This window comes from Passer montanus, unplaced genomic scaffold (assembly GCF_014805655.1).
Source record: "Passer montanus isolate IOZ18808 unplaced genomic scaffold, ASM1480565v1 scaffold27, whole genome shotgun sequence".
Classification (NCBI taxonomy): Eukaryota; Metazoa; Chordata; class Aves; order Passeriformes; family Passeridae; genus Passer; species Passer montanus.
Window position 1 is genome coordinate 4,123,926 of NW_024367372.1, and position 70,594 is coordinate 4,194,519.

Sequence of the window (70,594 nt, forward strand, 5' to 3'; positions counted from 1 at the left end):
TCAAAGGCATCCCTGTAGCTGGAGGGGAGATGGGAAGAAGAGAGGTGGGTGAGTGGTTGCCCAGGTGCTGTGCCAGCCCCAGTGCCCACAGCCCCTGCCCACCTCACCTCCTCAGGAAGGCTGGCAGCTCCTTCAGCAGCCGACGGGACAGCTCCTCACCCACAGCCTTGCTGATGTCCTCTGCTCGCTTCTGGCTGCTGTAGATACTCTAACAAACAAGTGAGATCAATTTGAAATGTTGCCTGCTCCAAAAAGACCAGGTTTGCTGGGTAAAAGAAGCTGCAGATCCTTTGCTGAGAAATGCACCCAGCTCTCCTGCATCCCCCCCTGCAACTGATTCAGAGACCACACAGAGCATCTGTACTTAGCTGAGAGGTTCAAAAGGAGCATGAAGAAAATCTAGAAAACAGCTGAGAAAGTAGGCAACTTGACACTTGGTTTTGTTTTTTTCTTTTCTTTTCTTTTTTTTTAAATGTCGTTAAGATTGCATTTACAATTTGACACTTGGTTTTGTTTCTTTTTTTTCTTTTTTTTTCTTTTCTTTTTTTTTTTTTAATGTCGTTAAGATTGCATTTAAATTAACAATTTAATCACAACAACCTCAACACATGATTTATTTATTTTTAAAAGTAAGCTCAACTAATCCTCTACAGCCAGAGGATGGAAAGGGGCAGCTTTGCCTGTGGCACTTTCCCTGGGAGGAAGAAAGAGACTCCCCATTTCTCAATCAACTGAGCCTGTCTCCGTTGCTGGGGATGCAGAAGAATTTGCGTAAGAGAATGAATGCAGTTTTTCTTCTTGTTTTGCTTGTAGAGGCATTTGCTTCTGTCCAATGGTACACCACATCCAAGACAGATCACAGTTTTGAGCTTCCCTGTACCACCCACCTCTGCTACCACTCTACACAAGTGACTTGGCCTTTTCCTTTTCTGCATTGACCATAGTTGGTCTCAAATCCTAAGCAGGTAAAGGATGTAATTGTTTATTTTTAATATAGCTGTGTATTACCTGGATAACAAATATTCCTAGCAGTTCACTCTGAAAATGCCCATTTAGCTTCTCTGGTTCCTTGTCTTCTTTCCATCTTTGGATTTCTTTATCTAAACATCTGCTGAGTGAATTTTTGACAGTAACCTTTAGGGAAGGAAGAATAATGGCATTTACTACAACATGGATGCAACATCTCCTGCCTTATGCAGGTTTTACTCCCCCACCCACCTTTTGCCTGGCTCAGCAGACTTTTTCCTCAGCCCTGGCTGGGAAATGAAGGCTCCTCATTAGGAGATGCTTGACCCATGACTTCAGAGCAATAAGGACAACCCCCTCACAATACCCACCTACACAATACTGAGTTGAGCATTTTAGGGTAGGAGTGAAGATCACATCACACCCCCACATCAGGGGGATCAGGAGGGCAGGGAGGGGAGCAGTTGGTAGGAAGGTGGCAGCAGCTACATGTGCCAGAGCCCAAATTCCCCCAGCCACGCACTGCGTGTGTGTCACACTCAGAGCCACCCACTTTTGCAATCCTTTTTCATGAGCTCTTCTGACACCACACAAGCGCTGGAGAGGGAAACAAAGTGCTCTCAGGTTTTCTCTGCTCTGACCCCTCTGTGCTCCAGTGAGGCTTTGGAAATGGTCTGTGCAGTGTCTGACATGTACTGCTGATCCCCCAGTGTCCTGTTCATGCGCTTTGCAGACCTCACACCACCTCTCCCATATGCAAACCATCACGGACTACATCTAACCTTGGAACTCATCTGCTCATTTTCCAGGAATTCCAGCCCGAAATGCCAAAAACACTGAGCTATGGGAGTACTGTAAAAGTGGCTTCTTGTTTCCATTAAGGAAAGGGTGATACAAAAAACAGAACAACTTTTCTTTTCTGCAGATCAGGGGATTGATTCTCCATTAAAGAATGAGATTTGTCAAGACCAGATCTCTAAGCTTTGAGCTCACCTAAGGTCTGGTACTTCTGCAGGGACTAGGGGTAATCCAAGATCCTTCAGAGATTCCTGCAAGAGGGATCATAAATCCCTCTGGAGATTTATCAGACAATTAGAAGTTGCCCATAGATCTGTTGTTGGACTTTCCCCCTGTTGCAACAAGATTTACAAGAACAGAATGGTTCTTTTCTCATGGCTCCCAGGGCTAAGCAGAAGTTTGCTCTGCAAGTCCCATCTAGCAGAAAGGTGACCTGTTTCCCAAAAACAAACAAAAGCTTTTGCTTTTCCCTGGAAGGGTGTGTAGGGTGTATGGTTCACTGGTGAAGAAATGTGTCTGCAGGACAAGTCACAGCTTCTCTGAGGAGTCATATGGGAGCAGTGAAGAGAAGACCAGGAGTGACTGAACCTTTCTTACCTCTTCACTGTCAAGGTATTTATTTTCAAGCTCTTTGCTCAGACTTGAAGGCAAAAGGCTTCCAAGCTTAACTTTATCCAACTCCATGGCTAAAGCATGATCTTTTCTCATGTCTCTGGAATGAAAAAAGCCAAACAATTGTATTTTCCAAGGGCAGCGTAATTCAAGACAGCTGTTGATGCAAATCACTAACACTTTTTGAGGGTATCAGTGAAAAACCACTTTTTGAGGATATCTGAAAAAACAGATGGAAATGTACATTGTCCTCAGTCCAGACAGGACTTGGAGAAGCTGGATGGATATGTGCCAGGGGTGAGACCTGTGAGGGTGGGACCACAAGCAGCCCTGTGAATGGAGTCATGGTCTGTCAAACTCCTGAGTACCAGCCACCGTGCTCTGGTGGGGATGGGGGACCTGAAGTAAGTAGGGGAGTCTAGCCCCTGGACATGATCTCTCTCCATCCATATAGAGGGGAAAACAGATGAAAAGCTGGTGTTTGATGGCTGGGAGGTGGTCCTTTAGCAGACACCTGGACGTGGCCTTTGAGAACACTCCCTAAGTAGTTCCTACCCTGGCCAACACTGTCCCCAGTGCTGGGCTGAGCCCTACCCCTCACAACTGCTCACTTCCAAACACAGGCTGGTTCAGGCCTGAATATCCTGAACTAGAGCATAACACTGGCTGTGGAAAACTTCCGGGATCAACACTGAATCATTACACTCATCAGTGAAACATGAAAAGGAAACAGTGGAGCTGAATGACTTTGGAACAGAAGAAACATTGCTGATGTCTTTACTGGTTTCCACCTGAGAAGTGAAAGCCCTCAATTCTCCACTCAATACTATTAGCCACAACAAGCAATATTTTCAGTTCAATAACATACAGAGTTTATGGGGACCCTTGGATTGTGTCCTCTCATAGAGGCGCACCCCTGGCTCTCCTAAAGGTGAGGAAAACACAGACTGTGGGTAACACCTAAGCAACATCCTCCATGCCCAGGATAATTGCATCTCAGGTTGTCTTATTGTTTGCTCTCTGGTACAAAGGGCTGAAATCCCCAAATTTTCCAAGAGTGAGCTGAGGTCTGCAACTGGAATAGATATCAAGGCAATGAACCTGACCAATTTACCCCACCAGTGAAGTCCTAAATATCTGTGTGTCTGTTGCCCAGAAGCCAGAATGGTGAAACAGCCCTTCATTTACTGACTAGCAGCCTTGAGAGTCCCTTCTGGCTCTTCTGGCCAGACTGTAAATCAGCACATCATCAGTAACACCAGTAACTTAGCCAGGTGCTGGACTGCACCGCAGTAATACTAACTCATAAATCAAGCAAATGCCTGGGTTTGCAGCCAATGAGCCTGTTTTGATTTCCAGGGGTCAACATGTATAAAAGCCCACTTACTTTGGATAAAAGTTGTGCACCCATGAGAGAAGAAGGTAAATATCCTTGTCTTCCAGATGAGACTCAGCATTTTTCTTTGCCTGAGAGGCAAAATAATTATGGTAGAGTTCTGCATATGTGCTGAACACATTAAACTCAGGAGGATAAAGCTTGTTAATATACTTGGCAACCACTGTCAAATCTTCTTTCATTGTCTTTCCCATGTGCAGGAGGTTCTGGCCAACTGCAGAGAGGTTCTCAGTTCTAGGAGTACGGCTTGTGTCTTTCATTCGAGCCTCTACTGACTCCTTTACTGTAGCCATCCAGAGCTCTTTCCATTTTCTAGGTCTAAATTGCATATTTTGGTCAAGTGGATTCTCTGACATGTAGTTCTGATCTTCTTTCTCCTGCTCTTTCAGAGCCTCCACTGCCTGCTGTAGCAGATCTGGGTTTGTTTTTGCAAGCAGCACAGAATCCTTCAAGGTGCTGAAGACTTTGTGCTTCAGAATTTCATAGACAGATTCAATGTCTTTCTGACTGGTGTTCAATCCTTCCTCACTTTTGCTAGACAGGCTCTTCTCCAGGACAAACAGGTGTTGAATGGCATCACAAAGCTTTTGCTCTCCAAGGAGATCCATGACTTGTTTGACTGGTGAAAATAGAACAGCCTTTCTTTAACCAAGAGTGAAGATTTAGACTTCTGTTTTATAAAAAATGATGGCTCTGGAATATTTTTTTTAAATGCTTATACTTCCAAAATTCTAGCTCTTGGGCTCCTACACCTTGTAGAAAGTCTGTTTAATTAAAGATCAGATTATTTCTAGCTTGCCTTTAACTGGAGCAATGGAAACTTGAATACCCATCACCAGTGTGTTGCATATGGACAGCTATTCACAAGCCACCTGTAATTGTTTCCAAAATTTACCCTTGTGGAGTTAGTTAGTTATTGCTCATCCCCCTTCCCATTAATATGACCTCAAGTCAGAAGCATGGCATTAGAAATAATGTAGATGGAAAGATGTAACTAAAGATGTGCTGAAGGAAACACCACATGGGTTCTCCAGAAATAGATTTGGCACTACCTGACCTGTGAAATTGTTTGGGAGGACACATTTAGTAAGCAAGACAAATACAATTGAACTATCTTATCTGAACTACAGCCAGTTACTTGAGACAGGGAAGCCTGGGAAATTATTAGTTAAAATGGCAAAGTTATATCCCAAAATATGATTTGGTAGCTGTGTAATATTTGCATGGAGGACTCTGGGAGAAATCTTACATTATTCATGAAACTCATCTTACTTCATTTATCATTAAAGATTGTGGCACAAAAGCTGGGAGTGCCCTTTTGACATCTGCTGATTGCACAAAGTTCAGAGACATTATTGAAACTGAGGGCTTGGTGTATTTCACAGGAACAATCAGATAACTTGAATAGTAAATGGGCTGAAATTTAATGGCACAAAACACAAGATACAAATGCAATAGAACAAAAGTTACTTAGCAACAAACAGGATTTTCTGCTGCAAGCTGGATGTGAATCAGCTTGAGATGGAGGAGGAAGAGAGACACCTGGAAAATTAGTAAATCCTTACTGGCAGGTGGTAGTGAACATGTCAGTTACAACCCCAGGATATACTCAGTGAGAAATATCCAGCTGAGATGGGAAAATAGGAATATATTGTATCACACATTGGTAGTGTCTCATCTGGAATATTTTCTGCAATTAAGGTCGCTTTAAAAAATCTGGTTGCTTTAAAAAAGAATTTTAAAAAAAGACATTGGGGATGGGGCAATGCAGTGGTAGGTAAGAACACAAAAGGCCTGTTTTCAGCAGCAATTTCAAGACCAAGAAGGAAAACCACCAGATAGGGAAAGCATTTGACACATGGAGAAAGAGATGCCAGTTAGACAGGTAAAGACTTGTCTGGAAATGAAATAATTTGTACTAGAACAAGACTTTTTAGGAGGAGATGGAGGAACTGAGCTGAGAGTTACACCTTGATTTCTCACCCACCCACCCATAGTTCTCTGTGCCCCCATGGGGAGTAGAAATAAGTTTTGTTTTGCACAGAAAACCTGCAAATGGACAGCTCCTCAAGGACTGTGCAGTTGGTACTAAAAGACTAGGACTTGAGGTCATGTCTCACTCAGCCCAATTTTTCCCAGGCTTCTTGGAAAAGTCACTTCAATCTACCAGTACCTTTGTTTCCCTAGGGGACAATACTCTGCCTCACACAGCCCCTCTAGAGGCAACTATGGCCCATGAAATGGTGCAAGGAGGATGGAGGAGCACTTACCACTGGGTGGCTTGGTCTTTTTAACTATTTTAAATGCACTTTTAAGCATTCCCTTTATTCCTTTGTTCCCCTTCTCAGGGCTGTCCCCGGCAGAGATGCAACTCTCATTGCTTGTGATGGAAGAGGCACGTGAAGCTCTGCAGGCTGCCTCTGGCCTCTCTCTCCTCTTCTCCTGGTCCCTGGACCAGATGTCATCTGCAGAAGGTTCAGGACAGGCAGGGACTTGCTCAGCTACTGATGGTGATGTGTTTTCAAACGGCCTGTTTGCATCAATGCAACCCTCCGATCCACTGCGCATTCCAAAAGGACCACTTTGGAAGAAAGGTAACATTTTCATCATTTTCCTTCTAGCCTGTAAATGAAAAAAATTAAAAAAGGAAAAAAAAAAGGTCAGATTATAACAGGAAGAAAAATACCAAGGAGAAAGCATGGCAAGGCGTATGTGTGGGCAACATGGAGAATGTTACACATCTGGTGTGAGCACAGGAGAATTCCTGAGCAACACCATCCCAGCCAATGCAGAGAATGGAAGCAGCTCTCTGGTCTAAATTAGAGAAAAATCAAAGAGCTCTTTTGAGAGTGATTCAGATGTTCCTGATTTCAGACCTTGAGCTTGTCAGGCTCTCCCATAGGTTGCTGTGTGACCATGGACATGAGCATGGATAGACATATGAGTGATGTGGGTGGGATATGTGTCCTGTGCCTTTAAAGCAACCACAAAGCTCTCATACTCTTACATGGCATCAGGATCAATTCCCACCTTATTCAGGACCCTTTTTTCCTGATCTGTGCTCAAGGTAAGTGGGAACAAGGCATGAGGATCAGGGTAATTTAGTCTTCTTTAAACAGACATGATCCTGCCAGAGTCTGCCTTACCACTAACACTCTTACACGACAAATAATGAACAACAGAAATTTGTTATTGTACAACTTCTTCTCAGAATTCATATTTGGAATTATGTTCCTCTATAATTCAATAGATTGCACAATATTTATTTGCATAACTATAACCATTTGTATAATGGTTATAATTATGCAGTTGTTGTAAATAAATAAAGTGACTCATAGTTTCCAGTCCTTACTCTAATAATGCTTTATCTAAAGTGACTTTCTATGAGACTGAAGCACATCTGTATGAAGAACTCTCAGGCAAGTTGTACTGAGGAATGGCAGAAAAATTAGACTTCAAATAAATGAAGAATTTGGCTTCAGTTATACAGCCACAATGTGGTGATCTTCAAACACCTTTGTTAAGTTTATAATGTTCATATGTGTCATGCTGATAAAAAAATTTACACTTATTTCTGGGAAAACTGGTTGGAAGACTGTGGCTTTTCATTCTAATTGTGTTTCCTCCTGCTGGCTCCTGGCAGCTTGGAAAGCTTTGAAGCATTAAGTTAGTGGTAGCAGCTGAGTTATACAGAGAGCAGTGAGAGCCTGGCTTTGCTGAGAGCTTTGCTTCTCCCTGCTTTGGATGCCAGGCCATGTTCAGGATTAGTAATGCTATTACCTTCTAAACACAACAAACATGAAACTCATTAGGGAAGGAGTTCTGCTTGCATGAGCAAGCAAAGGGGGCCTGAGCACCAGAGCTCAGCTGACAGGAGTTACAGAATAGTCTGAGCTGGAAAGGACCACCAATCCCAACTCAATTCCACAAGGATCACCGATTCCAGCTCTGAAGTGAATGGCCCATACAGGGATTGAACCCACAACCGAAGGCATTATTAGCACCATACTCTTAACTAACTGAGCTAATCCCAGGTTAGCCAGCAGATGTGCCATGGCTGAATCTGTGCACATACATCTCCTTAGCACATGTACTGAGGAGGGGAGGGGGGAGCAGCCCATTCCAGCTATGCTAGTCAGGATGCCCCACTAGAATCCTGGAAGCAGTGGAAAAGAGCTCCTTTTGGATACATTTCCACTACAAAAACACTCAGAAAAGCAACCAACCAACCCCAAAAAATCATGGCAACAGGCATGCTCTGTAAGTGATTTGGACTTGCCTAATTTTTGTAGGGCCCTTTTCGTAACCTGCATTTCCCAACACAACACTGTGCTTAGATTAATTCTGCCAAATCCCTTCCTTCCTGTTTGTTCAAGCACAGACTCAGACTCAGCTGAGTCCTTTCTCTCTCTCCTATTATTTTAAACAAAGCATTGTTGTGTTTTTTGTTGGGTTGGTTTTTTTTGTTTTCTAACCACAGAAAGTACCTCTCCCCTTCCAAAAGGCTAAGGTCTTTCATTTTGATGAATGATGATCACAAAGATGGACTTTGAAGTTTTGGTTCTTCTTCAATGCCAAGTTAAATGCAACAGATCTTTGAAAAGCATCGAAGTGACTCTACATGTACAGGAGTTCATAAGGGAATGATTAAGCTGGTTAGAAGCTGAGTTTTTAACATCTGTCAGAACTTTGTCATGGTAGTACTCAAAAAAAGCCAGCCCCAAGCACCTAGGTAAGGCTGTTGATGCAAAAGCTGCTATACTGTCACATTTGGCCAGTTTGAACTCTTGCCCAGTGATTATCATGTGCCACTGCTGGTTGACCTGTGTTTATATCTGCAGCAGGAAAAGCCAGTAAACCTCAGCTCCCACTTCTGCCTTGAAATGCAGCTCAGTCTTAATGTCAAGGGGTACCAAACACTCCCTGTCCATCTCTTCTCATTATTGTTAGATAACCAAGATCTTACTGTAAGAAATGCTTTGAAGGAACTTATAGAAAGAAATGCCAACCCTTTCTACAAGAAATAGTCAGCTAAAATGAGGTGGTCCTGGTTACATCTGGGGCACACAGGCAGGAGATGCTGTGCTAGCACTGCACCTCCTGCCTGTGTCAGCATGTGCTCCTGCCCAGCACAGCAGACAGAACATGCCAGGAGCTTGGCTTTGGCTTGGACAGCTGCAGGCTGCTCCTCTCTGCCTGTGCTCTTCTCACAAATCAAAGCCTGCTAAAACTCCAGCAGGCTTCTAATTTTTTTTAGCAGGAGAAATGCTAAATCATTTCCCAGAAGTGAAATTCAGGTCTTGGGAAATGTACTGATTTGAGGTCAAGAGTTGACATTGTTCCCAATCAGTATTATTACTAATTTACTGTTATCATCATCATCACCCTCATTATTGTTATGTGGCAACATGGTTTGTGCCAGGGGAGCCTTTAGCTCCAGTTATTTCTGACACAGCATATTCAGCTTCTGGTTTCAAACCAGAAGAGCAGCACAGCTCACAGAGCATGCTCTGCCACCCCATCCAGATGCCCTGCAGCACTGGGACTGTGGTGCTGTGACTGCTGGTGTAGCTCTAGGATACAGCGAGCTCTCTGCTGATCACAGCACCTACCTCTGAATTGGAGCTTTTCTGGGATGGGCAGCAAGGGCAAGGGATACACTTTGAGCAGACTCAAGACACAGAAGGACCCAGCCCAGACTCTGGGCACAGTGGCTTCCCATTTCCTCCTCAAAGGAAACAGCTTTCATGCAGAATGATCTCATTGGTCAGGGGCAGCTCATGGTGTGCCAGAGAGCACTCAGGGGAAGAGATTTATTAATTATCCCTGTTCTGAAATTTTTGCTGAACTTTTCCTTGACTTCTTTTTCCTGAGCTGCTGCCAGTATTAACAAGCATTTGTTTGGATTTTTGGTCCTCTCCAGCCTGCTGACATACTAGGTCATGAGGATTTATATCTCATTTTAGTGGATATCTCCCATTCTCACACAGCCTCTCAGAAATCCATAGTTATCTAGCAAAATTATTTATTTGCCCACACAAGAGCATCACACTGGGCCAAGCCATCTTTGAAGCAGTAGAGCAGTGAGGGCAGTTTGAGTTTAGTGTACCTCAGACCATGTGCTGACACCTAAACAAACTGTTAATTCAAGCCATCTTTGAAGCAGTAGAGCAGTGGAGGCAGCTTGAGGCAGGTTTAGTGTACCTCAGACCATGTGCTGACACCTAAACAAACTGTTAATTCATCAAAGCAGAGTCCACAGAGATGCCAGACCAAATTTCTGCAAGTTAGGAGACTTCCTAGGAGCTGAGGGGGTTTTCCTACCATTTTTGTTATCTGGGTTAAGTATGAATGGAGACACCATGAATCTGTGGGCTCCCACTTGGCTCTGCCTGGGAATTCACAGTCCATAGAAGAGCTGGGAGCCAGACCAAATTTCTGCAAGTTAGACTTCCTAGGAGCTGAGGGGGTTTTCCTACCATTTTTGTTATCTGGGTTAAGTATGAATGGAGACACCATGAATCTGTGGGCTCCCACTTGGCTCTGCCTGGGAATTCACAGTCCATAGAAGAGCTGGGCCACCCAGAGCCCCACCTTGACCTTCTACTGTGCTGCTCACATCCATAGTCCTATCTGCAGACCCCTGTGAGACACCTACCACCCGATATGTGCTCCAGCACATCCTGATGGTGGCCAAGTTCTGCTCCCAATGGGAGCTAAAGGAAAACAAAACTTGTCTCCAGTAAAGAAGCCAAGGCAGGAGCAGAACCTCCCCAGAGGACTCAATCCATGCGCCTCAGCATCACCAGGCACCCCTGTAGGGCTGGGGGTAATGGGGAACCCAAGAGATTTAGGGGAATGGCAGTGGCAGAGCAGGCAGAGGACCTCAGGGCATTTCACCTGGCATGAGAGAGATGTTTTAAGCCAGCATAAACCCATGTGTAGATACAGCTGTGCAGTGCAGCAGTCATTTCCAAATAAGAATCTGATTTCCCTAAATTACTGACACACACCTGAAAACCATCCAATGAACCATCATTTCTTGTTGTTAGTGAGAATCTTTCAAACAGAGAGTGAGAAAATTATATATATACACACTGTTATTGGGGAAAACCAGAGAGAATGCACTGTAATAGTCTCATTTTTTTTTCTTGCTTCAAATCTGAGCAGCATAACTTTGAACTGTTGCTGCTGAAAGAGCAACCAGCTGCTGTTGTCTAGAGTTTTGTTTTCATAATACAGTTCCAAAGCCAAATCCTTCTTTAAGGCCTGGCGTTTGCAAAGTTCACTGCTAGAGCTAACAGCGACTGAGAAGATAAACAAATTCCCTGGGAGCTTCTCTCGGCACTTTCAAATTCTTTGGCTTTCCAGGCATCTTTTCATAGAGACGTGAATGAAGCAAACCCAAACCTGAGCTCTCTGCTCCCTTGTGATTTTCTTTATCAGAGCTGAAAAGCCCCCAAGTCCCTTGGTGGGGGCAGGCACCTGACATTTTGGAGAGCGTTTCTTCAGGTTTTCTGTCCTGAACTTGGGTGTCAAAGTGAGGCACCATGGCTTCTAGACCAGCCATATGCTCCAGTCACAGAAAGTTTCTTCCTCACTTTGCAGCAGCCTCAAAAAGAAATTCTACTTTGAACACACCAAAGTTCCTAACCCTGGGGCCGAATTTTTCAATTTGTGCTGAGGAGCTGATGCAATGGATATGGGGCTACTGCACAAAGACAGAAGGGAATTTCTACAAACTTTTCAGTGCTCTGGGAAAAGGCAGGTCCTAAGAGCTGTGGGACATCCCTGACAAAGCAAAAGCAGTCACAAAAGGGCAAGCATGGCAATAGAGAAATGTGCCAGCTTGGCACAGTGACCCTGGCAGGGTGCAAGTCACAGGGGCTGCCCCAGGGCCATCCAGGGTCCAGGCTCTGAAATGGTGTTTTTTCAGCACAGGCAAACTGAATGAATCACAATCCAATTACTTTCCTGTGGTTTTGGGGAAAACCACTTCCTTTAAATAGAGACAAAGAAGAGAGGGCAAAAGTGCCGCACTGGATCTGGAATCCAGTGCCAGATCTGGGTTTAGGACACTTTGGTGCCCAATACCTACATCTGGATTTTGGGAAAGTGTTGGGAGGGCAGAAGGGTAGGAAGGAGGTGAATGGTTTACAGCAGTCACTGCTTGAGCCTGTGCCCTGAAATTGAGGGGAAAAGCAGCACAAATCAGACCCAGCTGTCACAATGGAATTACCAGGCACATATCCTTGCGGTGCCCAGCCCTGGGACATGCCTGAAGCTGCTGTCCTGCCAGCGGTCCGATTTATTCCCCATTCTGATAATTACAAGGTGGGGCAGAAACCCTTCCCGGCAACCCACCCTTGTGGGTGCCCCTCGCTCCCCACTCTCGGACCCAGCAGAGCCCCCGAACTCCCCAGCAATGAGCCTGGAGCGGGGCAGCGGCTCGGGAGAAGCCGGCCCGAGGGGAAGGGGAAAGGGAAAGACCCGAGACTGACGGACTTACTCTGCGGCGGCTCCGGGCGGCGGGGCTGGACGCGGGCCAGCGGCACTGTCACTGTCACCGGCGCTGTCAGAGGGTCTGTGCCCGGGGCGGGGGCAGCCCGGCTATAAGGGGAGGAGGGCGGGGGCGGGACCAGCTGCTGGGAAACTCCAGTTGCACCTCCCCTCGAGAGAAGGGAACCGAGAAATCCCCTCGGCGAGGGAGCGCCGGGTGCCGCGGGTCGGTGCCCGGCGCCCTGTCCCGACCGACGCTGAATGCCGGGCCCTGCGCTCACTGCCCGGGGCTCGGCTCTGTGGAAACGCGCCCTCAGGGATAGAGCAAGTGCCTCCAAAGTGCCATGTTCTGCACCTGGGGTGGTCGTCTCTGGATGTGCAAACAGCCTGGGGGATTAGGAAAGGGACCTGAGACTCTTGGTTGACGGCAAGCTGAACATGAGCCAGCTGTGCCCTGGCAGGCAGGAGGGCCAGCACTGTGCTGGGGGCATCAGGCACAGCATCACCAGCCGGGCAAGGGAGGGGATTGTCCTGCTCTGCTCTGAGCTGGGGCGGCCTCACCTCGACTGCTGGGGACAGTTTTGGGCACCACAAAATAAGGAAGGCATAAGGCTAATAGAGAGTGTCCAAAGGAGGGCAACAAAGATGGTGAAGGGTCTGGAGGGAAAGTCATATATGGAACAATTGAGGTCACTAGACTTGTTCAGCCTGGAGAAGATAAGACTTAGGGAGACCTCATCACAGCCTACAGCCTTCTCACAAGGGAAAAGAGATGAGGCAGGCACTGATCTCTTCCCAATGGCCACCAGTGACAGGACCCAAGGGAATGGCCTGAAGCTGTGTCAGAGGAGGTTTAGGTTGGATATCAGGAACAGGCTCTTCACCCAGAGGGTGGCTGGGCACTGGAACAGGATTCCCAGAGAAATGGTCATGGCATCAAGACTGCCAGAGTTCAAGAAGCATTTGGATAATGCTTTCAGACACATGGTGTGACTTTTGAGGCTGTCTGGTGCATAAATGGATGTTGGACTTCATAATCTCTGTAGGTCCTTTCTAATTCAGGATATTCTATGATTCTTGAAAGCTTTGCTTTCTGAGCAGGGCACTGCCACCAGCAGGCTGTTGGGGATGAGGTGCATGACTGAAAGCACAGCTGCCTGTCTCTGGGCCGTGCCTTCCCCGGAGCAGGGCTCACAGCACTCCCAGGAGACATGGATACCCTCCAGCACCTTCAGAGTGGGGATTTACTCCCTGCCTAGAGACTGAAAAAGACAGGCTTCCTTACCCCAAAGCCTCCAAAAATCTGTGTTCCACTTCTGGGTGGGAGATCTTCTTGAGCCTTTCAGTACTTGAAGGAGGCCTATAAGAAAGATAGGGACAAAGGTTTTAGCAGGGCCTGTTGCGATAGGACAAGGGGTAATGGTTTGGAGCTGAAGAAGGGTCGATTTAGATGATAGAAAAGGAAGACATATTTTATGATGAGGGTGATAAAACACTGGAACATGTTGCCCAGAGAGGTGAGATTTGCTCTCTCCCTGGATACAGTCAAGGTCAAGTTGGACAGAGCTCTGAGCAACCTGATGTACCTGAAGATGTCCCTGCTCATTGCAGGGAGGTTGGACTAGATGACCTTTAAAGGTCTCTCATAACCCAAACTATTCCATGATTCTATGATGTGTTTTACTTATTTCTGTTCCTGATTTCTGGCCACTGGCATCCCTGGCCATGGAGTGTGGTTCCCCTGTTACCTGGGGAAGCACGCTGCCACAGCAGGGGCTGGCTGGAGGGCAGCCTGGGTGACAGCAATGGCTGTGGGGGGACCTTTGCAGAGGGTCTATGAAGGCTGTGAGGGCTGTGCTATCCCTTGCTTGGATAGCTTCAATGGGAAGCATCTTCTGCACACATCTGGATGAGATCTGGGTTGAAGCAGTTGCCCGGCAGGCAGAAAATCAAAATATTGTGGTTCTGCAGAGCCTCTTTTCCCTTTCCTGGGAAGCTGCTGTGGGGCAGGGAGTGGGGCAGATACACAAGTGCCTGGTTACTGTGCTTGGGACATTTTCTGTTTTACATCTGATAGCTTTTTAATGCAAAATGCAAAAAAAATGGTCCAGGGATTTAAAACTGGGTGTGAATGATGAGCTTAACCATTGCTCCTGATGCCCACACTCAGCATCTGTGTGGCTGCAGAGCTTTTGGAGGGGCTATTCAGGTCCTGAGTGGGGACATCCCCAGCAGCAGACATGGTCTGGGACCATGGTTTGTGCTGGAAGGGGGTGCCCAGTTGAGCTGGCACAGTGCTGGAGAGTAGATGCCTCTCCTGGTCTGTGCTTTTTGGCAGGCATCCTATCTGCTGGCACAGCCACTTTCCTCTCTGGCACTCTTTTTCCAAGAAGTCCACGGAAGCAGGGAAAAACCTCACCCTCAGCAATGTCTGCCAAGACAGGAAGCAGAAGCAGAGGGGCCGCCCTGATGGGCAAACCCATGATCTTGAAAACACTGATTCATGTCATGCCAGTGTTTGGCTGTGCTGGGCAGAGGGTTCCCCTCTGGGATTGCCCCAGGGTTGGGTCTCCTTACTCCTTGACAACCAGTAACCAGGAATAGCCATGGTCATGGGATGGAAATGCTGGGTGCCATATGAGCCTGAAAATCATTGGAAACAGTGCAAGATTTGGCCCTGGTGTGCTGAAACTTCCTCTGTATTTCATCATCTCCTCCAATGCCTGTGTGAATGGGAGAGGAGGCAAGGTTTGAAATCTGCAGTTAGAGCTGGTTTGGGGACAGCTGGAGATGAGCTTGATGCTGCATCCAATAACCTTTTCATGCAGGAGGTGAAGGGATATGGGAGGAATTAAGGTGTCTGGTGTGGTCCAAGGGTTACACACACACACACAGCTCTGGGCATGGCTGGGAAGGCAGTGTTTGTGACTGTCTGAAAGCAGAGGATGCTGTTGTGGATACAGGGGGGAACACAGGCTGGTTCCTCACATCCTCAGTTATGTGATCCCTGAGGGATGCAGGGGTGTCTATCACAGATGTGCTGGGAATCTGCATTGGGAAGTGGCTCAGTGACACATCTCAGACCCACTGAAACCTCTCTTTAAATACTCAGAAGGTCTTTGCACTTGGCTCAGACAAATGTCTCATGCCCCAATTATCCACTGGAGACTCTTGCAGTTAGGGATGGGGGAAGTCAAGGAAGTCTGATGCTCAGCTGGTACATCTGCAGCAAACGTAGCTGCAGATTTGTGGGCATCCTGCGTTGTTTTCTTGAATAAATGTTTGTATGGAATGACTTATGTGGGATCCAAATTAGATTAATGTAATGGGATCTGTTGCTGGGCCTCATCTCTATCTGTTTTAAGTTAATTTCAGTGGGGTCAGGGCATTTCTGCCAGCAGAGAGGGGAACAAGAAGCATCTTGTAATTAGGTTTCAAATTAAAAACGTAGAGTTTGGGTATCATCCCTTGGCTGCCCTTTTTTTTTACCCAAACCAAATATATCACAGCACTTTGACCTCCTGCTGTTACAGCAGCATGACTTTGCTTGTCTGTGTAACCTGATTCCTGACACAGCTATCTTGTACCTACTTAAATAATGTTGGGTAGTGGGTAACCATGTTAAACCAGGCTGCACATCTTCCACTGCTGCACAGGAACCTTTCTGTGTTCTGTAACTACTCAGTGTACTGCATAGGGCTACACTGATATCTGTGTTTATAGTTTATGCTATCTTAGACGTTAACTGAAGTCTGGAATCCCTGGAATCCAGGGGTTTGTGCCTCACTTCTCTAATACACAGAATATATTTCTCACCTGAAACTTACACTTAAAAGCAAGACATGCTTCAGAGATTTGTAACTTTATTTTCCAGCTGCTTCCTTAAATTTGAACAGTGACTTGCAGAGGATTGTTTCCCCCTTCTCGGTTGAGCATCAAAGTCAATTTTATTGCAGTCCTAATATCCAAATTTAGCTGAGCAAGAGCCTGCAAATGGAATGTGTCTCTACTAGAAAAAGTTGTGAATTCTTTGCATTCGACAATGAAAGACCTACCTGTAAAAATGAAGATACTATCAACAAGAAGCATTCATAAGGAGATTATCTTTGAAGTGCAGTTTTAATTTTGTCTTTCAGGGCACTGAAAAGCTGTTATCCCCATTGTTAGCTAAAGGTGTGTCAAGAAGCAGATTGTCAGGAGAGTAAAGATGTTCTTCCTGGAGTCCATTAATTCAATATGATTATTCATTGAATGGTATTTGAGATTTTTGTTCAAACTTGTTTTTATTACCTTTATTACCAAACAGGGAAGATAGTAATTTTCCTGTGGGATTTTCTATGAGTTTAATTATTTTGCACTGAGAAATTCCAGCTGTTCATGTTTCAGAGTAGAAAAGCAGCAGGTCTGGGTGCAGGTGGCTGGAGCAGCTTTCTGAGTAAGCAGGCACTCCTTGCCACCTTCTGCTGGGAATATGTGACTTATCTCCTTGAGCTGGTGGGGCACACAAAGCCCAAGTAGAGGGGCCTGAGTTAGTGCTTGGAAGAGTCAGTAAATACTCTCAGTGTGGGGTTGGACTGAAAAGTTAGGGTCAGGTAATATCCAGCAGCTTTTCCATGTGGGATGAGTTGTGCAGCAGCTTGGAGAAGGAAATAGGGAAGGATTTGCCAAGGGTGGCTGACCTTCCTGCAGTGCTGGGGGACACGTGCGAAGCAGCATGTGGTGAGGGTTGCATGTGCTGTGACATGAGCTGCTTGTAGCTGATTGCTTTTCATCCTTCTGTGCTGGGAAACAGCTCTTTTATTTCTGTGCACTGTGGGATAATTTTATAGGAGTGGTGTCACGTGCAAAAAGGGGTAGCAGAAGAGGATTTGGGGTCTTCATTAGAATGTGAGGTAAAAAACCAAGAAATCACACTTGCCATATTTCTCTGGCTCTTTCCAAAACTTTATAAAGTTTGAGGTCAGTCAAAGAATGAAAGCTTGGGTTCTGAAGACTGCCTCACCTCTGCAGACCAGAGCAATGTCAGCAAGGTCATGAAGGGCCCAGTTCTTCTCTGTGAGTGTAGGGACATGACAGGTCAGTAAGCTGCAGAGGAACTTGCTGGCTTCAAAGGCACTGCCACTGCTCAGCAGCTGGGGCAGAGCAGCCAGTAAGTGATTGGAGGTCTGGAAGAGGTGGATCCAGCTTTTCAAGACTTTTGTGCATTTTAACTCTAATCACTTGGGTTAGCTTGCAACAATATTATTTCCAACTGATGGAGGTGTCTTCCTCTCCCCTGTTTATGATGACTACAAGTAATAAAAAGGATTTTTTTCTCCATCAGCAACCAGGCTGTGAGAAGAGCTATGTGTGTATACCCAAATGCTGGCCTTACAGCATAGGGACAGGAGCAGAGCCTGGGCAATGGGGCTCTGAGTTCACCAGCAGATTGCATCACACAGTGCTTTCCACTGAGGGAAAAGTTCCCCTGACAGGCCATGCTTGGTGTGAGAGACATAACCAAGGAGTGGTGGGCAAAGATTGGATACCCAGGACTTCCCAGGCAATAGCAGAAATAACTAGGATGAAGTTTCACTCTCTCTTCCAGTTTCTGTATGTGTCAGTGAAGAAAGAACCTCCTAGACTGCAGCTAACTGGACTTCCTCTAGGAGCCCTAGGGCCCACAAGTGAGTGGAGAGTACCTCTTGGGGTCCAAGTCTGAAACCTTTCTGTCTGAGGGCACTGTTGTTTCTAGCCAGTCTGAGACACCTGTGAGACCACAGGATAAAACCTCTCAGTTTTCCTCTTATTTAATGAACTACTTCCCTGCCCCAACTTTGTTTTCATTTGTGCTTCGCAACCGTTGATAATTATGCATGTGCTAAGTTATATCCTTTTAAGCACAGCATTCTTTGGCTTTCAAAATTATCACAGAAGCACACCAAAGGATGGATCTCTGCTGTTTTTGAAGGCTGTTTTTGGCCTTCTCCAAAGAATTCCATGTGCAGGCTGTTTTGTGGGGAGCAGACTTTTCACCCACAGCTATGGAAGCTCACTCTGAGGTTAAAGGGAACCATCAAGTTGGCCAATTCTAGTATTATCTTACTACTAGAAAGCAACATGTAAACCCAAGACCTTGAAGCCAACCAATATGAAATATTTTTGTAAGTACTAAAGCACTTACCTAACCTAATGTTCTCAGATCCAAAAAGTTTCCTTCCTCCTGAAAAATACTTTGTCCTTTCTAACATGGACCCTATTGCCAGAGGAAGAATCCTGACCTTGTGCTGAGAAGATTGATCTGCTCATGATTTTTTTTTGAATCCAGGCATGAAAGCCAAGCAGAACCATGTTCAGCAGAAACATGCACAGCAGCTGTTTATCTTCATCCTCTTGTCATAGTTCTGTCTCTGTTGTCTTCCTCTCCAAGTGATGAAAACCTGTTTTTTCCAAGCTCTGTTTGAAGGAGATTGGTGTTGGAGGTCTGACCTGCAGCAAAACTGTGATTTGGTAACTTCAGCAGTTTGAACCCCTCTTGGGAACTTTTCTACCATTGTTACCAGCCTCACATGATGATAATTGTGTCCTCTCTGGTCGTATCTGGACCAAGTTAACCCCAGAGAACATTCCTGATTTTGGTTTCTTCTGGCATTAGAGATACTACATGCCTGAGTAACGAGCCAGAAGTTCAAACCTGACAGGAATGTCCTAAATCTTCATCAAAGAAAGAGCTTGTACTCATGCATGGTCTGCATCCCCATGCTGCTATTTCTGCTTGAGGAGTGGTCGTAGCTGAGGCTGCTGACACCTTTGCTGTGATATTCTGGTGGAGGAGGCATCCGTCCCCGAGGCTGCCCTGGCACCCTCCCCTGGCATTTGAGCAAGGGAGGTGTGCATTTCTGTGGTTGTTCTGACATGGAGAGGGAGGAGGGATTCATGTCAGAGATTTCTGGCTGGGGCAGCTGTCCCTGACATGCTCACAGTGGGCAGGAGACATCACGTGCTGGAAGGGAAATTCCCTTGACTTGGCAGTCCTGGCAGCCAGCTGTTCCCAGTTTGCTATCCCTGGACCTTCAGCCAGGCATCTTCATAGCCTGGGAAAAGTCACCCATGGGTCAGAGGAAGTGATATTGTCCCTGTGTTTGGTGCTGTTTGCAGTCTGATGGGTATCCTCAACATCTGGCATGTGATGACTTGGGGAGGAACAACAGGTGCTGAGGGAAGTGTATAGCTTTTTCCTTTTCACCTGAAACCAGAAGTGTTCTTCCTGTGTGGAAGTTCAGTCATCTAAGCACAATTAACCCCAGAGGAGTGGGAGCTCATGCTTCCTTCTGTCCTTCTCCTGTTGGGAAATGGAGGGCATGTTGTGGGGTCACAGGCCCAGGCTTGGGGTTCAGAGCAGTTCTGGAAGAGCTCTTGGCTGGGGCCATTGTGGGGGATTCACAACTGCCTGTAGCACAGATGTTCTGAAAAACATGGCTGCTTTGGAGATGGTTCAGGGATCCTCTAACAGAAAAGCAGCATTGTTTTTAGCATCCCGTTTTAAAGGTACTCCAGTGTCCCGTAGCCCTTTCTTTAGACCAGCTTACTCTTGTTTCTTTCTAAAAACACTGCTTCTCTGTTTACAGCTTCCTAATGTCCTTGATGTTCAGCAGAGATGCAAGGGGCAGCTCTCTGTGAAGCCAGAAAAATTTGTATGTGTGCTTCCAAGATGCAAGTTGCTTTTCTTACAGTGTCCCTGCAGTAAATAGGGGTCTCGTGTTGGGTATGCTTTTTACTTGTATGTCCTCAGAGGCTAGCATAGCCATGGGCTGAAGGAAGGCAAATGGGAACTGCCTCATCAGTTAAGCTACAAGAAATGGTGCAAGGAGCCACATCCTGAGCAGCATCAGACACTTGTTCTGTCTGCACTGTGGCTCAGTGCTCCAGATGTGATAGCACAGCTGTGCTGCACAGCACCGGGCTGGGTGTCCTCACAGAGCTGCTCTGTCAGCTGAGCCCAGGAACTGCCAAAACCACCCTGTGTGGTTTCATGTCAGCAGCTCCCGTGATGTGAGAGGAATGTGCTCATCCATATTTAAGAGCTGGGGCTGGGCCATGCCTGTCCTCACCAGTGCTCAGCTGGTGGATCCTGTCCGGTCACCCACGGCTGTATCCGGGCTGGCACAGGGCTTGTGTGCAAGGGATGAGAGGCCTACTTTTAGATCAGGGAATGCAACACTGGAAAGGTCACTGAATGGGACCAAATCCCAACTGGTCCTCATGATGGCAGCAGCATCATGTTTAGGTCTGGTGGAACTAATCATGATCTCTTTTCACAGCAGCTGTTTTACCCCAACCCAGGTACCTCCCCTGCCCAGGGCTCTCTCCCTTGGGGCCTCTCTTTTTGCCCAGCAGGAAAGGCTGTCCATGAACTCCCCATCACAGGATGGTGGAAAGTACAGGGGGAAAGCACCCAGGAAACTGCAAAAACAGTATTTCTGTTTGAGGTCTTGACAGTGAAACACCAAGAAGTTCTTCTGTCTTGAACTTCCCTGTGGGTCCTCAAGGTTTGCCTGTTCCTGTTCCTGGCCTCTGTCCTGTGGCATTATGCTCATGTGCCCAAGCAAACTTGGGCTTGATAAGTGGTGCAGAGGGAAGTTTCCAGGGGAAATCCAAGTAGCCATGAGGACAGCCTGTGTTTCAAGCCCTCTGACTCAGCAAGGAGCTCATTGCTTATATTCCACTGTTGAAATCAACAGAGTTGTTGTTGCCAAGTTTACTGACAGTAGAGAACAGCCCTTCATTTCTTTGTAAATAGGGACATTTCTGGATGAGATTTACAGTTCTCCTGGTGACTGAAATTCCCACTGATCACGCGATAAAATATTCCTTTTCGCAAAAAAAAACCTGAGGAATTTTGTTGGATCTTCAGGGCAATAACCGTTTCTTTTGCCTTCCCTGCCTTGGCACAACCTGCATCATAGGGCTGGGTAAGGTGCTTTGCTCCTGGGATTTTTCCCAATAACACAGTGGTCAGACATGGATTCTTCCTAAACCACTTCCTAAATGGATGGGGTTGTCATAATTGTTTTAAACATCACCTTCAGAGAAAAAAGGAAAATATCTAAAGTAAATAAATGTGAGTGTTGGATAGGAAATCCAGTGCTGTGATGTAAAGTCAATAATTTGGATGCAGTATGTAAAGATAAGTCCCGTGTGTGTGTTTTTAACTCCTCCAGGCTTCTCTCTACCTGCATCAGAAACAAGTTGCTTGACTCATCAGAGGTTGAAAGGGCAAGTTTTATATATATATTTAATTTTTAAATTTTTTTTAACTGAGAAAAATAATATTCCTTTGAGGGTTCTGTTTGGTACACCCCATGCAAGCATTTTCCCAGAAATACAGCTGGAACAGCAACAATGCAATTCATTTTTCTTGCTGTGACTAAAACAATGGCATCTAAATCCACACACCAAGGCTGAAGGTCGACTGATTGTGGAGACATAGCAGTTCTTGTTTTGCAATGGATTATGAATAACTTTGGGAAATGGAATAATATTGCTGCGAGTTGTCATGCCTGCCTACAGGCAGTTTTTTAACTCAAGATTTTCTTCTGTTTTGGATATTTAATAGAACAAAATTAGACACCCATTCAAGCATTCCCACACTTTTGCAAGGCAAAAAAATCCTCTTTTTTAAAAAAATGTAATTCACTTAGGAGACACAACCTTGAGCTGTCTTAGTATTTAAACACTTGCAAAAGGCATTTTGGTGGAAATGAGAAAACCCAGACCCAAGGGTCAGGGCCAAAAGCAGAGGAAATTGTGCTTTCAGGTTCAGCCTCCTCCCTGCAGGCAGTGCTGAAATGTCACATGTGGCATTCCATGTGGTGCTTCCAAATAACAGCTCCTTCCTGAGCTTGCTGGGAGAACATCTTAGCACAGGCAAATCCAGCCTTTGATCTTTGAGCTTTGTTGTTTCTCTCCACGTCTGCTCGCAGACAGTGCTCCCGTCATTCTGGGGAATGGTCTTTGTTTCAGAGGGTGACTAACAGCTGCTTAGCAAGGCACAGGGTGGACTCAGCCTTGAGATCAGAGGAAAAGAGGCACCATGGGCTTTTGCTGGTGCTTTGGAGGCTCAAGGCCCTTTTGTTTGAAGAGCTCTCAAGATGAAAGCATGAGCAATTCATTCCTGCACTCCAGCTGGGGCTGTGAGGGGAAGATGACGGTCCACGAGTGCATGACGTACTTTTGGAGACGAAAGCCACCAGACTTTTGGCCTTGTGCTGCTTCATGAATCCCTGATGATTAATTCCATGATTGCCTCTTACCCACTCAATGAGCTTCTATTCATAGCACAGTTCTTTCAGGAAATATTTTTCCCCCGAGTTTTGGAAAAAAGTATTGAAAAGTTGTGAGCTCCCTCTCTGAGGAAGTGATCCCCAGCACCTTATGCCTTGCTCAAGGTGCCATACTTGTGTGATTGGTTTGATTTTCCCTTCATTTCAGTTCTGGGATTACCCATGATGTGCTTCACCAGGAAGTACTGTTGGATAGGAGCCACCTGGTCTAGTGGAAGGTGTCCCCATTCATGGCAGGTGGGTTGGAATGGGTTGATCTTTGGCATCCCTTCCAATTCTAGCCATTCTGTGATTCTGTAAAAGCCCCTGGTGGTAGGGATGACATGCTGTCCTCAGCAGTCCAGCCCTGCCAGCAGTAGTGGTGGTTTTGCTGCTAATATGGATCTACTTACTTCAGTAGAAGCTTCTCTATGCCTGACCCCTACAGAAAATGGAGAGAAGCAAATTCCTTCCCTTTTGCAGCCATTTTTTAACCAACTGGAAGACAATTATCACATCTGTAGTCTGTGCCTCCCCTGGAAGTACTTCCTTAGTCCATAGACAGAAAAAAGTTGAAAGCCACTGCTCTGCTCTAACCAATATTAATCAAAGCTCTCATTCTCTGTGAATGCAGCTTGTGAAATCATTCCTGTTTTCTGCGCTTTCTTCTGATTCTCAGCCTCTCTTTCTCAGCTGCAGTTTGCCATCCCCTTCCCAGAGGCTGAGTGCAGCCCCCTTTCTGCCTTCTGGCTTGGTTTGCTGTTTCTGCACTTCTACTCTGTTCACACAAAAGCAGCTCTGTCTTGCCTGACACCAGTCTCCCCACAGTCCTGGGAACCAAGGCATAATCCTGCATCCCCTAGCAAAGCCATGGCATGTCCCCAGTCCCACACTCATTATGGAGCTCAGGAAATCGGCCTACTCGTGCTGCCAAGTACAATTTCATGCCTGGCCAAACATAAACTATGCCTGGTCAAATGTCTTGGGATTTAAGTGCTCACCTTTAATCTGCCATTCACTCTTTCTGCCTCATTTAGAAAGAGGTATAATCTCCGTGCAGCTTGCAGGTAAAGCCTTACACTGACAATTCAAGACTTTCAGGTAGCATGAAGATGGCAGAAATATTACAACAGCCTTTTTCCGGAGTTTTCTGTGCCTTACATAGTCTTTTCTGGGAAAATGTATTCTAATGGAGTCGTATGAATTTACAAATACAAATTGAGAGTACTACACTAGAAGAGTATTTGCAGTGCTCTGTGTGACAGGGATCAAGGCAGGCAGGCAAAGTTCACGTGTTCAGTGTCCTCAAGCTGGGACTAGAGAAAGTTCTAGTAGTTTTTGAAGAGTTAATCCACTTCTGTTACCCATTAATGTACATCAGCTTTCACCTTTTCTCAGTACTATCTTTTTGCTGTAACAGTAATAGCAAATAGTTTAAATCAATGCTCCAGCAACCTGACTGCTCTCTTACTCAGGATTTATGGGGGAGGTGGGCCAATCCCAGTACTAATGTCATGGTGTCATTAGCAGTATTACACAAAATTGTCCTCGAGGAATGGAAATGCACAGTGATGCTGAGCAGAGCATTCCTGTATCTGCCTAGTACCAAAGAACAAAAATTACTGGCTTTGGGGAGTAAATCCAAACAAAACAAGATTTCATGGAGAAAGATGCAAAATCCATAAGATAAATGTTTGCTAAACACCGGTGCTTGGGAGAAGAGTGATATATAACTACTAAAGCAGTGAAGCCTAAAATTAATATAACTTTACTTTTCAGTCATCCCTGAGATAATAATGCCCTGGCACCTCTTGTCATCCCAGCTGTGTGTGCTGGGGTGGTGTCAGGCCACATCACCCAGCCTGTAAAGTGGATGCAATACATCATTCCTCTTCTTACTAATCATCCTTAATATTTTAAACCAACTGAGAGATCATTTCTGAAAGACACCACATAATAGGGAGCTAAACATTATAGTTGTGCTGCACTAAAAGGCACATTCCAGGAATATTTTGACTGATTGATTATGATCCCCAGCTCAGGCACAGCCTCCTGGGCAATGTCTTAGCACTCTTCCTTTCTTGCCTCAAGTGAGTCTGTTTCCCATATCTTCCTTCCAGGAAAGAACAACTTCACAGAGCAAAATTGGTGAAATGGTGGCATCCAATGGCTGGTCTCAGATGGCCAATGCCACCTCATGCACTCTGACTGCTGTCACTGACCTTTGCTTTTCACCCCAAACCAGAAGCAAACAGTATTGTGAAACATCAGAGATCTCTGAAACAAAAAAACCCACCCACACAGCACTGTCAACTGTGCCAGATCTGCCTCTCTCCCCACCCCCCAAAAAAATGCAACATTCACTGCTGAGAAACTAAGTCTGGAGAAAGTTTGGCTTTTTCATTTAGTTTGATGCTTTTGAGACAGCATTATTTACCAGAGATGCATCTGCACGTAATAGCTTGGGCCTTTTGAGGTAAGAGTGAGAAGAGTGTCATGGGGGGAATGTAACTCTGTGCTGGGATAGGAATAGGGATGATGGTGTTTTTCTTCACAGAGAAACAACAAGCAGAAGGAATCAACAGGGTAATAATTGAGCTTCTTGGCAGTTTCCTACAAGAGCCACATATTCCACATTTAAAAGCCCTGGGAGGCCTTTCTTCTCTTTTCTTGGAATGTGAAATATGGCTGTAATCAACACTGGGTCTTCCACAGAAGACAGCTGGACAACAGCAGCTCATTTTGGAAAGCACATCCCTTCCTTTTTCCTTGCTCAGCTGGCCCCAGGGTCTGCTTTGCAGCCCAGACTGAGCATACCCCTGCCCAGAGGCACCCCTGCTCCTCACCTATCCTGGAACCCCCTCTCCACTTGCACAGCAGTTGGGGCAGGGCTGATCCATGGCCTTGCCATAATGGGGTTAACCTTAAACTGGTTTGCTCAAGAGCAAGCAGCCAGAGAGCAGCAGCTCCCAGAGGAAGCTGGCTGTGCGCCTGCCACTCACTCACAGGATGCCAGGCTGCAGGATCTGAGTGTCCCAGGAGAGGCTGTGACAAAAGGCAGACCATTGTGCCCAGCTTTCCTCCATGACTTCAGGGGAGCAACTTGCTTTTATTAGGAAACGGAAACCGAGCACCTTATCTAATCCCAGGGACAGGCAGCTGGGGCTCGAGGAAAGGCAGCTGCTTTGTGGAGTGTCTGCCAGACCCTCCAATCTCAAATCATGACTTTTAAAAAAACCCCATTATACATTTAAATAATGCACTTGGGAAAATGCTCACGCTGCCTTGAGTGAGGTGCATATGCAGTAGAGGGAAATTTCTGATGCACAGAATCTCTCACTGAGGCTTTAGTGCCTCAAATCCAGCACTCCAGGATTGCAGTTTTAGAAGTCTCAAGTCGAGCTTGTAAAAGTCAAAATCCTCTTTGTATCTCTCCCACTCAGTCAACCCTTCTAACAATAAATGTGAGTCTCTCAGCACTGATGCTGGGAAGGGGAATGTAGCTCACAGACCCAAGGGGAGGGGGTGTAATCACAGAGCTCCCTGCTTGCACCATGTCCCCAGGGAGGGGAGCTCTGAAGGGTTCATGTGTTCTGCACACCTAATGGGAGACTCAGATGATATTTTACTTCTCCTTCTCCACAGCAAGTACAGGGAATCACCAAGCTGAGTGTTTGTGGGAATTGTCGTGAGATGTATTAAAGAGTGATGCAGCGTAGAAATTCCGCCCAGGATTTCCTGCTTCATGCTCTCAATTTATATCTCATATTTCAAAGCCAACTTTAGAAAAACACCTTATTTTGACTGTGGAGGTAACAAGTCTACCTTAGAAAAATTTTCATATGATTATAAATTAAAGGTGCACTCTGTGCTTCATTATCCATCAGAACTTTTCCCTTGGCCTGTCACCAGCACCTGCTGCTCACCCAGGCTGAAATTTATGCTGGTGCAACCCAAAGCAAAGGAAACAAAAGAGATTCACTGCTGATGCAGTAAGCTCTGCTGCCAGAAAAAATAGTGTTCAAGGCTATGCCATGTCTGCATTTATCATTTTAGTAGGTCATAAACACAGTAGGTCATCTCTGTAAAGTCTTAGATTAAATCCTGTGGAGGGCAACCTAAAGGATAAATTGAATTAAATAAAATCAGATTTCTACAGGTTTAGGCTGTTGAATGCTTCTTTCAGCCTCCCCTGCAGATGCTGGATGTAATGCTTTGGATCCTTTGTGGAGTTAACCCTGTGGTGATCCATGCCCATCAATGAGATGATGCTGGTTTACACCAGAGGAGGATCTCATCTATAGCACTGTCTGTCCACCTCACATTTGGTTTCGTACTGCAGTCAGACTGTAACAGATTTCTTGAAATGCATTTAAACACACAAGAAAATGGACTAGAGCCATGGTGGCAGCTTGGAGCTCTCCACATGGCATATCCGATCAAGACATGTCTGTACACATGGAGATGTGATGGCATGAACAGACCTTCAGTCCAACAGGAGTTCTGCAAGGCAGCCCTTGACTGAGGAAAATCTGCTGAAAGGCCAGAGGGGCTGTGGGGGCCACCCTGGAGGGGAGAGCATTCCATGTGCTGCATGTCCTGGCATTGGGGTTTGGTTACCCAGTGTTTTCCTCCCCAAGCAGGTCGTGGTTTCTGGCCTCAGGTCACAGCGTCATGACCTTGTGTCATGCTAGCCCAGCCAGTTGGTTTGTGGGGGAGGAAATAAAACTTGGGTGCTACCACATCCCTGCCCAAGTTCTGCCCCTTGGTTGCTCATGGGCACTAATTATGAGGGAGGCTCTTGCTCTGCTGCTGTATAATTATGCAGAGCACAGTCCAAGCCTTAATATAGGGCTGAGGCCTTAATATAGCTCTGAGTGAATTGCTTTTGGTTTTCTATTGTTCTTTGAAAATATATTTAATCTTGTACTGAACAGAGGAGGAGTTTCCTAGCAATAGAATCCATATGGAGCATGAGGTGGACACTGTGCCTGGGCTGGAGCTGCTGCCCAGCAGCTCTTACAGGAGGTTGGTGTCTTGGTGCGTTGTTGTCTTTGGGTTCTGAACGTGGGGTAGCAAGTTCAGGAAAGTACTCCTTTCTCCACAGCAGTCAAAAATTTGGGTTTGCAGAGGAGCAAGGTGGATTAGTAGATTTTAGATCATGTGTAGAGGCAGTGTAGGAGGAGGCAGGATGCTGACTTTGGTCCTGTGTTAGAAGCAGCTGCAGATTACTGGAACATCAATTTCAGCAAAGAGCGTGCCGTCCTTCCCTCCACTGGAGCTCTCCTGTGCATGGCACACTTGCTGAAAAATCGCCGCTCTCCTGGCGCGCCCCAGCCCCCGGAGTGCCAGGATGGCCAGGATGTGCTCTTTCCTGCAGAAATCAAACAAGACCTGGCTCAGATCTAGCTGGCAAAACCAGCAAGATGGTTTTTGTGAGCAACCAACAGCTGTGCTGGAGTCAGAGCAAGGCTATAGCAAAGTGCCAGGGACTGACCCCTCACCACACTGGAGGAGCCACCAGCATGGGAGTCTGCAGCCTCTGGAGGTACCAAACCAGCAAGCAGCAGCTCCTGCCACACCACACTGGTGGGACAGCCTCCTGCTGCTGGTGCTGCAGGGAATTTCCTCCTCTCTCTACACCCATGATGCCCTTTGCGTGTTTTCCAGAGAGGCAATGGACCTTTTGTGTAATGATTATTTTGAGATGAGTAATGGAAGTGCTAATATTTAGGAAGCTGATAGACACTAATGAGATTAGAGCTGGAAAGCCAGCTTGGAAACATACCCTGTTCCAGTAATCTCAGTGTATACAAATTCAGCAATGTCTCTGAGAGCTCAGGGGAAAAATTAACAGGGACCTGAACAGGAAGCAATGCAGGTCCAGCAGGTTCCACCTCGTTTTCCGAACTTCATTGTTAAAGTAATGTTACTCAATAATGGAAAAACAGAAATTAAATAAACCAAGAGAACAAGCCTTAAAACGTGGCTTGGGACTGAGGCTAATGATGAAAAACTAGCACAAATCACAGCCTTGTAAATGGCTTTTCTGACTGGAAAATGGTTTTCAAATATCATTGATGATTAGCTGTCATTTACCTCCCCCACCTTCCCAGAACAGGCACTGCCTCTTTTTCAGCTTAGTCTGGCCACTGGGATTAAACCCTTATTGGTTTATTTATTTGTTTGTTTTTTTGTTTGTAGTGATTTTTTTTTTTGTAAGATAGGTATGTTCACCTAGGAAATTACTCTGGAACAATTGTTCTTTTACATACCCTTGTCTTGAATTCCCCCACACAGACAAGCCTGAAGAATATCTGAACTACCCAAGTTAAATCTAGTTATGAAAAATTTTGAACCTCAGTTTTAGGGAGAGGTGAATATATTTAATGTGATCTTTTTTTCTCAGTATCTGAGGGTCCACTACAGTATTCTAGCAATTAGTTAAATCTTATGGATTATTTTGATTGCATAAATGTCATCCAGTGCTGAAAGTTTTGGTGGGTTTTTTTTCTTTTTTTTCTTTTTTTCTTTTTTTTGTTTGGTTTGGTTTTTGTTTGTTTGTTTTTTTCTGAAATTACATTCATGAAATGTAATTTATTGTAATCTGTACTACTGATATTCATTCTCAGTAGTTGAAAGAAGAGCTGTAGAAGAGAAGGTAACTTCTGATTTGCAGCTGCTTAGCCATGCACAGAGCTAGTCACTTTCTTTACTTTTCCAGGAGTTTTAAATTTTCCAGATGCAGCCTTGGAACAGAAAATGGAAAGTACAAAAGAAAGAATTTGTAATTTATTCCAAAATTTAATGGCTGTGTTGAGGCCAATTCAGAAATTGCAGCTGAACTGTGTCAATGGCTGCTACACTTTGAGGTCTGGGCCTGGGAACAGGAGACAAACTATTTGCTCCAAATCTGGAGCCTGCAAATTGGCAAACAGGGCTGATACTGGTGATGCAGTGGAAAACAAACTGGAGCTTCACTGTGAAATAAGGTTCATTTAGAGCAATAAAATGGAATTCAGTGATAGAATGCATGGGAATGGTTCAAAACTGTGTCAGGGGAGCTCTAGACTTGACATTATGAAGCATTTTTTAAATGAGGTGCTAGAGCAGGTTTCCTAGAAAGGTAGTTGATGTCCCAAGCCTGTCAGTGCTCAAGAGGCATTTGGACAATGCCTTTAATAATTTACATTAACTTTTGGTCAGGCCTGAAGTGATCAGGAAGTTGGACTGGATTATCACTGTAAGTCCCTTCCTAATAGACTGAAATAGTTCTATTCCATTCCATTCCATTCCATTCCATTCCATTCCATTCCATTCCATTCTCAAATGAAAGGGCTTTGAAGGTAATTTATGTACATTATATGATACAGCACACAGGGGAAAAATAGAAAAAGTGTGCAGCCATAAAGAGAGAAAAATAAATTGAGATCCCACTGTTGCTGGCATCCTGATCTCTAATGTGTGGCTACCCACAAAGATAAGTTGAAGAGCTCAGCCCAGGCACAGGAAAAGCTGGTGCTGTTTGGGATGGAGCCCAGCAGTTCTGGCATCTGCCACTTCACGTACCTGATGTCTGGGTAGTCCTGGCACAGCTCCTTGACATGTGCCTTGATCTTGTCTTTTTTCTTCTCCCCAATGATACCGGCAATGTGATATATGAGAGGGAGGAGCCAGTCAGCTTTGGAGCCCTGTGGACAAAGAATCACATGGGGACATCAGGGACAGCAGCACCTGCTAAATGCCTTTTTCCCTGCAGGGAGAGCAGGGCAGTGGGATGTACTGGAGTGAGCCAGGACTGGTGCAGGCAGGACAGGCTGCCTCAGGCAGCAGCAGGGTGCTGGGTGGCAATGGCAAGACACCCCTGGGGGCTCTCCCAGACCTGACCCTGCACTTCTCCATTCCCACGAGCACCCAAGCAAGCCAGACCCTGAGCAGGGCATTGTGGCTGTGGTCCAGCATAGTAGCAGGAGCCAGAGACTTCACCTCCTGCTGCCTGATAGCTTCATGTGCCTCATCTCTGAGATGGGATTTAGTGCCCTGGATGCCTGACTTTCCACAAAATCCAAGTAATTAAACTTTGACTTCCCTGAAAATCCCAGACTGTTGCTGTGAGAGACAGGAATGTAAAAGGTTAACAACTCAACCAACTGCTGTCCTTGTTTTGACCAGCAGACCCTTAACCTGCAACAATCAAGTCTTGTTGCTGGATCTACAGGTGGTAATACCTTCATTTCTGCTATCTGCTTTTATCCTTTCTTACTTTTCCTTATATATTTTCTTAAGTGACATTTTTGTATTTTTATAATGTTCTATTACTATAGGTAATAACCAAAATGGCTACATACCTCCTTTCCATTGTAATCAAATTGTTTTAAAATAAAACAGCCATATACATACACACACATAGACAGAGACACACACATCCATCTATCTATCTATCTATCTATCTATCTATCTATCTATCTATCTATCTCTATATATCTCACCCCAGTCATTCAGTGTTGTGCTACTCTAATCTTGCCCAAGGGATTTATTAACAGGAACATCAGTTACCCCACCTTCAGGGTTGGCTTGTAACAATTGTCCATCACAAAACACTCAGACTCCCACCACTTTGTCTCCACACTCTGCTGCACACAGACTGTGTACCCAGATGGAATTTCTTATGGGACTCAACTCCATGAACTGTGTTCAAGGCAGGGATCCTTTGGTGACAAAGTGCATCCCATGGCCTGAGGGAGCAGGCCCAGGAAGAAGCTGCCACAGGATGAGTGTGATCCTACAGCACATGAACAAAGCTCCCTGGGAACACATTAAAACACCAGGTGCTGCCATCAGAGAGCTGCAGGCTGAGCATGCACGTGCTGCCAATGCAGAGAGGCTGCCAGGCTGGAAACCCACACCATGAGCCTGCAGTAACCACCCTGCTCACTCTTTTCAGCACTTCTATATTTCTTGAGGCTTGTCCTCCTCAAGAGCCTGCTGCCTGGTCCCTGTGAAGCCAAGTGGGGAAATTGCACCTCTGGGAGTGGGACAGCCGGGGGATGCCAAGAAACAACTCCCATACCTGATCAATGAGTGTATTGTGAATGATTGCAGCTTCCTGGCTCATCTTTCTGCTCACTTGCTGACGTGTCTCACTGTTCATTTTCCATCTGGGTTTGAAGATCTGTGTGACATATTCCTTCACCACGTATTTATGAACTTCATGTAGAAGCTCCTGGTTAAAAAGAAGCAAACCTCATGGGGTTTTTTGTCCATTCAAGGCCAAGGCAGTGAGAGAGGGCAAGGAAAGCCCTCAGGTCTTTGGCAGCACCTGAGGGCATAGGGGAGGTACAGGAAGGCAGCACACCATCAGCACACACTCATATCTGCAGCCCTCAGAGTTATAAAGAGCAACCACTGTTGCAGAGGAGTCTGCAAGTCTTACCACAGCCTGAAAGTGATGGTGTGGCCCCTCAGCATTCCTATGTACAGGTGTGGGACTGGCTGCCTACCTGCCCCAGGGGCTTCCTCATGTGCTGCAGGTGCTCGGAGAACTGCGAGACTGCCGACACCAGAGAGTTCGGCCTTTCCGTCGCCAAAATCCAGTTCTTGGTCAGGATTTTCTTAAGGAGTGGCTGAAAAAAGACCAACTCACTGATGGTACAAGTATGTTCAGAGTAGCTGATGATGCCCTAGCTGAAGGCACACAGCTATACACCTGATCTCAGGCCTGAGCTGAAAGCACAGAGCCCCCCCTCTGCATGAAGACACACGAGGAGCAGGCTGGGCTTCTCTCTCCACCCCAGGGAATTCACACCCATGTATCCCCTTCCTGGGTAGGCATGTATGCCAGTGTTACATGGAAACAAAAATTCACTTGGTAGTGAATCTCTTGGAAATTAGCCCAGTAATCCATCACCTCTACAGCCTTCTCCATAAGCAAAACAAGCTCTTTGTGTTTACAGCCCTTCCAGGAGGCTCTCTGTACTCCTGCACACCTGCATGAAGTCTTGCTGGGATCTTCCTTCTGCTCCTTGCTCTGATGTGGTGGTGGGGAGAATGGCAGCTGGGAGCATCTACAGCTTTATGCCTCATGGTCAGGGATGACATGGGAGTGATGGCACAGTTTCCCATCTGTCCTGGGTACAAGGTACTCTGATCAAGTGTCCTTAACAGGTTATTTTCCTTTGTTGGGTCCATAGAGCTAATGTACCTTCATACAGAAACAGCAATATCTGCTAAAGACTTCTGGCACCTGGAAGACCCTTCCCTAAAGGTCAAATGAAAAATATCCTTCTTCTGGCATGTCCCCTTTTCTCTTCCTAGCTCTCATGCTCTCTTTCTTTAGACTCCTGGCAATCTCCTTCCCTTATCTCCCCCCTTGCTGTGCTCCCAGCCTGCCTGAGAGTTGTTTAGAAATGCTTTGACTCGGCTTCTCTCAGTTCTCACGACATTTCAGCTCGCTTGCTCAATACCTTGGCTCAGGGCCTTTCCTCATCTGCTGCTTAGACTCCAAGACAAGTTCTGCAGTCACTGGAAAGTCCCTTTGGCCAGGAGGGCTTGGCTAAGGTTGGAGAAATTCCATGACTGTCCTGGTTTCTGGAAGTTATGTTTGGGGATTTAGAAAGTGAATTAGGGTAAGTGAAAAGGGGTGGGACAAAAGGCTTGATTTCCCCCATCTCTTCTATAATACCAGCTGGAGCTAGCAGATCCCAACTGGCTGAGAGCAGAAAGGCTCATTTACACCACCTGAGAAGCACAAGCTTCATTGCAGCACATTGCCTTTTAGACCTCTTAGCAGAAGTCAAATTTTATCAGAGTTTTATCAGTTGATACAAGACCTTTAGCATTCTCATTCTGGAATAATCAGTCTTTTGTCACCATGGGAACAGCCTGGAAAAATCACCCCTACCAGAATGAATTCTGTCCTATCTGAAGAGGTTTCTGACAGACTGTGATGGTAGATCTATGAATCAGTAAGTCAAAGTCCTGAAAAATCCAAATTATTTGATAGAAGGAAAAGCATCCTATTGGTGGTGTTCAGCTGGCCTCTCCACTGCTTCATTTCAGATAAAATTCTGCCCACTGCTTTGCCTGAGAGACTGGAAGCTGCTAAATATCCTTTTCTTTTGATTGCTATTAACAGCTTGAAAAATTTATCATTGCTCATAGCAAAAAATTCCCAGGATGCTGGAAGTGTTGCTTTTTAAGGGGGATTTCCACAGGTGATAAATACATTTTGGAGGGACCATAATGTCATGTGCTGCAAAATGAGGCTTAGTGAGACAAGGGAAGGGCAATGACCCTCAGCTGCTGCACATAACCCTTATAATGAGGAAATAATGTGGCCAAGGTCCTCTTACCTGTGTTTTTGTTCTAAATTTTGTTAAAAAAATATTTGTGAAGTTCCTTGTCAGAGCTGCCAAAATCTTCTGCAGTTCCTCAGTATTGGCTTTAAACGTTGTTTCTAACCCTGACCTACAGAGAGACAGAGATCAGCAATGAGTTAATGTTAAAATGTAAACTATTACATGGCCCTAAGCATGTTATCTGGATTGGCATGTTAGATATTATTTTTAAATAAACTTGTGTTTCTACTACTTCCTCCTGGAAACACTTACTGAGTCAAAGTAATGGCTCTTTTTGCACAATCCTGTAGACTGAAAATTAATCATAGATGAGTAACTGTGGTTAAAAACCCCCTCAGATTTCCTCATCAGGTGGGACAGTGCAGCCAGTTGCTTTTTCACTCTGCAAAATTATTTCCAGGTACCTGTGAGAGAACTGAAGGCTATGGGGGAAAAGTAAATAATAAAGCCGGAGAAGGGAAAGCTGCTGACCCTGTGTCCCCCAGAGCCTGTCTGATTCACTCCACACAATGTCTATCAGCAGCAGCTGGGATGGTAACTGCAGGGATGGAAACCTGTGGAATTTCCTAAGGACAGTGCATACTTCTGTGATGTTTCACCTTGCGAGAAAGAAAACCTCTGGGAGGTTAATGAAATTCCCACTGTGTGGGTGTGCTTCAGGGGCATTGTGACCTCCTGGATTTCTTCTCATTTTCCATCCCTGTCCCACTGTAACATGCTCGGTGTTGGTGAGGTGGGGAACTGAGGCAGCACCATCACAAAAAGAAGCATCACCAGTGATGCCTGAGCATCCCTGGGTGTGCCCCATCCACTGCTGTAACCACAGAGAACAGCAGGCTCCTGTCACTGCCCAGATTTGTATGTCTGGGGCTGCCCTGGCAGGACTACAAGGCACCCAACACCATCCCTGTCATCCCAGGCTGGAGCTCAGGACTGTAACTCCAGATGAACACCTGCAGTCTGGGTCCAGCATCCAAAAAAATCGTGCTGTTAGGACACCTACCTCTGCCCCACAAGTCATCACCCCAGGCTGATGAAGGCTTAACTTGACTCAGGAATAAACCCATCACCCAAACACTGCCAGCTCCCTGTCTGGGGCTGGCGTCTCCCTTCAGCCCCTCTCCCCTGCCCAGCAGGGAAGGGGCTGCAATGTCCCGCAGGAGAAGCAGGAGGCTGGGAAAGCCATTTCCTCGGCGAGGGGAGCATTGCTGGAGAGACCGTGCCATCTAGAGACTTGCAGGCGGTAGTGCTCGCTGCGGCTGGAGCCGTCGGCTCCTGCGAGACACGGCACGAAATCCCCTCCATCCCCTGAATAATACTCGACACATGCATTCCTGCCGGAGCAGTGCAGGAGCTGGAAATCACACCCCAATCTTTCGGGAGGCCAGAGCCCACGCGCTAATCCTTGTGGTGTTTTCCCGGGTTGACAAAAAAAAAGCATCTGCATGGCAAAGATGTCCCCAGATGCTGATGAGCCCCTGGACCTCAGCACGGGGCTGATGGAGCAGACCCTGGGACACGCACTCACTGCCACCATCCTGCTTATGGGGTGAGTGGTAGATCCTTGGCAGTCAGCCTGAGGATACCTGTCCATCAGAGACACTTCCCAACATGTGGCTTGAAGTAACTAATTCATGCAAAGCCCTGGTAGTTCCAGATGCCAGCAGCAATGGCAGGCATTTATTTTTGGGTTGAGTGCTTTCATGGAGTTTCCTCCAGCCCACTGCCAAAGGCAGCCTTGAGGCCATGTTTCTGAGTTTATTCTGCTAACCCCCAGAACAAAAAAAAAAGGGGGGGGGAAACTCCCCTGAGGATGAAAAAGATGCTCTAAAAATGAGTTCAAAACTCATGCAAAGGCTGCATCCATCCACATTTCTGTATCTTCACCCTTGTGGCTTTTATTTGCATCCTTGGGGGAAATCCTCCTGTGAGATTAGAAGGGCTGGAGGCTGAGCACTCACCAGGGCACCTCAAGGAGAGCTTGGTCTTTCCTTTCCAGATCCTGCCACCCCCCAGAGCCCAGAAAAGTGGTTCAGGGGGAGCAGACTTACACCAGGTCATGGAAGCTGTTGATGTAGGCAACAAGGTAGGGCACAAAGATGGGGCTGTCCTGGGCAGTGCTCCACGCCATGAACTCCTGCTCAAACCTGTAGGAAAATACAGCCAGGTATCACTAACAGTGGGGCACTGAGGGTGCCTCATCTTCTGTGTACATGGTGCTGTCAGGAGACACCCGTGGCTGGCCCAACCTGTCCCCTCTGTATGCAGGCAAGCTTTTTCCAGCTGTCATAACAAGTGTGTGCAGTGGAGGGAATAGATGGCAGGTAATTGTGGGTTTAGGATGTGCTCGCTTGAGCAGGTACAAAAGCAGGTACGCTTTTGGAGAGATGCCAGGGATGTTGGGAGGCCAAATCTCTGACTTTTCCTCATGCTGAGGGTTTAATTGCAGGTGTGGTACACAGGCTTATAAGTCTGAGCCTTCATTTCACTGGCTTTTGGGGCAATATATTAAGTGCCTTTTGAGAACACAGGGCTGATTTTATAACAGAAGACGTATAGGAATAGGGCAGCACACCTACTTTCCCTCCCTGAAAAACCTCAGTGTGGTTGTTAGGTAGTTGTTTGGTTTTTCTTTTGTAGCATCAAATTCATGGGGTTGACAGCTGTTTCACAGCCAGATCCACACTGAAGGCAGGAGGCTGTGTGCTCAGGCAGCCTTTGCCTGGTGGTCCCATTCTTTGTCAGGGTAAAGGAATCTGCTTGAGCTGACCCCAGCCACTTGCATAGTTTTGTTCAAGTAAAAGCTTAAGTTTCAGTGTTCCCTTAATCTGAGAGCCCTGGCGGCTCCAGTTTGCATTTTACACAGTTTTTGGTTGTTTGTTTTATTTTGTTTTGTTTTCTTTTCTTTTTAAGTAAAAAAGAAAGAAAATGAAAAATTAAGAAAAAATAAAAAAGATAGCAAAGAAAAGGAAAAATAAGAACAAAGAAAAAACATTATTTCAGCAATTTCCTTTGGACACTGGGTAAATGTTAAGGGACTCAGGAGGCAGCCCAGCTGTGTGTTTTGCCAGGGTATAGCAGAGAGGGTCTCATAAGCCATTTTTTGTGCCCATAGCCAGAGAAAACCACTCAGCAGAACTCATCCCAGGATACCTAAATGATGTTTTGGGCAAACAGGCTTTTGGTCTGAGGGGTCCATAAACACTGCTTGCTCATGACTGAAGCTGCAAGTGATCAGTGTCCAATGTCACAAAAGTCCTGGTGAATGGGACTGCAGTGATCCCATCCCTTTCCAGGTAGCAGCTACTTCCCAGACCTCTGACATTAGGGTTTTGGACTCACAAGAGTCCCATCTGGGTCTGTTTATGACTCCCTCCCAGCTGTTTTGCAGCTTGCTATTTACTGGGCTCATCGTGATCTCTAATTCTCTCAGGAGCAGCATTGTGCCTGCTCAGTGCCAGTGTCTGGTCCAGTACCTGGACCTTTTTCCTGTTTGGTTTTTTTTTTTTTACCAGTATGGAACTCATTTAGAAATAAAGTACTGCCCAGAGCAGTGATGACCTTGGTATGAATTCAAGCAGCTCTGCCATGCACAACTCAAGCATTTTTGTTTCCAGGCTTCTGCTGATAGCTCCAGCTAACTTCACATGCTGCCCAATGATCTAGAAAAGGGAATAAAGACACCCCAGTGAGTGGGACAAGCACTGGTGAAACATCCTTCACAAGGATCTCATGCAGCTTTGGCTGGTAAGAATGGCTCACCTACAAAGGGGCAAACAGCCAACTGTTGCCAGGAGGGTTTCATTAATCTCTGGCAGTTTTAAAAATTATAATGCAGAATGGGTCAAGAAGCACCAAATGATTTGTGATGTCATCATTCACCCCTAATGGCCTCATGTCCTGCTGTCTGAGTGTGAGTTAGAGGCAGTGTTGGCTGGAGCTCTGGGGTGTCATCCTCCTCTTTTGGGGGAATTGCTGGAATTCCCCCGACCCAAAGCCCAAGGGGAGCTGAGCTGTCCCCGTGTATGACCCCATGATAAGGGTGACTATGAGCCCATCCCTGAGGCCCCACAGAAGCCCCCTTCTCAGGAGTGATAGCAGGGCAGCACAGAGGGTCAGCATCACCCTGAAGTCTCGTTTGCACTGGAATTCCTCACAGATTCCCATTCCCACAACCTCCTGCACTTCTGGACTAAGGCGTGTTGCAGTCCTACTCTAGTACTTCCCATGTCTTCCTATTCATCTGCTAAATCATTTCAGACCTGCCTTCCCTGTGATCACATAATGTGTCATATTCCTCTATGGAAAAAGAGTCACATCAGCAGGCAAAACTCTTTGATTTTCTTTCTTTCTCTCTCCCTCTCTTTTTCTGCTAGTATTATTTAATTGAAGTGACTCAACCAATTGAGTGATGAGAATTAATCCAAACCCCTCCTGCCTTTATTACCCTGTAGTCTCTAAGCTAGTAGGGGCTTTTGTTTTTTGTACTGTTTAAATTGGAGTGGCTGTCACTGCCTACAGCCTTTCCCCAGCTTCCACAGCCCTGGGACAAAGTTGTTCTTTAAGCCAAAGGTTTTTTCAAAGAAACCTTTTCTTTCCACCTTTTTTCCAATTCTCTTTCTTCTTCCTAATCAAAGAGGTTTAGGGACTTTAAAATCAGTTGCCTATTATGTTGCTGACACAATTGACAGCAGGTTTAATTTGCAGCTAGAAGGCAAGCGGGAGAGCTAAAAGTTGTAATAAATGGCATTTTCTGCTCTAATGTATTCTGCCAGTGTGTGACTTACATAAATTATCGCAGGAGGCGGTACCTCCACCCCAGAAGGAAACGATCCAGTTTCCCTGGAGCCACAGAGACACCCCCTCCCTCCCCCCCCACTTTCCCCCAGCTAATTCAATACCGTTTGAATATCAAAAGAGAGTGAGGCGTGGTAGAGGTTTTCCTTCTCTTCCAACTGAACTTCCTTCTCCCACTTCTCCGTGACCTCTAGTCTCAGGATGTTTCCAAAATAACTTTTGATTTTCCCCTAAATGTTAAACATAGGAAGGAAACATGCAGCTCAGGATAATGAAGCAAACACAAGTGCAGCACCTCGCTGCATTTTGTTCCATCAGCACATGGGTGTGGCCACCACACACGGCATGGCAAGGTGGAAAGGTGAGCACAGTCACAGGTCTTGCTCCAGACCTCAGGAGAAATCAGAAGCTGTGCTCTGTGTGTGCAAGGTACTCCCAAATCAAAGGAGAGTCGTTCTCCTGGCAGGGAAACAGTGGGTCAGCTGTTTGTTTGATTGCAAAGTCCTCCAGCACATGGAATGCACAGGTCAGGATTAAAGATCAAACCAGTCCTTTCCAGGGTACAGCCAGTCAGGTAAGCAGCAGCACTGTTCAGTCCTGGCTGATAAATCAATCTTGTTGCTGGTGAAACAAAGTGATCTTTCACCAGCATGGTGGAGCAATACTGATTTCATTCAGCTGGGTACCTTGAGCTCACCTTGAGCCGTGCCCTGATTCAGAAATGATTTGCAAGAAAATGTCTGAGCCCAGCAAAGAGCCAGGAAAATCTTAGTCTTACACAGGGACAAGGACTGCAGAAAGACAACGGGGAAGTGCCTTCATCAGAGGACACAAACCATGAGTGTGTCCTCTGGTGGGGGATGCCCAAAATCTGCCAATAGCACACCTCAGATGTGCTGGAGAAGATCCCACACAGGGACAGTAGCTGCTAGAATGCCTTTGCCCCTGACTTTGCAATGCAAAGTACAATCTGCTGAAACCCAGCAACGACCTTTCCATAAGTGTCTGTCATACTGAGTGGGTCTGGTACAGTCCTGTTGGCTCTGCTTGGGTCACCAAGGTGGTGTTCAGGAATTTTTTGCTTTAGAGGACAGGCCACTCTGTGTGGGGCCAATAGGACTCAGCACCTGGTGGGGCTGGAAACCAGAATGTAGTCATCCAAAACCTCTGTCTGGGAGGCTGGGGCTCCTGTACCTTCCCTGGGGTGCACATGGGGACTAGGTCAAAACTCTCACCTTTGCAGAAGCAATGTAGTCATTTTTCAGTTTATCCCAGTCAGCTGGTGTTAACAGCAAGGACAGGTTTTCTGTCTTAACCTCTGGTTTGAGCTCAGGATGACCCAGAAAGAGTTCACTGGAAAGAATCAAATGAAAAAATTATAATGCCTCAGAGTGTGAATAAACTGATAGAATATTCATGCAGCATGAGCTACATAATTACTAAGCCATGAGAAATATACTTAAAGCTTAAATTGTGCTGCTTGTTTTCAAGGTTTAACAAGAAAATCTTTCCTTTCTATTCAAAATCCTAATTATTCAAACCCAAAATGATCTAAGGTTCCAGCCCACCTCAGAAATCATGAGACTCCTGAGTTGTTTGGACATGAAAAGTGCTATGAGATTTTACTCTTTAAAATAAACAACGTGAAGCTGATTCATTTGACTAGAAGCTTGCAAAATGCCTTTCAGGGTAATTCCTGTAGTAGCACGTTGCTTTGGAGTTAGCCCATCTCCCTGCCTCCCCTGCAGTGTCCTATCACAGCTCATGTCAGCCTGGGATTTGTCTCTGTGCGTTATCCTGATCCAGGGGAGGTGGCAGAGCAGGACCTGGAAGGCACTCCCGTGCCTGGGACACCAGCCATGTTCCCCTGCAGATGGAAGTGGTGGGTGGACCTGCAGCTACAGAGTCTGACTCCAAAGAGGGCTCAAAGAGAGCCCTTTGAGCTCTCAAAGAGAGACTTTGCTGCTCACTTTCCTCTGGACTGACATGTAATCAGGCCAGCTGATTAGCACAGAAGCAGGGAAAGGGAGGGAGTGCCTGCATTCCTCTCTCAGGGGCAGGAATAATGTTATTAGCCTGTATAATTGACTGTGCTATTCCTACAACTTGCCACAGACTGTGGAGGCACTGCATCTTGCAGGGCGGTGAAGATGGAAAAGAGAAAGAAGAAAATATTCATGCCCTTTATGAAGGTAGGGCCTAAGTTTTGAGCTGTCATATTGTTAATTGAGGAACATGGCTGCAATGTCCTACACACAGCCTGCACATTTCCTCAGCCACCAAAAAGGGTTCCCATTGCCACAGCAGCACTGTGCCCACAGGGTTCAGATACAAGGGAGGACTGTAATGTACAAGGTCAGGCTGCTGCAGAGTGACTGCTCAGCATAAAATAAGTCCAGCCTGCTGGTAGTGTGTCCTAGAGTCAATGCTTCCGTGGTCATGGTTCAGATTTCCCAGAGAGGAGCATCTCCACACGTGAAGCATTGCACAACCCAGCTACTGCCAGAGCCTACTGCTCCTTTTAAAGGAGAACACAGATTTAAATACTGACTCTCCACCACAACTGAAAAGACAAATGTGTACCCAAGGGGATTAGTCCCACCTCTTTCATTTTCTTTTTCCCATTTGTTTGAATTGTAACATCAATAATGAGTTTGAGTCAGTCAATCTCTTCCTTTTTGATTATTTATTCCAAGAGACAATGAGGTTTTTTTGAATGGGAAAATCAAATGGAAAGAGCCCAGAACAGCCAGGTAATTGCAAGCAGTTCCCAAAACAACTGAATCTCGATAAACCCTTTCACAGCAATTCAAAGAAATATGGTGGGGGCATTTTTCTTTGGTGCAGAACCTGGCTGCTGAAGCTCATTTTTTTCCTTGCTCTTCTGCAATGCCAGGGTGGGACCATGCAGAAATTTCCCTTCAGATGAGATCTTGCAGGGATTTGTGATACTGGGCGGGTTACATACATTATTATGGTCACCACACTCTAGGTGATATTTTAAGAGCTGCTGGGTAAGTTCACAGAAGAAACCTCTTGAGGGCTGTTCAAAACAAAGACCACCTGCAATGGAAATGTTTCTTACCCAAAAGCTACCCCAGGCTAGGGATGTTCTGGGCAACAGTGTGCTGCTGTTTGCCCTGCTCTGTCACTCCCTCCTTTCTGACCACTTTGACCCACTGTTTGGCTCAGTGCTGACACTCCTGCCTTCACTCCTTCCTTGTTTTATTTGAGGACTCCAGTGGGTTTGTGTTTCTCCCTTCCTCGAACATCTGGTTCAGCCCAAACCTGGAGGCCAGCTACCAGGACAGACACAATTTTGCTTTGACAGAACTCTTTTCACATGCTTATTTTCCAGACCCCTGAACTGCAAGGAGCTATGTCTTAAACCCCTTCCATTCAACCAACAGACACATCTGAGACAGAGCCTTTGTTTTCATGTGTCTGATTACCCTTGATGATGTCTTGACTCCTCTTTTAGAGGACTCTGACCCCATGCATGGGGGTTAACATGGCCTGTTTCCAAATGTGTGACAATTTTAATTAAACAGGAAGAAGACATCCCCCACAGGCCCCTGCCTGTGCCTGGAAAAGTCACTGAACAGCTGTTGAATCTTGCAAAATATATGCAGAAAGGAGCAGGTTTATCAAATGCAGGGAGGAGCTTCCTGGCACATGGGAACAGCAAGTGGGAGAGGGAGGGGAAATGGGGTGATGTAGATCTGTAAAAAGCAGCAACTGCTTTATCCACAGACCTTTGTCCCCACCTATTAACAGATTTGCTACCTGGCTCCACTGTAGTCACTGCATCTCGCTTGCTTGCTTGTTTGCTTGGAAAACTGAAAATGGCCTGGTGGTTTTGGAGTACCCCACAGCCCCATGGCTCCCTGGAGGAGGCAGAAGCATTGTGGCAAACACAGCAGCTCACCTGTGGTAGGTGTTGGCCACCCAGTCAAGCAAGGTGTAGAGCTCGTGGAAGTCCAGCGGTCCCTGGGAGAGTTCTTGCAAATGTGAGGCAATGGCATTGTGAAAAGCTTCCACATATGTGTCACACACCTGGTACTCCTCTGGATAGCATTTTTTTACTGATGACTTGATTTTCAGTAAATCTTCCCTCAGGTGTTCCTGGAGGAAATGTAAGTGGAGATCAAGCCAAGAAGTTGCCTCTTCCCTTGATGCCATGGGTGCCTTCAGGACTCTTTTTCTTGCACTCTCATTGACAGCTTCCCTCCATTGCTCCCTCCACTTTCTGGGCCTGCCCAGTAAATCTGAGCTAGGACGAGCAGCATTGTCTGTGCTGGAATGAGCTGCTTCTTCAAGGGCAATTAAAGTCACCATGGAGGTCAGCATGGTATGCTGTAAAGTGGGATCCTCCAGTGTTTCCTCCACTATGGACTTGATTGCATTTGTGATGGAGTTATAGAGCAAATCCACATCCTTGGATTTCCGTACGAGCTCCTGGGGGTTATCACTGTATTTCTCAGAATCCCGTTCAGAGATAGTCTCATCTTCCATTAGCTTGATACTTGCAAATGCTTCCAAAAGTTGTCTTTTCTGAATAAGTTCATTGATTTCCATTACTGCAGAAACAGGGGGAAGGGGTTGGGACAAAGTAGGCATTAGGCTATTGACATGTTGGTAACAGGGAGATTTGCAGGGAGCTCTTCAGAGTAGTCAGGTCCCAGCAGTGCCTCTGAGACTGCCCTGGGCCTCCCTGATCTCCTCAGCTCCTCTTGGACACAGGAGTGAAAAACAGTGGGACAGCAATCACTGCAAATTGAGCCACATCCCTAAACAGCTGGTTACAGAGACAGGAAATATCAAAACACCTGCTGATAGCTCTGCAGGAAGGCCTCAAGCAATGGCTGGTGAGGCTGCACAGAAGGACACTGGAGGCTCAGGCTGCATAAAACTCTGCCCCTCTGGCTCTGTCCCTCTGCTGGTGTGGAGATGAGGTGGAACTGGCAGTAGGAATGGTTCAGGATATACCTTACCAGCAGGATTTCCTTTAGCATAAATGTCCTTGTTTCCCTGTATACCACTGTGCTCATCACAGCTCTGCTGCTGTGTTGGCCATGGTGGTGCAGCCCAGCTCAGGCACCTCAGTGTGCTGCCCAAGAGGGCAGGAAGAGTGCCCAGGGTTCTGGCAGGGGCAGTGGGAGGGAGCACAGCAGGACAGACCCTTTGGGTGTCCTGAACTCTTGGGTCAGATCTCTCTCTCGATGGTTATGTGTGTCCCAGCCTACCCACAAGCATGTCCTCAGAGACACCAGGGCCCTGAGAGCCTGCTGTCTGTTAGCCCACAGTCAGGTGCCAAGCACTGCCTCACACCAGTGATGCTTTTTTACCACGTGCTGAGCACTGCTGTCCCTCAGTGTTTTGGGGAGGTGAGGGCATTGCAGGGGCATCTAAACCTGTGGATTTGTGGTGCTCCTGGTACTCAGGTTTCACATGGGTTTCTCCACCTCCTTTTCTTTTGGCACTCACTGCCAGAACAGGCTGGTGTTGGCTGGGGGAAAGTCACCCAATACAGCTCCTCCCAAAGTGGCTGAGTTCTACTGAATTTCCCATTTGTTTTGCAAAGTCTTGCTCATGCAAGAACCACTGTCTATTTGCCAGTGAGATAAGAAGTATTTGCCATATGTTCAGGAGGTCCAAGAGCACTGTTAGCCTTTGAGAGACTCCAGGAAACTCTCACCCTCTCCATCTCCCTAACAGTTGCTTTGAACAAGGGATACCACTCTGACACCGGGCATAAATAAAATACTAAAGAGAAGGGAAAGGGTATCCCTTAGGAATGTGTGGCCACTGCTTCTGGGACATACACATACAAAATGATACAGAAAAATTGGAGAGCACTCAAAGAAGGACTGGTTCATAGCACATAATTTCTGCCCTTAGGCTTGTTTGCAGACAGGTTTTATGCCATATGTGCCAAGTAATTTTTGTAGCACTAAAGTATCTGTATGAAGACAGAAATATGCCAAATAACCAAACTATTGATGCATCACAGAACACATAGATCTTTGAGTGCCTCTTTGGTACTACAGTTGCTTCTGTACTCAGAAAGGAGAGAAATTCTATCAATTAATTAAGTTGGACTCTTCTAGATAAATTAATATAAAACCTGTGTTTACACAAATGCTTGCAGTGAGAGACTAGAGAAATACATTCTGTTCTGTTTATCAAAGTGAGAAAACACCATTTAATCACCATCTAGGATAATTATTCAGGGAGGTGATGTTGGGTGCTAAATGGATCTTTTAATTCAGCAATACAAGATCAGCCAGCTGGTGCTTGAAGGAAGACAATTGAAAGGCAATTAACTATTATGCAGCTTAATGGTGCACGTGGTGGAATCTCCATCACTTGCCATATTATCTCAGGATGGGATGTGTTTCTGACAGAGCTGCTCAAGTCCAGGCCAAACACAAGCTATTGGGCAGAGAATGGGCCTTATTCATGCAATTTCTCAGCTCGTTTATTTCAGGAGATCAGAAAGCTTGTGATAACATTTTCTGCCACTCCTCATCTCTGACCCTTGGAGATCAGACTAGCCAAGTTTATGAGGTGGGCTCAGATCCAGCTTACCAAGCTCACAATGTATCAATGTAAAGCAATAAATCACTTCCCAGCCCAGTAGAGCACATTACAGCACTGAGGCAGTGTCAGCCCATGCATCTGATCCCCGTGGCACCCTGTGCAGTAGACCAAGAATTTCTTTCCAGAAATTTAGGCTGAGGAAAGGCCAGGTCATGTTTCACCTCAGTCTATCTACAGGTGAATGCATTGTAGCGCCTCTGCCCTGAGAAGGTGGAGGACAGCAGTGCTCAAACCATTATCAAAGTCATTGCAGTCTGCTTACACCTGGGGAAAGGTGAGAGCTACACTAAAGGGAATTGTTATAATTTGTCTGAGACTTAGCTATAAAATGCTGACAAAATACATGAGAGTAACCAGCCTGAGGAAGACAAAAATCAAATACTTGCAACACTGCTATTGTGAGGACAGGTGGAAAGTCAATGCAAGAGAGTAAAATATCTGCGGGAGTCTCTTTGCAAGGCAATCTCTAAGATTAGGAACCAAAGTGGAGCTTCCAAGCCAAATCATAGCCAAACCATCTTTCTTCCCCTCTAGGCCTTGCAGCACCCTACAGAGCACAGTTGGAGGACCATTAGTCTGAGAGCTGAAGAGCAGAAATTGTCCAGAACAGCAATGCAGGCAATAGCACACTGCACTTGTAGGTACTGTCAGCCCAGCAGTTCCCACACTGTGCTCAGCAGCTTGGTGGCTGATCCGTGTGATGGGCAATATCACACTGACAGGTTGATAGGGTGGCTGCTGATGTGGCTAAACTAACACAGAGGAGGCCACAGAGCAGCATGCTCAGTGACAGAGCCTTGCCCAGGCTAGGCCAGGTAACACCCAAAAAGTCCATGCAAGGGGTGCCCAGTTCTTTAGCACCTCTGTTGGGCCCAAGCCTTGCACACTAAATTAATGTTACATTTACCCTGCCAGGAAAATGGCACCGGTGGTTTTGTGTCTTACCTGAAAGAGGTTTTGCTTCAATGGGCTCACATATTTCACCAACCTTCTCCACGCTATTACAGATCGTGGGTTTTTTCTCCTCATAGCTCCTGAGTGTTTGCAGAAGTCTTTTTGCATTCCAAGTGCCAGAATCTTCCTTCCCTTTCTCTTTCTTCAGACTTCGCTTTGATTTCCGGATGCTTAACATTGTTTTAATACCTCTTTCAAAGAACCCACTGTCTCTGCTCTGTGAATCTGAGCTGCTCAGTTCAGAAGCGACCTCCATCTTTTCCTCCCCTGGACTGTTCAGTGGAGAGGCTGGTTCTGAGGTCACACTCCTTGTGTCTAACTCCATATTTCTATTTATCTGGTCCTTCAACAGGAGGTTTACCAAACAAGTTGATGGCAATCACTGAAATGCATAAAACAGCAGAATTAGAGATGTCCTTCACAGGGCATTACTGTGTCTCCAAAGTCAGTCCTGGACTGAAAATCTAACCCGTTCCTTTCCTGTGCCTAAATATAAGGACAGAGCAAGATGTTGCAGCCTGTAGCTCCTGAAACAATCTCTCTACCCACAGACAGCAGGTGCTGGCCTGCACATGGTGCTCTGGAAAGCTTCACTTAACTCCATCAAACAGGCAAGTGGCAACTATTTCTCCAGCACTAAGGAATCATGAGAAATTAGAGATGTTGAAATCTGTGTAAACATACCATTTCAGTGGGTAACCAGAAGTGGTTTTACTTTCCATTCTTCTAAATAGATTTCCAGCCATGCAGGAATAATAATCTTCCTGAATCTCACTGGGTTGTTTCCACTTTCTGATGTGAATATGGCATCTTTGGGTTTTGTTGCTACTTCTGCCCTGCTCAAAACCTGAGCCGCTGCTGCTGCTAGAGGTGGCCCAGGGGTGAGTGGTTCCCAGCAGGTGGCTGAGCTCTTCTCTAGCCCCTTCTACCAAAGCCACAACTATCTCTGCACTCTGAATTGTCATGGTTACAGCACAGGAGGCAGCACAAGGCAGGAAGGGTTCACATCACTCATCTTGCCTCGGAGCACAGCATCCCAGCATGCCAAGGATGGGTATCTCCAGGGTCAGACAAACTCTGCACAAGCCGCAGGGGATGCTGCAGGAGATTCCAGATTTCAGCAGAACTGCTTCTGTCAGTGCTGCTGGGCTGTAGTCACAGCCTCTGCACTTGCTCAGCTCCTGCCCTGCTGCAGACAACCTCCCCTCTGCCCACCCTGAGGGCTGCCCAGGTGTTTGGGAAGAGGGAGGAGAGAGGTTTTGCCTTCTCTCCTTGCAAAGGGCTCCCATCAGACCACCAGCTGATACAGCCCATTCACAGAGCCGTTGTACATTGCAGTGCCCTGAGGGTGGAAAATTCCTCATTTCTCCAGAGCAGGCTTAAGGCAGCTGAGTGAACAGTTCAAATGAATAGAAACAGCTATTGCTTGAGGTGACACAGGAACTGCCTGTCTTGGGTGTCCAGCCCACAGAAGCCAGAGATTGAAAAATAATTGCAGTCAATAGACATGTTGGGACTCTGGAAATTGATCTCATCCTTTCTCAATCGGAGTTTTGCTCACTTGTGCAGGGTTATTTCATAGGCTGTGAACTGCAGGGATGACATCTTCCCATGGGTTTGCTGAGCTGCTCACCCAGTGGGGCTCAGACCCTGCCTCACACACTCTCACAGGAGGGAGTATTTAACAATTCACCACCTTGCTCAGGAGCTCACCCATCCCATACAGAGGGTGGGAGGGACAGGAGGGCACACCACTGCCCAGGGATTTCAGTGAAAGGAGGCTGAGATGTCAGCTCAGACTCTGCATGGGGGTTCTGCAGAGCAGCAGCAATGGTCTAAGGGGTGACCGAGATGGTGGAGAGAGCCGGGGGAAAAGGAATAAAAGGGGTGAGCCCGTGAGAAAGGAAAGGAATACATACCCCAGTACTGACAGAAGTGATCCCCTCCGCAGCAAGCTGGGATAGCACAAGTGTGATCCACAGAAACTGGGAGCAGCTCCGTGCCGCAGGAAATCCAGAGCAGATGCAGTGGTGGGTGAGCAGCTCTGCGGGACAGAGCTCCAGGCCAGCTCACCCACCTCAGCTGACTGGGGCACCATCCCTTACACACGTGCTGGCTGAGGGGCTCCCTCTGGGCATGGTGCTGCTCTCCATCCTCCTTTACCCTCTGAAAAAGGCTGTTAAAAGTGGGGAAAAAGACCTGTCTGCTCCTGCCCAAGAGCTCCAGCACCTTCACTTGTTTGATCTCTGGAAAAGACTCAGCACTGTTTCACTTTCGCTACGTCTGAGCATTTAAAAGAAAAGGTTGGGGAAAAAAAATTCCAGGTTAATTATTACCTACAAGTGGAGACGGGGCTTCAAACCTGAGGTTCTGCGATGGGGTGAGCTGCTGCCTTGAGATGGCCTGGGGCAATGAAGGGAAGGAGGATTTCAGGATGAAGTCCTGTCCTGATGGCTGAAGCCCCACATTATCTGGGGGTTCAAAAGCAGCCCCAGAGCTGCTGTGTGGGATGGCTGCATTTCACCCCCTTCTGCCCTGTTTGTGCAGGTCACGGGTGGCTTGGTCCCAGTAATGATTGCCAGAAGTGGGTGAGGGACCTCTGTAATGTGTCCCCTGATTAAATATTTATATATTCACATCCTCACTTTGCCCTGTGGGCACTTATTTCCATGGGGTTCCTAGCCCTGGATTACTCCATTCTCAGAGCATTTGGGACCCTTAGAGGAAACTCAAAGCAAAACAGCACCAAAAAAGGGGCCTTGAAGGTTTAAACAAGGTTAAACACAGCCACTTGGTTTGTCACTGAGTTGTGTAAAATTATTTAACCCTGGGGCTCCTTTAGTGCCCAGATAGAGGCAAGTCAGGCTGCCAGGTGTCCAAGGTCCTGGTGTGAAGCAAGAGGGGTAAATCAGGAGGTGCCACCATGCCATGGGCAGTGTGCACTCCTTTGCTTTAGGAGCCTGCCAGCATGCCACCTGGCAGTGTGATAAGGGACATCAAAGAGATTAGTGAGAGGTGCAATAAATGGCATTTGGACTTTGTGCTGTGCAGAGGAGAACAGACAGAGAAAGGAGGATAACAGTCTCCTCTACCTCTGGGAGAGACTCTGTGTCCAGAAGATGGAAAGTGTGTGGGATGGGAATAATTATGATCATATTAAACAGGGAAGCATGGCAGCATGGACTTGGTGTGAAATTGCCCTGATGGTGAGATGGGACTGGGCAGCATCATTTGTGTCTGCTCCATGGTGCAGGGGGAGTCCTGCCTGAAGCCTCCCTCAGCCAGGCAGTGCAGTGCTGAGCTTTCTGTCCTTGGGCTCTTCAAAGTCATGTGCAAGCCAGACACTGCCCTGCTGTACTGGGGAAAACCATTACTGATAATGCTTCTGCCACCTGGCAGGCTGACAACGTGAACAAAGGAATGAGCTATTTATTCAGACACAGGTTGAAGGGTGGAAAGCCCCTTTGGACACAAAGTCCAACTAAACCTCTTTCCATCCAGGTTTTAATTGCCTCATCCACAAAATATTTACCTGGTGGTTTGTACAGACATGCTCACTGTGACTGGCGTGCTGCCAGAGCAGGCAGCAGGTCCAGCATGGATGGGGTCTGACCAGCCCCTCTCTGGGGGCTCTCAACTACCCCAAGACACAGCTGGCAACAGGGCCTGCTGGGATGTCAGACAGAAACCTAAGGGAGCTCTGAATCCCACAGTCTAGATCACCTCTTTCCCTACAAGCCTTTCTGGTGCTTTCTCCTAGCAGCAGCTCTCAAGGAATGCTCCTGTTCCTGGAAATGCCATCAGGGCAATGCTGTTTCTAGGTGTCTGTCCACAGAAGATCATGGGAAATGAAAAATATACTAGGTTTTGCAGTTGTTTTCCATTTTTCTTCAATTATGGGTTTTGCAAAGTGTTCTGTCAAGTTGTAGGTGCATTAAAATCTGCAGGGGTGTTGCTGTCTAACAGCTCCCTAGTGCCCTGCACCCACAAACCTCTGTGAGGCTTTCAACTGCTGCTTTGCCTCCTGACCCTTTGGAATATTTGGTTTGGGGTTTATTTGATCCTTCATCTCTTCTCTGTGTCTTTTGCTCATATTTCTTTTCATCTTTCTTATTTCTTTTCCTGCAATAATACCTGTGGAGCAGTGTAGGACTCAGAGGTGCAGTGCTCCTTGGCAGAAGTGAAGGGTGCAGAGTGGTTTGGGGGAGTCCTGCAATTCCCTCCACAGCACTGAGGTTTTCATCAGCTCCAAAGAGCAGGAGAAAAATGTATTGCTGAGGCTCCAGGGGAATGCTGCTATGATGCATATTCAGAAACCTGCACCAGATGCCCCCTCACAGCCTCAGCAACCCAACTGGCACAGCCCTGGTGGGGCATGCTGTGAACCACTCCCTTTCTGCAGGTTTCACTTGAAATCTCACCCTGTGTGGGTGGAGGAGACCCCAGAGCTGCAGTGATTTATTGCAGCAGTGAGGTTTGATATTTTTAACAGCATCGGCAGTGATGGATGAGGCAAAGACACGCTTGGAGGCTGCACATGCCTATGCAGCCATTTCCTCCTGAGGGGTGCTTTGTAAGGAAATGAGAGATATTGTTTCACCTGAAATATTTTTCTTTCTGCTTTTAGGTTGAGGGAGGTTTGAGCCTTAAGCTGAAAAGTCCATTTGCAGAAAAGAAGCAGGTTGTGATTTAGAGGCTGGCTTTTACAGAAGGGATGCTGGCCCCCAGGTTTGAGTGGAAGAATTTGGAAGGTGCATTTCTGCAAAACACAGGAGTGTTACCACATCTGGGAGAGGATGTGGTCCAGACCTAAGGATTGTGTCCTACACTATTCCTGTGTAGCCATGGGAGGAAACCACATGAACTAGTATACATCACACCAGGGAACAAAATCACAAGTGCTCATTTTGTTTCAGAAGGGTGGCCCAGGAGGATTTTCCATGAGGGCTGCCACTGCTGTGGAAGTTCATTGTAGGTGCTTTTGAAGGATAGACATCAAAGTTTTCCTTCCTCTCCTCCTAGAAAAGGTCTGGAACAGGCCTGTTCAAGCAGGAGCTCTCACACTGGTTTTCTTCTTTTGAAGTGAAATTGTTTTAATACTTTCAGCAAGCCACCAGCCCCATGTGCTATGCCAGCTGTGCTGAATCATGGCAGGACTCATGTGAGCCCAACAGGAACGGCAGGGCTGGGAGACAGGCTTTGCCACTCTCCTGATCTGATTCTTGCTGCAACAGCCCCACAAGAACATTTTGCCAGCAGGCACAGACCAGCCCCCACGGGCTCCAGAGCTGCCTGGTGCAGCCAGGACCAGGGCAGTGCCTGTGTGCTCCCCCAGCCTGGCAGCAGCTCTGCTCCTGGGGATGCAGGTGCATCAGGGAGGCACTGATGCACTGTGGTGAGCATTTCTTCTGCTTGTTTGCAACTGCTGCGAGCTGCTGAGTGGATGGATGGTAATTGCTAATAGCTGGCTGTGCAGGCTGTGTGCTCTGTAGCCCATTGGTTTGCAGTGGGCATCAGCAAGGCCAGGGTGGAGTCCACCAGCCCAGCCTCGAGACTGAAATGTCACAGCTCATTGGCTTCAGGTGAAAGCTGAGCAGGGTGCCCTCATCCCTCTCATCACAGGAGCTGCCAAACCAGAACTCAAAGAGCAGAAGTTCTTTGTGCATGACACTGACAGTGGATTATCTGTGATTGTCCTTCTGCTCTTAATTCAACCTATGCTTTGCCAAAACACCAGCCTGCTGCCACAGCTTTTCACTGTGGTGCGACTCCACTGGCTTCAGTGGGATGGAGTCTGATGTCCAAAAGAGCAGGGGGTAACCAGCCCCGTCTTCTGGAGATGGGGCATTGAACCTAACAGTGAGAATTTCCTCTTGGAGCTGGGAAGGGCTGAATGTTCCTGGGGAAACATTCCTAGCAGCCTTTGAGCAGGAATAAAGCCCTGCTGAGCAATTCAAGAAAAGTTAGACTACTCTGTCATTTAAATTAGGTGACTAAGAGCAGACCACTTCTGGAGCCAAGGCACCTGCCTGCTGTGCCTGTCACCACAGCTAGATGTCTGCTGTTGAAAATGTATCATTGAGGCCAAGGACTGAGCTGGGAGCTGAGCACTGCCTCTGCTGCAGATGACGGGGAGGTTGCACAAAGCAGCAGCTTGTGCTTCTCCTTTGTGGGGTTTTGCTTTACTGTACTAAAATTTCCACTCTACAGTGCTCAAAAACTTCATCAAAGCCAGGTTAGCAGTTGTTTGCCACATTGCTGCAGGACGTTCTAATGCACAAGGACATTGAGAAAAATCAATGGAGCCTTGGGAGAAACATCTTTGGTATTTTCCCAGTTGAACTTTCTCCAGGTTAATCCCAGGCTTGGTTTGATAGAGGGAGGAAAGGTGCAGGCTGGTTCTTATCTGAATAACACTTTGAGTCCCTGGCTTTCTTCCAGTGCTGAAGGGTTCTTGTATCACACCTTTTTATTGCCCACACCAGTGTGAGTTTTGATGCCCATAGCAATGCCCCAGGGAAGGGAGAGGCAACTTTTTCTGAACATCTCTCTGGATGAAGCCTGACCTCTGGAAATCTGAATTTTCTTTACCTTTGGTGGATGGGAAAAACTGAGAACTAGTACTTTATTGAAATATATACTTCTGTACCATTTTTTTAAAATTAGTGTTTTTGAAGTTGCATTGAAGATGTTGTCACTGTAATCATTATATTTCTATAGAGATTATAATGACTCCTTTTGAAGAGTTAGTCTCAGTCAGTCAGTGCTTAATTCACATATCAATGACTCCATAAACCCTAAACCCATAAATCTGCTGAAACTGCTCAAATTTATTGTGCTAATGAATGTTTGCAGGGGCTCATCATTGCAGAGATAATTCACCTAAGGAGCTGCCCCTATGAGTGGGTGGTCGTTGATGGCAGAGGAGCCTCATCTCTGTGAGGCAGCTGAAGGTTTTATAACCCAGCCACTCTCAGGGCAAGCATTAGAGCCCAGACACTATTTTTGGCTGATATTCTCCAGACTATTTCATGTGCAGTCCATCAGTCTTACCCTCAGAATCTTTCCCATCATGGAGAGAGCTGGGCATCATTTCCGTGTGATGGTGGGGTGGGTGGAACCAGTTGGTGCGGAAATCATGATGTCATTTTGTTCAGAGTGAACTGGTTAAGCCATAGCTGGTTATTAAGCCAACAAAGGCAGTAGCTCCTAACCAGTTATTAGAGTGTTTGCAAACCCTTGCTCCTGCTGCTACAAAACACTGGGCACTTCTTCTGGCTGACTGGAATCTGTCTAATGACGCTATTCTAAACCAGTCCTAGGAGCTTGTCCTTTATTCTGATAAATGCATAATCTGTATGGAAAACTGGAGACCAGTAGCAAACAGTGCCAGAATCCCCTGGAGCAGCAGGAGTGTGGGCTGCTGCCAAGGAGATAGGTGGGAAACTGCATGTTCTTGTGGCAGTCAAGTGATGCAGGTGTATAATTTGAGTAGCCCCAAAGCACTCGGCCCTGACAGGTGTCGGTCAATCCTGCTTGTCCTTTCAAGTGGGCCAGTTCACTGGCAGTGTTTTTCTTCCCCAGTCCAAGGGGATTTATATAGCCATGTTTTGAAACCTTTTGGTGTGGGGGCCTATAATGGATCCCTAATTGCAGCAGCATAGCAGGTGCTGCTGCAAAAACACCATCTTCTTTTTTTGTAGGGTCTTATTTGGTTTACAGCAGTGACAGGAGCACTGAGCATTGCTCACACGTGCTGGCAGACTGTGTCCCCCCTCCTCGTGGCTCCTGCAGAAATGGGTACAAGGGCAGTGTATGGCAGCCCACGTGCCACTCGAGAGGCTGCCAGTGCCAGCCAGATGCCGTGTCTCCATCGAGTTCCAGCTGCAGGGACACAGGGGAAGCCCACTCGTGTGCAGGCACCCCCGTGGGGACTGACTTTTTGGGGCCACGGGCCACCCTGCTGCCGGGGACCGTGGCCACCAGCACTGCCGTCCCTCGCCGCGCTGGGCGGCCGCCCTTCCCCACGGGCTGCCACGCATCTGCTCTCGCTGGGCAGCAGCAGCCCGGCTCCTCCGGCACCGCTGCCGTGGCAAACACCCTGCAAACCGCTCAGCCGGCCCTGCCTCCGCATCCCGGGCCGTGCCCGCCTTTCCCCGGGCAGCCGAGGCAGCGAGCCCCCGGCCGCGGAGCCCCGCGGGCTGTCCCACCGAGCCGGGCTGTCCCACCGGACCGGGCTGTCCCACCGAGCCGGGCTGTCCCACCGGACCGGGCTGTCCCACCGGACCGGGCTGTGGCTCCCTGTGCCGCGCGGCCCTTTAAGAACGCCCATACATCCCGTTTCCCCGGGGAAAAAACAAGGAGGCAAGTGGAGCAGATGTAATTCTGCCTGCTGGGCTGACTGTGTGAGTGTGGCAGCGGGAGGCTGGGCTTTATCCAGGGTGAAACAAGGAGAAGCTGCCGGGTGTGCGCTTGCCTCCGCCGCGGGGTTCGTGCCGCTGGGAGGGCAGAGCTCCCGCTGGGATGTGTGGGTGTCCCGGCTCCCAGGGTGCTCCTGCGAAAACCTCGCAGTGCTGCAGCCAGAACGTGAAAGTAAAAGATCTGTTTAATTGCCTCTATCTGCTTCAGCATCAAAAATCAGTGAGGCATTGCTGGACCTGGGGAGACAAAACCGACTTTCTTCCAACTTGGGAAACAAAGGCTTCAGATTTATGGTGTTTTCCTACCTCCACATGCCACTACATCACACAAATGCATGCTGTAGTTGTAACCTGCCTGCATGTGCTTGCAGAGAGATGGTTGTGTTCACACACGTGTCTACGCAGGGGACAGCAAAGGACCCCAGGATATCCCATCTCCTTTCATTCCAACTTTTGTGGTGAGCATTTCACCCTCCTGTAGTGTTTCTCTCTGCTTCTTTCCTTCTGCAACGTTCTAGTACCAAGAGGGTGAGAATTAAAGAACAAAATAATTTTTTATTTTACTCTCTGAATAATGTTCATGAGACATCTTCTGCTTCTGTATCTGAAAGTCACTGAAGGTCAGTCTGACTTTGCCCAACAAATCTAGCAGGAATGGAAGCAAACCATGATACAAACTTAAGACTCAACTTTTCTCTGTGGAAAAGGGATGAAATCCAGCACTTGCAGAGAGGCACAGGAGTCAAAGGTGGAGGTTGCAGAGACCCACATTCCTCAGGGACCTGACAGCCCAAACCCCACTGCTCCTAGTCCTCATGCCCAACACTGCCTTGGACCACTCTGCACCCCTCTGCTGAGGTGGGGTCAAACTTCAAGGCACACAGCTGTAGTTTTATCCCCAAGCCCACAGAAAATCCTTCCAGGCAATGTTTATGAGCTTCCTGTGGTGTCAAACACGCTGTGGCACAGATGAGACTGAGCAACTGGCATCATCTGCACCACCTCCTAGCTGGGCAAACCCTGCCAACCTCTCTCCTCTTTCACCAGCAGATGTAGTTTAATTTGACCTAATGCTACTGACAGTGTTTTGAGGACACGACATGCCCTACAAGTCACAGCACAGCCTTGGTATGCAGAAAACTCCAGTTCCCAACCCTCCTAGGACTGAGCAAACTCGCCTCTGTAGAGCTGAGGGTGTGCTGGTAGTCTGGTGTGAGTTGGAAAGCTGGAAGATGGATGGAGCTCTCAGTGCTGTGTCAATGCAGCCCCACAGCTGTGCCACCACGGAGCTGGGCTCTCCAGGGAGCTCTGTTCCCACTGCCTGGGCAGTGTCCTGGCGCCAGCCCTGCAGTCTGCAGTGGTGCCTGTGTCCCTGCTGAGCACCTTGCTGTGGGCACAGCACCCATACCACCCCAGGGATGGGGTCCCCAGCCCAGAGCCTGGGACTCTTGGCTGCTTCTCAATGCTGCCAGTATCACATGGCTTTTGCACTGCCACTACAGGAAAGAGAGAATAATTTTAAAAATCATTTTGAATTCATCAGAGGGGAGTGAGTTGATCTCTCTGTCTGTTTTTCTGGAGCCCCACATGAGTTCCTGGCTCCTGGTGGCTGTCAGCAACATCCCTTCCCAGAGGGAGACGTTTTCCTTTCTCCCTGCAGGGAAGCAGCAGCTCCTTCCTGAGCACCCAGCTGCTTCAAACACTCATCCCACACACTGAGCAGCACTGCAGAGCTCTGCCTTGGCCGTGCAGATGGACACCTTGGAGCTGGGCAGTCCCAGAGGGAGCTGCAGCACCCTTGGCAGGCTGGTGCCATGCCCAGGGACATCCCTCTTGCTTGATTTCCCAGACCAGCAGCCACACTGAGGAATCTGATGGGTGAAAGAGAGAAATCAATTCATGATTCAACTAAATTTTAAATTTTTCAATGTTTTGTTTTATTGTTCTGGTTTGGCTCTTTTAAATTGTTTTACATGAAATCTTTCCTGATCTTTCCTGCCCCTCTCCACTTTTTACTTTCATTCTATGGTTAGAACTGGCCAGCAGGAGGTGGCAGGGATGCCTGGTGTCCTCTTTGGCGTCCCCCTTTATGCAAGCACACCTTGGCAGGCAGACCCTCGCCCAGATATGTACAAAGTTACCCCGCCAGAGGTGGCTGCCTGGCCTTGCACCAGGGACTGCTTTGTTAGCTCCAAAAGGGATACTGGCACCACCCTCCCATGGCAGTGCCTGCCACACCTGTTCTCCAGAACAGCAAACATTGATGTGTTTAAATTAACCAGAATCCAAGGGCATTGACTCTTCTGCATTGTTTTCTAATCAGCCATTTGAGACACATTTTCTTGGAAGGTGTGAATGAGGATGAGAGATGATGACACTAAGGTGTGTAAATCCTGCCTCTCTATGATTGCAAAATAACAATGGGAGCAGTAAATCACATTTTAAATCCTAGCACAAATATCTTCCCCAGCCTGCTAAAAAATCAAAGAATAAACAATGAAGCCAAATTTGTATTGCTTCTGTGGCTATGGCACATTTTGTATCCTGCATTTTAATTGCCTCTCTGGTCTCATCTGCTAGACTGATGTTTAGAAAACTTGGTCTCATGGTGATTATCTTTGTACCACATCACAGAGAAATGTCAAACATCTCTTCTTCTTTGACCTATTAAACACTTGTCTCTAATATCTTATTGACTTTTATCAGATTTAAAGAATATAGTCAATGAGCCTTTTTGATTTTCCTTACTTGGTTTCTCTGTTCCTTTCCTATTAGGCTTTTGTTGTTTTTTTTCACTATCATATTCTGTCACACAATTCACGCTCCACTCAAGCTGCAGTTGTGGGCTCTGAGTTACTCAGTGCAAGTGTAGTTTGGCTTCAGATTTACTACACACTGCATCACCTTGTACAACCCACAGTGCTATGGCACTGCACTGAGGTGGAAATAATCTCCCCCACAAGCCATGACTCAGGTCATTATGTGCAAACCAGTAATTGCACTGGTGTAATTTATTGAATCACAGCCTCCAGCCTCTCCATGCCTTCAGCAGCACTGATACGTGGGGATAGTCCTGATCCCTGTGAGCAGCCTCTCCAAAATCTAAGGACTGCTTCTGCTTCAGCTTGATACTTCCTAAGAATTTTTTATATCTTTGAGGAGCAGGTGGCATGAAATTAGTATGGATTTGCCTCGTGCCCAGCAGCTTTGGTGGGAGCACAGCTGCCAGACACTGGGCACTTTCGGGAAGTCCTGTTACAGATCACTGAGTCAGGCTTCCACATGTTGTGGAGTCCAGTGGCAACAGAAAAAGTCAAACAGATGTGTAAAACCTGACCTTGGAAAGCCAGGCATCAGAATACAGTGTAGAAAGTTAGAAATGCATATTGACCTGCTGTGTTGTCTGTCAACAACTGAGGAGCACCTCTGGATGGCCGGTGCACCTGACAGCATTTGAATACAATCTTCAATAGCCAAGGTCTCTCAGTAAGATAAAAAGCAGGACTTGGCCATGGATGTAGACCAGGACAAATTAATGCTTCCTGTTTGGTTCTGGTCACAAGCCAGCTGCTGAGTCACAGCCCATATCACATCCTTGAGCTTTACTGACCCGGACTGTGGACAGATAAGCAGGATAAAGCCATGCAAGGCGAGTCGTGAAAGAACCATTACTTGGGACAAAGGTCTGTGCCCTGTTTTTCTGGTTTATGTAGAGGTCTTAAAGAAAATAGGGTGTGAAACTAGTGCAGGTACCGTGCTTCTCCTTCTTTGGAGGTAGAGCAAACCTTGGTGAAGGCAAACCCTGGATTCTATGTCTTTACAAGGGATGCAAGGTCTGGACCAAGATCTGCCAATGCTGAGCGATGTCACCCTGCCCGCGTCTGCTGCAAGAATAGCGAGTTCCCAGACCCTTCCCACGTCCCCCCCAGGAGCTGCACAGCCCCTGCCAGGAGCCCTTCCCCACGGCCGCCGTGTGTGGAGCAAACACACGGCAGTGCTGACACAAGCAGCCGCCGGGCACGCGTGGCTCCCACGCCCATCCAGCGGAGCGCGGTGCCAAGGACTCCCGGCTGTGCCAGCAGGCACCGCCAGCAGAGGCTGCACTCGGCTGAATCCGCTGCTTTTTGTAGACACTCGGGAGTCTTGTTGTGCCTCAACACACCAATCCCACGCAGGTTCCCAGAGAGGTGTAGGAAGTTGGCAGTCACATCCTGCCCCCAAACTCCTCCCTGCAGCCCCTCTCCTTTCATACATCCTCCATCACTGGATTTTTCCCTGGGAGAGGCTACAGCACCCGTGCTTCTTGGAATTCAGTGGGTTTTAATCCCAAGACAGAAAGCAAAGTGCATTAAATTTAGGGAGACTTTTCGCCCTGCCTCCAGGAATATTTAACACACCAGGTTTGGCAAAGGCTTTCCCGTGTTCGGGCTGAACTAGTGCATATTTGACATTGTTACTGGTATGGACAGCTAATTCCCTGCTTTCCAGCATCCCTCTGGTGGCCCCCACATCTGCTCCCCTGGAGGGTCCACACTCTGCTAGGGGCCCTAGAGATGATGGAGAGCAGAAGAGGCAGCACTGAGTGGGGGGAAGAGACAGGAATAAAATACATTTTGTGAAGGAAAACAAGTAAAGACAACAGAGGAAAAAAAGGAAAATAGCTGTCAGAAATAAAAATCCTTTCAGCAGAGGAATGAAGACAGATGGGAAGGCAAAGAGAAACAGTGAACAAAGAAAGAAATGCAGAGAAGTCAAGGAGAGGTTGGGGGAAGGCTGTGCAATCATTTGGCACCAGCTCCTTGCATTAGTTCCCTGAATATTGTGTGAAGCGGGGGTAGAGAACTGCGGATTACTGGAGTGTAGCACCACAATATCGTGGGCTGGCCACTAAATTACCATTCAGAGAGTCTCTTGGCTTAGCCTCGCTGCTGCCATGAGAAGGAGCAGGATGTAAGCTGAAAAACAGATCTATGGAAAATAGGGTTGAGGCTAGAAATTCCATTATATTCTTGGCACTTTGACATTTTTCCTCCCCTTTTGTGAAATCTCAAGGGAGAGCTGCCTACTCTTGCAATAATAATAATTAAAAAAAAAAAAAGGTAGCATATGAGTTGGCATGGTAACTTCATCTGCTAAGTAACTAACATGTAGGAATTTTTTCTTGATCTAGAATAATAATGTCAACAGCCCCCAGGAAGATGCTTCCTTGTGACTGACTGCCTATTGTCACCTGGATTTCATGTTTCGCTCATGCTTGGTGCCCATGGTGAGACTTGTTGTGGTGCAGGGACAGACCTGTGCTACTCTGACACCAAGACACACATTTGCTGGCTTCCTGTGTTACACCCTTCAGGCCAGCAGTATTTAGACATGTCCACATGCTGGTTTACATTTAATCATTGTTATTCTTAGACTTTTCAGAAAGGTCAAAGCGTTTCAAATGTGCCCATGCTGGGACCATTGGGCTGCTGCCGAACATGGCCACCAGTAACCCGCAGAAATTCCTGCTTCTGAGCCTTCCCTGCCCATGGGAACAGGCCAGGAGGTTCCAGTGCTCCTGCTGAGCCTCCCCGGGCAGGACAGACATCCTCAGAGCGATGCTGGCCAAACAATTCTTCCTTTAGTGCCTCCAGATGGGGCATGTGCATTGCTACCCTGGAGAGCTGAGGTGTGGAGAGCTCAGTGGAAGCAGCAGCAACACAGGGAACAGAAGAAGTGGAAAACACTTCTTGTTGCCAGTTTCAAAAGACAGAAAAAATTAAAAAAAAAAAAAAGAGAAAGCAGCCTGATACTTTATTTTTCCCATGTTTATGGCTGAGGATTAGCTGTGTGGTTGGACTCCACACACCTGTGCCCCTCTGCTCCTTCACCTAGGACAGGCTTTCCCAGACAAACATGTACAAAATGCCCAGTGCAAAGAAAAAGAGTTGGCTGTGAGGAGTGGGAGTGGTGAGACCCTGGACCAAAATGGAATTGCTCCTTTTCTTTCTGTATTTTTATGTCCCTGCAGATGGCTTTCCTTCTGGGCTGGTGAGGGGACTGTGACCATCCCAGTCCAGGAGCTGATCAGCTGCAGTTGTCCTCACCAGAGCCCAGGGAAGAAAGGTAAGGGCTGGGGCATCATCCAGAGAAAACTTTGCATTCTGTGGCATGGCTGCTCCTGGGAGCTGGCTTCTCTTCTCACTTCTTGTTTTTGATTCCTGCATCGTTCAGCTCTTCCTTTTCATGGGTCCCACGTAGTTTATTTTTGTCCCAATGTACAGACACTGTCATACTGGTGTAAAGATGACTTGGATCAGGGTGGCTTGCTTTAAAAGACCACAAATCTGGCAATACCAGTTCTGGCCATAGGTCCATCCAGGCCAGCACCCTGTCTCTGAAGGGCATCATAAATGGGTGTGCAGAGAAAAGCAAGAAGAAAACAGATAACATCAGATACTCTTGCAGCCTCCAACCATTTTCAGCTCAGGGCTTCCTGAGCTAAACATGGTTTGCAGTGTGCATGTAGCAACGTTCTGTAGGTTCCTTTCCCAGGAACTTCTCCTGCTTCCTGCTGAATGCATGCAGACTTTTAGCATGCAAAACATCATCAGCAAGGGGTCCCATAAGGCCATCTGCTCTCTGAAGAACAACTTGCTCTTGCTTGTTTTGAAGCTGGGCTTTGCTATGAAGCAGGCTTCAATTTCTGCCCCTAATTCTAGTACTGGAAGAGTCAGAGAATATTTCCTTCAATGGACAGAAGAAAATGGTTTCAAAAGACACCTATTAATTACTGGCCTGACCAGTGAGCTGTACTGCCCCAGTGACACTGAGTTCAGTTCAGTGCAGCTAAGCAGCACCAAGCAGGTGACAGGTGTGCTCTCTACAGCCTCTGCAAGCTCCAACCTTGGTGACAAATTAACACAACTGCAAAAAAGACAAGTTGCAGGGTATCCAAACCTTTTCTGGGCCAGAGTTTTTCCAGTTCTTCCAACATATCAGCTATTACAATATAAGATAACACCTTCTTGCACTCCTTACCTCACTTACAGCCTGGGTCTGCCACTGCCTTAGCACAGCTGCATGTTACCAGCAGTGTGCTGGCTTTGTAGTCCCAAAGAGAGCATGGTGAGTGCAGAAATACCTGAATGAGTTTTAAATGAGTGAACTCTGTTCCTGTCAGCAGTGGCCAGCAGCTAACCCCACGAGGCTGCAGTGTCCTTGTGCCCCTGTGTTTTTGCCTGGCACACCTGGATTGGGGAGCTGCTTGTCCCAGCCTGTCCCAGGGGATTCCACTGGTGCCCAGCTCTGCTCTTCCCTTTCAGGGCCTGTCCAGACCCAGTGAGTCCTCATCCACACACCATCACTGAGGGTCTGCTGCAGGGTAATTCAGCTTCAGCCTCCTGTTGGGGAGGGTGGCTTCATCCATGAGGACATGTGGTGTTTTCCAAATGTGGGCCCATGCCTCTTTGCAGGCATCTTTTAAATGAGTCTGGTTTAAAGATTTTCGTAGCACACAAAGCTATTTAAAACAGCTGAGTGCTAACCTCCTCAAAGGAAGATTTATAAATATTTGCATCCAGCTCCCAGTGGCACAATAAAAATATATTGTACTTTAGATAAATGCTTTGCCTAGAGGACTCCCAATAAAGTCAATGATCTTGTTTGTTTGTTTATTTGCTTTAAGTGAGCAACGAGCTCTAAAGCCCTTTATTTCCCTCACTTATCAGTGATTTAGAAATATTCCTCAGTGCAATCTCTTCCCTGTAGAGCTCCCTTTATTCTTTCTACCTGTGTTGGAGAAACAGGCTATCAAAAGCAAAAAGCAGATACTGCATAAACATTTTACTTATTTTTCATAATATCTAAAGCAAGCGTGAGGCACACAGGGTTTTCTGAGAGTTGTTTCAAGGTTTTCAGAAGAGCTTTGTAAATGCAGGATGATGGGGCTGTGTTTATACCCTGCGTGGGTGGCAAACCCTCGGGTACCTGACTCCTCCCCAGAGGTGTCTGTGAGGTGGTCCTGTCCTGATGCTGCCCCAGCATCACCTGCTGGGGAGCAGTGACACACGGCCAGCAGAGCGAGGGTCCAGCAGCATCCCTGTGGGAAGTGCTGAGCAGAAGTGGGGAATGGCCATGGGGCACTGCGGACAGACTGGCACGCATTCGGTAACCTGAGAACAACGTGGGCTGGAGAGCGTGCTTTGTGTTACTCTGGTGAGGATCACGTTGTAATGCAAGGCACACAATCATGCCTTGTTTGTATGGGGCTCCGGCGGCGGTGCTGGGGCTCTGTGTGTCACCGCAGGCACCACGCACCCTCCACTGGTGACTCAGGGATGCTGGGGGAGGCAAACAAAAGGAAGCTCGACTCTGTTCCATGGGGCTTTTTTCCTTCCACCAGGCAGGAAGAGGCTGCAGGCAATGAACCTGTGCCCAAAGTCCCACCGCTGCCGAGGGAGGGGTGAGGGAGGTGTCAGACCTTGGGGATGGAGCCAGGCTGCTGATGGGGTGTTCTGGCAGGCACTTCTGCTGTGCAGGTAACCTGTGAAACAGCTCTGCCAAGGGGCTTTACATTTGTTTTGTCTAAGCAAGAAATCATCCTTCTCTTTGCATGGGACATCTGTAAAAAACCAGAGTGTAACTGGCAGTGGCAGCAAGGAGCCCCACTGAACAGCAGTCACTAAAGCCACATTCTTTTTGGAAGGTGAGAAGTGATACAGAGCAGGTGAAATCCTTTCACAATTTTTTTTTTTTTGTGTGTGTGTGTCACTAAGAGCTCCTTAAGGTTATTATTTAACTGGTGCTAATGATAAGTAAACACTCCTGATCAGCTGATGGTTTACAGCTGAAACATGTGAGCCAACAAAACTCCTTAACTATGGTGGATGGTGGCACTGCTGTTTTTGCCACAGCTGTGCACAGTAATTTGTAAAGTAAGCCAACAGAGAGGCATCTCTGATGTCTTTATTTTGTGCTTTGTGATAGTGTTAGAGTGAGGTGTGATGCTCCTTGGACCTTCTGGAGACCAGAGTGATTTTTCTCTGACCCTCTGTAAGGGCAGGAGGAGCCAGAGGGAGAACTGAAGCTAAATGCTGGGGGGGAGGGATGTGCATAAAGATGCTGAAAGCTCTGATGTGAAAGGGCATCTGGAACCAAGGACTGTGGGGTGAGAAAACAAGACTTTTTATTTTGCTTTGTGTTAGGGGCATGAGGATGTTGAAATGTCAGGTTGTGAATGTTTTGGTGCTGGTTCATCCGTGTGAAAATGGATTTACTGTAGAATTTTGCTTACTGTTGCCCATATACTTACTTTGGAGTTCATTTCAGAGTGACTACTTCTTTTCCTCAAGCCAAATGTTTTTGTGTGAAAATGGATTTGCTGTAGAATTTTGTTACTGTTGCCTATATACTTAATTTGGAGTTCATTTCAGAGTGACTACTTCTTTTCCTCAAGCCAAATGTTTTGCCAAAGATGCTCAGAATGTTCTGTGAACGAGCCCAAGGAACAGATTTCCTGGCTGATAGAAACTGGCAAGGCTCCTCTAAAGTCAGGCAATATTGGGAGACAATAATTTTGAACTGCTACTGAAAACCTTACAGATCTGTAAACTAGTACACTAAGTTGTCTAGCAATATTATTTTGTGAAGTTATATAAAGTTTGCAACAGAAAATATTTTAAAAATTGGCTCTCTTTGCTTTCCTAATGCTATACCAAGAGACAAGTCAAAGTAATACCAATGTTCCAATTCAAAGGCAAAAAGGTGGGTGTTTTAGGATTTTATTTAACACTTTACAGGAAGATAAAATTAGGCTTTTTCTTAGCCCTTATTATTACAATTCATTAACACTGAGTGTCATGAGATTGGACACAGGATTGAGGCATCTCAAAACCCAGAAGCTGTAATAAGGAGGCTCTAGCAGCCCACAAAGTTCAGGCAGCATCTAAAAGCCCTGCTGATACTGAAGGGATTGTCTTACTTGACATCAGTTTTGTTCTGATGCTCCTGCTGAGCTCCAGCCCAGCCCCCTGGTCATCCTGACACTTATCTCACCTGCCAGATGTAGGGTGCAGAGCTCCTGCCTACCAGGCAGTCCTACAATGGACAAATGCTTTTCCTTTTCTCAACCCGTTCCAGTATAACATCACTGATGTCTTTGCTTTTATATTGCAGGGATGACACTAGGCTGGGTTTCACTTGGGGTTTGCCTATAGCAGGGTTTGTTCAGAGACCCTTTTTCCCAAGTTTTATAGGACACACCCAAGATAATTCTTCACTCCCCTGCTGCTGGTACAGCTGCACGTGGACCTGTGCACTGTAAGATCTGAACAGTTTTTGTTGTGCCTGACCACTTTATTCTGAACATCAGCAGCAGGCATTCATCGTAAATTTATTTCACTGCTGTTGGCTGGATTTACCTTTGCTCTAACATTCTGACCTCTGCTTAGTGCTCTACTGCTAAAGAGCTGCAGCTTAGTGCTGGAATTCCACTACTGATAGTGGGAAAAAAAAGCCCAAAAGTGCTATCTGCAGTGGATGAAGCTACCAGATTTAGGAAAACTGCTGCAGAGCTAAGTAAATGCATCAGAAACTCTCAAAAATCCTGTTTCTAGGAGGTCCTTTGAGGACAAACTGACTTTTTCCCCTCTGATTTTAAGATTTTGTTTGCTGCTGGCTGGTTTCAAACTAGGCTGTTGGTATGCTGTTGCATCCTGTTTATCACTCAAGACATAAATGTTGTTAGATAAGCCCAGATCACTGTTCCAAACCTGGAACTGCAGTTTCCATGAGAAAGACCAATTCCTTCCAAGGAGTGAGTATTGGTTCCAGCACAGGGAAGGAGAAGCCTTTGGTCTTTTTACATAGTAGTAGCACTGAACATTTCTAGATGTCTGGATGGTTCCTCTAGATTTAAGAACTAAATATTTCTAGCTTATCACAAATCTTCAGCCTGAAAGAGAGAAATGGGGAATATAGGAGAGGTCTATGAAATTACAGGAGGCAATGGGAGGGTTGAATGTGTGAGGGTCATACCCTTTCTCTTGTCAGTGTGAGAACTGAAGACCATCCAGTGTAATTAACAGGAGGTTGCCTCAAAATGTAAAAGAGGTTAATTTTTTTCCACACAGTTGATCTGTGAATTGTGTTGCCAAGGGATGTAGATGACAGAATTTTACGAGGACTCACAAAGTGAGTAGGTAGTCAAGGAAAATTAAAATCCACTGAAGGCAATTAAATGAGAGGGTGGTTTTCTGGCTCAGTGAAACCTTAAATCATAGGTGTTTGGGGTGGGAAATCAGAGTGGGACATCCTGGTTGGGGGGAGTTGGAAATAAATCACTCTATGCATACTCCATACTGTGTTCTTTCCCTAAACATCTCTTGTTGGCTGCTGTTGGAGCCAGGACATTGGGCTGGATCTACCTTCCCTGTGACTGCTCTGGTGTCAGACAACATCTGCCATGTGAGGTCTCTGTCTGCCCTGTCAAAGGCTTTCTGAGAGCCAATATGAAATGGTCACATGATAGCTGCTGTTCTTCCTTTTGTTTAAAGGATGTGGAAAATATAGTCAGTGAAAGAAGAGGACAAAACCCAAGTTGCATTGGAAGCCTGTTCTTGACAGTGTTGTGGGCTTTGCTTAGTGCTGGTTTGACAGAAGGATTGCCTTGGAACAGGCAACAGCATGCTTTCATTCTGATTGTTGCTGTAGATTAAACCTGCTGAGGAAATTTTGAATTTCCCCATCCTTGGGATAGATTCCTTTCCCAGGTTCAGCTGAGGAGATGTAGCTTTGTTTCAAAGACTTCTTTACAAAGCTGCTGAGAGAAAACGGCAGGAGTATAATGGTGTGTTGCTCTCTAAGTTTGTACTTTGTTGGCAAGCACTTTGAAATCCTCTAAGGCGATATTTGCTCATGATTAATATAAAATTCTACCTTTATGATGATAAAAATGAATTTTGATTCAAGTAATATCTATTCAACATAATTAATTAAAAGGTTTACTTAAAGTATTCTTGTCCTTCACAGATAAAGTATTTCCATATTAGTGGTGATTGAGTCACTGTGGTTGCAGCTTGAGGTTTTGGAGGGATATCACACACTCCTTTGTGCTTGCCATCTCATGTTCCTGGACAAAGCTGTCAATAACATTTAGCTTTTTCTCTAGCTGATCTTTTGCAGCTTCAATATGGAACATACTTTTCATCAGTCTTTTTCTTCTCTCTATTAATAATGATGGAATTCAGAGCAGCCTGTTTATTTTCATGAGGACTTCTCCTATGGTATTTTGAGATAATTTGTGCCTTTTTATCTCCCATCCTTGGGAAATCACAAAACTGCAATATTCACATGCATGTGCCTGGCATACATTATTGAGAACTGTGTCCCACGAGGATAAGTTGTCTGAGGGCTGGAATTCAGGTTTTCTTGTGCATCTTAGAAGTTTCATTTATTGGCTTTTTGCACAATTACTTGGAGGGTAGGAGAAGCGTTTGGGTTCCTGGCTATATGTCCAGAGCTGCCTTGTGCACTTATGCAAGCTCTTTGTAATGATGAGAAAATTTTTCTGGTAATATATATTTCACTTTTAATTTTTCTAGGGGAGAAAAGTGAGAAGTTGCCAGTGATTCACTGGCAAAGTTCCTGTCTTTATTTCTAATGTATGAAACAGTTCCCTGTTGCTGATGCCCATTGATGTTGCTCAGTTCATTGCTATCTGTCCTGGCTCATGCAGCCACCTTGTCTGTGGAAGGTTTGGTGTTGGAACCTCGCCGTAACAGAGTCTTTGATGACATGACAGCACTTGTGTTCATTTTCTGTCTGCACTCTTCTTGTTTATGGGTGCTGATGGATGATTCCAACAACATAGTCCATGTCAAGGGTCTTGCACCTATTCCCGGTCTTTGTGTCTTGGTGCCACTCGGAGGCAGGGCAGTGTCCCCTCTTCCTCCAGCCGGGGTGTCTCAGAGGTTTGTCACTTCCTTGCTCCTCAGTTCCTGGCTTGCAACCTGTTCTTGGCTGTGCTCCCTGATGCTGAGGAGGTCACTGCTCTTTCCACCTTGCTGGTGACTCAACCATTTTCTTGTTTATGGGTACTGATGGATGATTCCAACAACATAGTCCATGTCAAGGGTCTTGCACCTATTCCCGGTCTTTGTGTCTTGGTGCCACTCGGAGGCAGGGCAGTGTCCCCTCTTCCTCCAGCCGGGGTGTCTCAGAGGTTTGTCACTTCCTTGCTCCTCAGTTCCTGGCTTGCAACCTGTTCTTGGCTGTGCTCCCTGATGTTGAGGAGGTCACTGCTCTCTCCACCTTGCTGGTGACTCAAGCTGGATTTCCAGTTGGTGTTCCTGAAGGTTTATAGTGGAAACCAATCTGCAATCAGTCTGTTCCTCCAGGCTTGCTCTTCATCATACTGAATTCTGTTTAGGATCAGTCAGTAGGGGACCACTAACTGGTTCAAGGATCATAGATAGCCATCAAAATGCTTTTTTCTCCATCTAAGAGATACCTTCTGACAGGCTGAGTTGTCAGCCTTGTCCTCCACCTAGAGCCCCCAATCCTCATCTGCATTTCTAGGCCTGAGAAATCAGTTTTGCCCAGCCTGTATACTTGTACTTCCTAAACCTCTGCCACTGTCAGGTCAGAAATCCCTCTGGTCCTGTGCACTGTGAGTACACTGAGAGGGGGGTGAGGTGTCTTGTACTGCAGTGGGTTGAAGTTTAAGTCCCATGTGTTCCTTTCTCCTATGCTCATGGTAAGAGAAGTAGCAAAGAATGTGTGAAGTTAAGGAGAAATGGGCATTCAGTCATCTTTGTGTGAAGATGGTACAAAAATTGTTTTGTTTCTTGTTTTTACGTTAGCGGTTCAGGTCTTGTCTGCCCTGTTTGTTTTTTATTCACTGGAGAATTAATACTATTATGACAGTGCAAGTAAAAGCTGATGAATTTCAACTTGAATTGCTTTTCCTACAAAATGTTTTAAGCAATCTGTATTTAGCTAACATTTATCTAACTCCACTCCCAACCAACAGTTGGAAGAAAAAAAAATCTTTGCAGTTCAACACCTCCTCCTCTGCCTATTTCACTAGAAGCTGCAAAACCTCCCACTCTACTTCTCTAGATCTTCTGAGGAGACCTCTGCCAAAACACAACTTGATGTTGGATTCTTTTTTTTTTTTTAAGTATGAAAAGCAGAAAACAAAATATTTCCAGCTTCTCATACACAAAGAATCAGAACAGGGCATGAGTCCAGCTTGCTTCCCTGCCTGTATTTCCTGAATGTGTACCCTCCCAGAGGCGACCAAGGCTCTCTGCTACAGCTCTATCCACCAGCCTTGCTGCAGCTCTCCGTATCAAGCTATCTCCAATGTGACCCTATTCTTTAGGGTGGGTATCAAAATTGGGACTTTCCCAGGCTTCTGGATGTTTGGCACAAAGGAAATACTCTCTTTGTGAGCCTGAGACAAACTCCTCAGTGATCACCAGCCTACAGCGAAGACTCTGGTTCTTCCTTGTAGGCATTGTTTCTACAGGCCCTGACCACTTCTCATGCAATTTGTGGGTGTAGAGGGTTTTTCTGAAGTAGACCATGGACAGGCTTCCCAAGGCTTTCCCAGGAGGTGGCAGGCAGGGAGCATCTGCCCCACAGTCTCCTGACAGGATCAGGGAGAGGCTGTGCTGCAGTGAAATGGGCTGTGCCCAGGGCTTGGGAGCAGGCCTCCTGTTCCACTGTGTGAAGGAAATGGAAGAGGCTCCCAGCCCAGGCTCCTGGCCAGCCTGTGGGTGAGGTCCAGTTGCACAATTGCACGAGCCCTGTGTAATGTCCCTGCCTGCTGTGGGGCCATGCCTGTGCCAGGGTCACTGGGCAGAGTGCAGGGCAGCAGCCTGCACATGGCAGGCCAGGGCCAGCAGCAGGAAACTGCAATAGTAGTCTTTTAAAGAGGTTCTTTTTCCTGTCTAGAAACCCTTTTCCTTAAAACCTGCTGATCAGTTGGGAAACTTCACTGCAGGCTCCTAACAGCAGCCAAGCTGTCTCTTTTCCTACCACACACAAGAAGTTAGCTAAGTCTGTTCTCATTGACATGTAGGCAGTGTCAGCTCCAAGAAGACCTTCAAAATTTTTTTTTTCAGTCCACAGGTTTCTTTACCTATAAGACCACAGCTTCCAGGAAGGCTGTTTTCTCTTTCCAAACTTTACTTGCCACAAGTGGGCAATAGCTCTGATGTGTCGTTCACATTGCACAATTTGTCTCTGCTCAGCCAAAGCTGCAGGTACAGTCTGGGACAGCTCAAAGTAGATTTGCCTGGGGTTGGTCTTACCCCTACCTTGTTTCCAGTCTCTAGACATCCTGAAGGATGTCATAGGATGCCTTCTTGCATGAAAAATCTTTGATTCACGCCTCTGAATTGGCTTCACAAGTTGATTGTCTTGCTACTGTTGCCTCACAGGGCAGCTGCAGCCATAGTTTGACTGATGGTCAAGAAATACCAATACTTCCAGTTACCTCTTAACAAAGTGTTGTGAATTCATCAGTGTTTCATGAAACACTCATCAGGTGCTGCAAAGTAAAATTAAATACTCAGTATCTGTAAGCAGGGGAATGCAGAGACCTGATGCATCTCTGGATTCAGCACATGTCCAATGTGCTGGAATTTTTCACTGGAAAAATGAAATGTCTGCACCCCTGCTCTTCCAATTTCTCCTCAAATACCCTTTGATCCTACTATGTGAAACCTACTTCAAGCTTGACTTCTTTTGCAACCTCTCCACAAGCAATAGTGCAACCTGACAAACATCCCACATCTGGGGATGTCCCAGGACAGCTCAGCTGCCACTGTAATGCCTCCAGGCTAAGCACACAAATCTGTACAGAAATATCATTACTTTAGGAAGCATAAGTGAAACCACCCC

The 70,594-nt window shown here is 46.7% G+C and overlaps 2 protein-coding genes across 3 annotated transcripts in view; both read right to left on the minus strand.

The window, feature by feature from the left end:
* Window positions 1-12,371, minus strand: part of TNFAIP2 (TNF alpha induced protein 2) — a 17,921-nt gene extending 5,550 nt beyond the window's left edge. Inside the window, exons 1-7 of the mRNA XM_039712918.1 lie at window positions 12,282-12,371; window positions 6,043-6,394; window positions 3,764-4,391; window positions 2,362-2,476; window positions 1,009-1,134; window positions 108-208; window positions 1-18 (exon numbers count right to left, since the gene is read on the minus strand). The exon at window positions 1-18 is cut by the window's left edge and continues 81 nt beyond it. Coding sequence (XP_039568852.1) covers window positions 1-18; window positions 108-208; window positions 1,009-1,134; window positions 2,362-2,476; window positions 3,764-4,391; window positions 6,043-6,382 — 1,328 coding nt within the window. The 5' untranslated portion in view covers window positions 6,383-6,394; window positions 12,282-12,371. The remainder of the gene's footprint in view (window positions 19-107; window positions 209-1,008; window positions 1,135-2,361; window positions 2,477-3,763; window positions 4,392-6,042; window positions 6,395-12,281) is intronic.
* A 13,874-nt stretch (window positions 12,372-26,245) lies between these two features.
* On the minus strand, window positions 26,246-48,800 carry EXOC3L4 (exocyst complex component 3 like 4). 2 transcript variants are annotated; one of them, XM_039712945.1, is made up of 13 exons: window positions 48,203-48,800; window positions 46,968-47,381; window positions 46,275-46,665; window positions 42,655-43,306; window positions 39,962-40,079; window positions 38,831-38,956; window positions 37,491-37,591; window positions 35,981-36,076; window positions 33,924-34,038; window positions 32,073-32,195; window positions 31,643-31,795; window positions 30,142-30,263; window positions 26,246-27,946 (listed from the first exon to the last, which is right to left on the minus strand). In XM_039712945.1, exons 3-13 carry the CDS (start codon window positions 46,606-46,608, stop codon window positions 27,784-27,786), a joined length of 2,103 nt encoding a protein of 700 aa, XP_039568879.1. In that variant the 5' UTR covers window positions 46,609-46,665; window positions 46,968-47,381; window positions 48,203-48,800; the 3' UTR covers window positions 26,246-27,783. The 2 variants fall into 2 exon arrangements, with proteins under 2 accessions (XP_039568879.1, XP_039568878.1); XM_039712944.1 differs by lacking the exon at window positions 46,968-47,381.
* Between the last annotated feature and the right edge of the window lie 21,794 nt (window positions 48,801-70,594).

Bases quoted from the DNA above. Each gene is read 5' to 3' on its own strand.
- EXOC3L4 (XM_039712944.1), bottom strand. From the start codon at position 46,608: ATGGAGTTAGACACAAGGAGTGTGACCTCAGAACCAGCCTCTCCACTG. The intron at 32,196-33,923 runs GTAAGAGGACCT...GTCTTTTTTCAG, and splicing joins AATTTAGAACAAAAACACAG to CCACTCCTTAAGAAAATCCT. The intron at 27,947-30,141 runs GTACGTGAAGTG...TGATTTCTGCAG, and splicing joins CAGGACTACCCAGACATCAG to GAAAGAGCACATCCTGGCCA.